The sequence below is a fragment of the Chiroxiphia lanceolata genome, chromosome 7, assembly GCF_009829145.1.
Source record: "Chiroxiphia lanceolata isolate bChiLan1 chromosome 7, bChiLan1.pri, whole genome shotgun sequence".
Taxonomy (NCBI): Eukaryota; Metazoa; Chordata; class Aves; order Passeriformes; family Pipridae; genus Chiroxiphia; species Chiroxiphia lanceolata.
Window position 1 is genome coordinate 25,352,454 of NC_045643.1, and position 72,089 is coordinate 25,424,542.

The 72,089-nt window shown below is 40.6% G+C and overlaps 1 long non-coding RNA gene across 2 annotated transcripts; it reads right to left on the reverse strand.

Annotated features, from left to right (window-relative positions):
• Window positions 1–26,518: 26,518 nt before the first annotated feature.
• Window positions 26,519–33,561, reverse strand: LOC116789529. Of its 2 annotated transcripts, none has more exons than XR_004358070.1 (3): window positions 33,463–33,561; window positions 27,528–27,618; window positions 26,519–26,885 (listed from the first exon to the last, which is right to left on the reverse strand). It is a non-coding gene; the product is annotated as an uncharacterized LOC116789529 (long non-coding RNA). The 2 variants fall into 2 exon arrangements; XR_004358069.1 differs by lacking the exon at window positions 33,463–33,561 and adding an exon at window positions 28,669–28,876.
• Window positions 33,562–72,089: the final 38,528 nt, after the last annotated feature.

Genomic DNA, 72,089 nt, shown 5'->3' on the forward strand with positions numbered 1-72,089 from the left:
CAGGAAGCTGTTCGAAAACAGGTAGTCCCATCATCTCCCAAATAATGCTTAAAGAAGGAGCTGTACTCTTATGCCACCCATGGGCTCAGCCCAGACTTGCTTTACTCCCAGAATTAGACCCAAAGTATTTATCTCATCTGTTTTATCTTCTGTTCTGCTGTTTTTGGGAGGAGCAGTTCCATCAGACAACAGCACAAACAGGGCTAGAGAAGAACATTCCACAGCCTCTTCCGAGGGCTGAGGACTCTGTGAGACTGAAAAGTCATCCAAGAAGGGAAAAGTATGTTGGTGTAAGCTTGTTGCTACCATTTGGTTGCTCGATTTTTTCCCTGTGCTTGGAAGCTGCACAGGGGGGAAATCCAAGAAAAAGCTGCTCCTGGACATGAGTCTGACACAGCCAAACATCACAACTTGCCAGAAGACCACAAGTGAAAAGACAGAAAAGAATATCTAGCTAAGAAAGATCCCCTTTTACATTCCCATCTCTTGGAGGATACTTATAGTCACTTCAAATTTAAGGTTGAAATCCATTTAAATCTCTACTTTCTCCAAGAGAAAGGACATCTACTTTCTGATGCCTGTAGCGGTGCTTTCAGGCTTTAGGTGTCAGAACACATTTCCCCTGTTTGCTTGCTTTCCCCCACTCCTGACTCTTGCAATTCAATCCGTGTTTCAGGGAGGAAATAGGGAGAAATTCTGTGAGCTTAAAGGGCTCTGTAAAGAGTAGCGTGGGGAAAAGAAAAGATACAGGACTGATTCAGTTTAGTAGTTAGTCAGTTGTGTTCTTTTCACTCTTCTGTTACCAAAGGAAAGAGGGGGAAGAAAAAGAAGAGGAAAAGAAAAGCTAACAAAGAAGAAAGTGCACACATCTGTCAGTTCAGACTTAAAGCTCAAGGAAGGAATTTAGTATTCTGCACGATTGTTTCCTTCTTATTTCTTCTTGCTGCAGTTGCTTCTCCACTTGCTAATTCATCTTAATTATAGAATATTTGGACAGCTCAGAGCAAAGTTCTCTGTTGACAGTGCTTGAACAAAAGAAAGTATTCAGGCTCATGAATAGGCGCTGTGCTGAGGAAATCTAATTGGCTTGCTATGACCGACAAGGCTACAGATTACACAAGGAAGGGGGGTTGGTGGTGTGCCTGATTTTAGTCTATTCTCTTACTGTTCTCTTACTGTTCTCCTACTCTCCCTGTCTCCCTGAACGCTGCCTCTCCCACAGAGTGAAGTAACTGGGGTAAAAAGGAGCTTCAGGTATGTTGAAGATTTTAAGGGGATATTTAGAGACCAATGGAGGGTGTCCTATTTCTGAACAAACCCATATACACATCTGCTCGATCTTGGAAATAGAGTATTAACATTAATATTAATAATATTAGTAGCTTAGTGTCTTGATTGCTACAGAAATAAGGTCTCAAGTAAGATGATTTTAATGACTGGATAGGTAAACAATTTTCACCTTGGATCCACAAAAACCACTGGAGGGACAAATGGTGGGTCGGGCTCAGATCACTATGAGTAGTGAGCTGAGAAGCAGCACAATCCAATGCCAAGGGAGCAATAGGGCTTCCCTGAATCTCAGTGGATATTGTACCCCTTTGCTGGTGAAGCTACTCTCTGCATATGGCAGAGATGCCCTCTGCTTTGGAGTTGGACATTTTCCTTGGAGTCACATGGTTACCCTGCAGAGGAGTGGGAAATATTTGATTTTAAAGAGCTTATTATCTCCCAGGACAACCAAAGTGAAATTGCCACTCTTCTTAGAAATAAGCACTGGTGCTTGAATGCCAGGCTATTCTAATGCATCTCAGTCCTGCTGGGAGTGAGAAACTTCTTTTCTCTGCAAGACATCTCACCCCCAAAGCCATCCCATTTTATTCTGCCTATCTATGCAGACCAGGAAGGAGGTTTTATTTAGGTAGCTCTCTGTTTGCACTTAAAGCCAATTACTTTTCTTGTGCAGAGAGCACAGGGTGGTCTATTTCAGCATAAGAAGATGTATCTAGATGGTTTTGAATGGTAAAAAACAAATGATACAGTTTATTAAAGAGGAGAAAATTTCAGGGACAAGTGGTCTAAAACATAGCCTGCTGCTTTATGTGATAATATGGAAAAGTTTGTATTATAGTTTGTATTATTCTTTGTATACCACTCTCCATCTCTCACCCAGGAAGCTTGTATAAGGTGAAAAAGTTATGCACTTTTCAGTCATGACAAACTCTAGAATCAGCCATGAAATAGAGTCTGTTCACTCTTTACAGTGTCCAACTCTGTTGCTTCCTGTTTCTCCAATAGCTTAGGTAGCTGGTTATGATCCTCTGCATTTATAACCACACTCTGAGCAGGCAGAGCAAGGCCCTCCTAGACCCCTCCTAGTCATCAAGACATGCTCTTGATAAAAAGTGAACCAGAACAGAGTGTAGCCTGCTCACTGCTCTCTAACTTAGATAAGATATTGTTAATATTAATGCCTTTATCACTGCAATTGCAATTTTATTTTAACAAACACAAAATCAGAAGCACTCAAAGGTCCAAATCTCATTGAAAGTCTAAGGAAGTTGAGCAACTTTAGGATCCCTTTGAAATCCCAACCTACAAAAGCAGAAAGCAGTGCTATTAAATTGGGCAGTGTCTTCTGGTACTGCCAAAAAAAAAGTAACCTCCAGTGGCTGGAAATGTGTCTGAAAAAATGCTTCTAGGACATAACTTCCTCCAAAGACTATCACCTTCTGAAGTAAAAAATGCAGGGGGAAGTGACAGTGACACATCACCTCACCCAGATCCATCCTCAGGGCAGAACCAGGTTTACCCAAACACTACTGAGAGATGTTAGTCTACTTTGGGCCGTGACAGCTTTTTCCTGATGTCTCACTTAAATCCTCCTTGTCTGCTTTTAAGCCAATACCTTCTTATATCTACAGTGGACATGAATTTATTTATTTATGACTCATTCTGCCGCTATCTTCAGTGCATGTGAAATGTGCTATTCTAATTCCTCTCTTTTTCAATCATTAGACTTGAATCACTTAATTTCTTTTAATCTTTCCAAATTAAGTCAGACTTTCTAGATATCCATCGACCCTTTTTGTTCTGCTGGTAATTATTTTTAGTTAGTTAGATTACATCTTTCTCAAAGAACAGTTTCCCAACCTGGATGCAGCACTGCAGCAGGGCAGAGAAGGAACATTTCACACCTATGTCCCACAGCAATCCTGTATTAACAGGTGCATTAGCACACAATCTGATGTTTGCTTTTTGTGTTTCAACACAACAAGACCCCAGGGTTCCACAGAGCTCTTTAAAATGTTGAGAACCAGGACTAAATACAATATATGGTATTTTGTTTTATTAAACTGTATAAGTATTTTTTCACTGTATTTTGGTTTTTTTTGTAATGCTTAGTGAATAAAAGAGACACATACTGTTTTAGGTCATAGTGCTCATATTCCTATAGGAGCCTGTGAGACAGAGACAACTTGATGTCTGGTTCAAACCTATTCTTATCTCTAGACCCAGCAGTACTTCAAGCACTGTCGACAAAGAACTTTGTAGTAGAATTTTGTGTGTGTGCACACAAAATATGTGTATGTGCGTGTAAAACGCAAAGGAGGAGTTCAATACTATATGAAATAAGATCAGTATAGATTAATAAGTATCAAAATAATAACAAGATAGAATACTTGAAAATATTATTCTGAGTTGGAAATGGACATTACCTTGTAAAGTACTTTGAACTTTCTCTTATGTGACCCTTTACACACTCAACCCAAGCCACCGTTTTCCCATCTGCAAGCTTGAAGGCCAGTAACATCCCCACGAAAGGCTGCTGTGCAACAATACAAGTGCATGGGAACACTTTAATGTTTGTAAAAGACATGCACCTATACAAACATATGGAAATATATAAATGTATATGAAATTTTGCTACTGTTCTCATAAACCTTGTTTGCAGGATACCACAATGCAGGTCACTGTTAGGACAGACCTAACAGAAAGATTTTAATGATGTTTATAAAGTTCTGGTGGGATTGGATTCACATGTTCCTGGGATAAGAGCTGCCCATGACTGTACGACAGTTTGGACCATATTGAGGTAAAAGACAGAATAGAGGTAAGGAAGAGAACAAGGAGAGGAAATATCCACAAAAGCAAAACACATATAATCAAGTTTTGCTGAGACAGGTGGGGAGCCCCAGTAAAGCCTATGTTATCTGAACCACAGATGATCTACGAGAGGCTGCTGAAAAAGGGAGGATGAGAGTGACCTTTGGAAAACCCCAGTGAATGCAGTGGCTCAGCAGCAGCTCCTTTTCACCAGATCACCTCAAGAACATTTTTCTACCTTGCCTTTTCTTTTCTTTGAAGTGAGGCACTGTCAGGATTGCTTGTACTTTTTGTTTTCAGCTGTCACCCAGTCCCGCTGCAGTCAGAATTGAATGTATCAGCCCTGTCATGAAGGTGCAGCAACTGAAATAACTGCAAATAGGAAAGGCTTTGAGTGCTGAGGCAAACAGCTCTGGCTGGATGGGCTCTCCTGAGAAACAGCATTCAGCTACAACCAGAAAGAATTAGGAAGCTACTGAGTAGCATGGGATATTTTCTCAGGAAAATGTGACTTCCTTGTTTGGCTTGGTTTGTGGCAGTTGGGGTTGAATGGGTGGACAGATGGATGGATGGATGGATAGATGGATGGACAGTGCTGTGCTCTCCTTTCCTTAGTCCAGCCTTTGACCTGGCTCATTCAGCATCACAGTGGAGGAATGGCTGGAATGGCCACATCATCAGCATGCACCACTGGGAGGGCTTACCCTGAGCCCTAGCTCAAGGAATTGCTACAGTCCTGTTTTAGGTCTCCTGGAATATGTACCTCCAAGTCTAGGCTGTAGGAGTAGAGGGAAAGCTGTTCCCTGCAATCCTATTCATTCCACCATCTCTCTGGGGAAGCCCCTACAAAAGGAGCTCCCTTGGGTTAAGACGTCATGAGTAATTTACAATGGAGAATTCTGTGTGCCGAAACCTCTTGGTACCAAACTTTGGGCATATTGCTATCCCAAGGAAATGTTTAAATGCAAAAGTCAAACCTGCTGGTCAGACTTTCAGGGGAGATGGCTGCAATAGCTGAAGAGGCTTCTCCACCCTAAGTGTCCCCACTACTTTAGGACTGACTGACTTTTTTCTTTTTTGTCTTTGACATTTCAGGAGTCTGGAAGCTCAGTAGAAACCTTGCAACTGCCCTTTCTCTTTGGAAACTCCCACAGGGCCAAATACTAGCCCCAGCCATGCGTGGTAGGAGGGTAAAGTGCTGTGAGAAGGACATGCCCCTCCTGTTTTCCCTATCAATCTGGGTTTCTGTATCAGTCTTTTACAGTGTTCCATTTATTGACAGCAAAGCTCAGTGAGGTGTTTATTAAGGCTTTTTGTGGGGGAATGGCAAACTTTTATTGAATGTCACTGCTGAAGGTGAGGAAATGGGAGCAGGTGGCAAAACAGCCCCCTCAATATATTTATTGCATGACTTGGCTGAGAAGGAGCATCCTCAGCTTTACAACTCTTGGAGGAGCAGCAGCAGCTGCAGCTGACCTGCAGATGTTGGCCTCTCAGAGGAACCCACTGGCCACCTGCTCCAAGAGGCTTTTGCCAGGAGTTGGCTTGAAACAGAGGTGATGATGGCTCCTATGGGATGGAGGCTTTCTCCTGATGGACACTTGACCAAATCCAGCTCAGCAGGGAGTGTTTAGAAATTATTCATGCCACTCTCCTGTCAGATGGGTGCAAAATTGTGAGAAACACTGCAGATGTCAATAGGTACCCAGGGGTAACTACAGAGCAGGGAAGCAAGCAGGGTATCATCTACCAGTCCACTTTTTCCTTTGGAGCAACAGTGCTCAGGCAGGTTTGTGTGAAGGAGACTGCTCTCCTTCTATTGCTTCACTGTCATTCCTTTAGAGCTCTTCAGATGAGGCTCAAAAAGTGCTGTACATTATCCAGGTAAGTTGTGAGGAGATCTAAACAGAGACGAGATATGCTTTGCTGCAACAGCTTTTTATTCTTAAGATTTTTGGGGATGCAATTGTCCTTTGCTGCTTGGTAGGCCAGGATACAACACAGGAGTTGTTCTGGTTGCCTCACCTTAATGTAATTTAAAAGGCACAAAAATATTTAATCAACCATATGTGTAGGTGTATGCCTGAAACAGCAATAAAAGGAAAGTTTTCCAGGACCCATTTGGTGAAATCAGGGCACTTGACTTGTATTTGACAGATTATAAACCTATTACACATTTACTATTTTCCTCCTGGAATGAGCCGAGCTCTGTGAACCTCATGCTGTGCCAGGTATCCCATTATGAACTGTGTGAAACCAGCAGAACAAAACCATCTTCAATCCTTTTTTTTTCGATACCTTTGTGATTCTCGTTAGCCATGAAATGCCTTGCATTTCCTGCATACTGTGGCAATAAATACAAAATGAAGTGAAAGAGGATGCTGATTATTAAACTATACTCCTTAATAGATTTGATACCATCTAATGTCTAAGTCATGCTGCATTGCTGAGACATGAACAGCACTTCTTGATACAGTAGAGCCCTTTAAATTGAGGTTCTGATGAACGAAAAGTCCCTCTATGGTAATACCTATTCAGTGTTTGACAGCATAATGCCCTATTATACTGGTAGGACACACATCTTCCTTCCTTCTATGGAACTGTGATTACCATCCTGGACTGAACTGAAATAGGCTTCAATAATTTGGACATCGCTTGCTCCTGCTGTGTTTTTCTGCTTTTAAATTGGAGTAATTTGTTGCAAATCTCTTCTATTCTTGCTGTCAGAATCTCCACTTTAGAAGAGTGGCTAATTGACAATAGAGCTGATCTAAAAAATAATAATAGAAATGGTCATTTAGGAAGCTAGCAAATGTTTACCTTTTTGGTTTAGTAACAAAATTTTAGCCATGTTAGAAAAAGAGAAGGTTGTAATTGTTAATCATTTTTCTGAAATAAATCTGCAGGAGTGTGGGTAATGAGATGAATAATTGCCTTTAGAAAATAAAACAGGTAGCGCCTTAGCACTCCTAAAACTCAGATGGGGAAGGACTGCCAGGACTATGTGCTGGTGCCTGAACTATTAACTCCAGGGGGGGCTCATGAGACTCAGGAAGCTTTTATGCAAGGGGCAAAGATGGGATGGTGGGATGGTCCACTTCTTGTAAGCCCTGGAGGTCTTCTCGTTTTCTCTCCCACCCCATGGCAGAGAAGGAGCTGCTCCAGGAGCCTAGCATGAGATGCAGCATCTGGGCTAGTGACCGTGCATGGTGCTAACCCAGCCATTTTATCTGGTTCTGCTCACTTCCAACTTCCCCAAGCAAACAGCTGGGTGGCTTCTGACACGATGCTGCAGGGGGTGCTCCTAAGCTCTTGCCCCACTACTTTCTCCCCCTTCTTCGTGGCACACTCTTGCTTCCTTGCTGAGTCTGCCCTTCCCTTCCTCCTTTACTGTACCTTCTAGTGTCATGGCTGTTTTCCTTGGGGCAATGGATTGCTGAGGTGACTTTTGCTACAATAGAATATTCTGGCTCAGCTTTGTGTTAGCAGGGGGCCATGGACAGTCTGGCAGTCTGCCTCTCTGCCTCTACTGGCTCTGGGATCTCTCTGGGTTGTACTCTATGCTGTGGTACAAACTGGACTTCAAGATAAAAACAGAAAGTCTTGAGGTTCTGGTTATAAAATTTGTGTGATCACCAGATGCTTCATTTTTATTTGCTCACCTCCCTCTCTTCCACTGACCTTTTTATGGCCATTTATATACTTTATGGAGGGGTAAAAACCCCCTCAATAATATATTTTTCCTATACTTTTTTATTAGACCAATATTGAATTAAGGTATATTTATTTTTATTAACAGTTAGTTTTATTGTTCTTTTCCAGAACACGAGAGGCACCAGTAAGTAAGGCTGTACATAAGCTCATGACTGTACGTGCAAGTGTCACTGCTGCACAGAGCTCCCTCTCTTGCTTTCCTCTGTGCTATGTGTCACCTTCACACCACTGCCACCAGCTCTCAATCACTCCCTCTGACGGAGGTCAAAGAATACTTGCAAAGTCTTAAGTCTTTCTGGTGACAGTCCAAGGGGCTGCTGGAGCACTTGTGACAGGCTTCCTCTCCCTTTCTCAGCCCTCACAATGAAAGTTCCTTTTCCTGACCTTGACAAACTTAATATTTCTTTAGTCCTCTGTTGGCAATGGTGTCAGCTAACGAATTGTTGTGACATGGTTAGACTGATTTTGTATGGGGTTATTTTTTCACAGACTTTCAGCATAACAAAATCTAAATGTAATTTGCTATGTGATTCCCTCACCTTCACCATATTTTCAGTGGGGGTATACTGGAATGGCTTCTAAATTTAGCACCCCTACTCTTACTGGCTTCTGAATCACAGCAAAGGATTTCATGGTAATATACCAGATTAGCAGTTTAAATGCTTGGTGACATACTTATCTAAAAACCTTGGGTAACTCATTTAGCTCTTCTTTGCTTCCACTCGTCACTCATAAAATGGGCATCATGCTCTTCCTTCTTCTTGAATAATCCACAAAGCTTTTCTGATTGTTCCCTATCTACGTGCTATGCAATTGCTATATAATTTGTGGGTTCTTTGGGACTGAGAGTACCCAGAGTCTCCCATACAAATAAAATGGCAAACTGTCTCCCTTAATCTCTGAGCGACACTCATGATTTATCCTTTCGATTATGAAAGAAAGATAACATGAACATTTAAAAAAGGATATTTTCTAAAAATCTGACTGTATTTGGCACCATGACAATTTCCCTCTGCAGCTGTGAAGTCCCACTAGGAATGGAGAGTTTAAAGTCCATGTCTGTGTGAGGCATCCCACTCCATCTCCATGTCAGGTAGGTACTGGTCCAACCAAGTAACCTGCTTATGGCAACCAGCTGAGTGTCTTTGCATTGTTCTGGAAAAGTGACCTCCAGCATTTTCAAAGACAGCAGGTGTGATGCTTCCTTCCCAACATTAGGCATCGTGACTGTGTCATACATAACCTTCTCCAGGTAGTGTACTCCAGCACACCTAAGATTTAACTTCCCCTTACAGTCTACGTGGCAGCTGGATCTGACCATAAAAGTTGCCTCACGGCTACATTAAGATGACCCAAAAGTCACATAACACAGCACCACAGGATATCCTGAGCACACCTGCATGGCACTTTTCTCCAGCCATCTCCACCTGCATGAATCCCATCCACAGTCCTTCTGAGAGGTGCACTGTCCCACCATCAAATATTTTTTTCTCAGTAATTTGGGTGGTGTTTGCCTTGGCATGAAGATAGACATTCATTCCTTTCATCTGGGCAGGAAATCTATATTCTGTATTATTCTTGTGTTAATAATACAGAGGGCTAAATCAAGGGTGAATTGATTTCCTGAAGCTGAACAGACTTTTGGCGTTAGCACAGATACAGCCACAGTCAAAGAACACACCTTTCAATTTAGTTCTTCTACTGTCAATGTAAATAAAATTGCTCATGAAGCAAATTGCAGCCAGTTATTGTCTGCACTCAGAACCATTATGTTCTTTGGAAATGATCATTTATGTTAGACGCTGGATTATGTTTTTATGAAAGTGTGTAAGGCAAATGCAAAGCACAATTTACCTTGAAGGTCAACTGAGTATTACAACTGGCACTTACAGGTCATTACTGTGCAGCTAAAATGATCCCAGGGAAAAGACTGATATTTGTGAAATGACACAAAACCAGAGATTCTTGATTAGCTGATAGAAACCAAGAGAAAATCCAGAGGACCATGGTGGGCTGCAGGTGAAGTTTCTGTATAATTGTCTGGTTTGTGTGGGCAACCCATGGGTATGGAAAAATATCCCTGTAAAGACATGCCAAGGAGGGGGAGAGATCTTCCTTTGGTGCCTCGTGTCAAGGGAAGGACTTAGCTCCAATGTATGCAGCATTAAAAGTGGGAATTTGGGAGACAGCATGAAAGTAAGCCCGGGTGGAGAGGTAGCCTTGCTGACAGAGCAAGGAGGACCCATCTGAATATTTCTGTGCATGTTTTTGTGAGCAAAGTTACTGTTATCTAAGGAAAATGATTAGCCACTCATATTGAGGCATAACCTATTCTCCCTCAAGGGAGAAGAACAAGTTACAGCCAACTACAGTAAAAAGGGTACTGTGAAATACTATCATTCTGCTCAGGTACAGTCCTTGTACTGGTGCTTGTGGCTGCATAGAAGTCTAGTCACCAAAGTTCTCTTTTACTTTGAGTACACAGAGCAGCATGAACTGGGTTACTGTGCCTCCAAGTTTCTCCTGGATATGGCCTGAGGTCAGCTGGGATCCAAGCTGCCAGACCATTTTGTGTGTCTTGGTAATGGGGTGTCCTTGCAGTGTGCGTGTCCTTGCAGGAAAGGCCCTGAGTTGCACAGCCTGCATGATCTCAATCACATAACATTGCTGCAGACACAGAGGGGAGGTCTGGACTTTGTCAGGCAAGTACCACGGAGGAAAACAGAGCCCCTCCATATAGCAGTGAAGTTGTCCTTGGAGCACACCCAGAGGTGCCAGGTTCCTCTTAGGTGACCAGCTGGGTCAGCTAAACTTAACCCTCACTATCCCTTTCACGTGGCTGGCCAGCAAGGAAAATAGAGCAGAGCCTCACACTGTTGGGGTGACTTCCCAGGCAGCTGAGGTTGGAATGAGGAAGCTGTCAAAAGAGAGTATCTGCTATCAAGAGTGACTGACCATAGATTAACATGCACACAAGGAGTTCTGCTGAGAGCTGTCTCTCAGTGTGGGCACAGGGGCCAATCCCCTGGCACAACTGGCTTGTGCAGCCAGCACTCACTGGGTGTGTATCCTCTGCTATGACAGGCCAGGCTCCAGCAGGTTAGCAGCATTTATTGGAGATGCAGAATGGCATTCTGTTCAGCAAAAATGTCTCTTTTAGAAGTGCTTTGCTACTTTAGAAAAAAAGAAAAACTCCCACAGACTTCCCTCTATTGTCATTGGCTGATTACAGACTGCCTTGTACCATCCTACATTCAGCTGCTTTATGCCTTTACAGAGAGTAAAGAAAGTCCTGAAGGCCCTGAAATGGTGACTACAATCCTGGTGTAGGCACCCCCAGAAAATGGGAAATGGTGGACCTGGCTATCAGAAGTAATGATGTGGAAGACGCATCCTTCAGCCTTTTCTAGACTGATTGGATGAGATACTGTAATCATTTATAATACAAGTCTGATGTTTGATGGAAATAGCACAGGCATGACCTGGCAGTATTGGTGGTCCCATGTTAAAGGTTCATGGGAGAGAAAAGGAACTATTAGTACAGCTTTGATGTATAAAGCCATCTTCTTTTACTTCCAAGCTTACAGCAGGAGGTAGGATGGGAATTGCTTTTAAACACTGCTGTATATCGAAATAATAAAAAAACCCTGAGTACATTATGAGTGAATGTCCTTTTCAGTGGTGCTGTCCCTAATGAAGCACAGCTCTCCCACCTCTGTCAAAAGTTTCCTTTTTCTGTGTGTTAACATCAGACAATCAATCTCATCCCATCAGCTTCAGCAGTATGCAACTCTTCCAGCTCGCTGGGGAAAGGCTTCTGGTTTTTTTTATTTCCTCTTTAATTAAGCTCTGTGACATGCTGCTTTACTTGCAAGGCTTGAAGATGTATGCATGTTGCTTCAAACAAACCATTGGAGAGAAGAGCATTAAAGATAGCCCTCTCTAACAGTAAGAGGTCCAGAGCCACAGGTAAACTAATGCATAGGCAAAAGCATCAGCAGCAAAAGGAGGTAATGATATGCAATTACTGGATTTGCAAATACTCTGCTGGGTTTGGAGCATCTAAACATACTATGCCAGGCTGTCAAAAGGTTCAAAATGATTTTTCACAACTGCAAAGCAAGAGGGAACTTAGAGGCAGCACACGTGGTATGGCAGGTTCTTTGAATAGTATGAATGGCTCCATCAAGGAAGTAAGAGACAGGAAAAGCTAAATATTTTTCATCCAGTTTTGCTACTGTCTGCTTTATTGTTCTATTGTTCCTATACTGTAGTCAGAGGTGATTTTAAGCAGTTGTTAACAGGTAAAGGTTAGACTGTTCAAGTACACATTCATCAGCCTGATGATAATCTAAGTCTCTATATATGTGAGCTGGTCTCTAGCCACTGTCTTCATTGCTCAAAGTCATTGCCCAGCCCATTAGCTTGCTCTTGTTATTCAAGGGACTCTGTGCCCTATTACTACCATCTTATGCCTGTCTGTTTAATAAAGGTGGCTGGTTGCCCTTTCTCAGACAGTTCATGTTATCCTTGAAATGCTTCTCCTTTCCATGCTCTGTTGTGCTGTCAAGGCATTCAGCTGCTGACTATACAAGATGTGTTTTTCCATGCATCTAGGCCATCATTAGACACAACTACCCACTGAGACTTCACAGTATTATCTGTTTTAAGACCCCGAGACATTGTTGGTGGTGTAGGTAAGGCTATATAATAATAAATTGAAGGAGAGGTTAAATATGAGATGCAATGTTTTTGGCCTTCCTGACCACATGCTCTGGGTCATTTATTGATTCTCCTATGGCAGTGCTTAGAGACTCTCATTGCATGTAAGATCCTGTACATCAGCAAAGAAAGACAGATACCATTACAGAGAAATTGTCATCTAAATAGGCAAGCAAATACACTTACGAGTGTCTGAGCTCAAGGCTTGTGTCCTTGGTCGTTTCCCACTTAGGTTATTTCTATTCATAATATATCCGGGCTGAAGACTCTGTATTTTTATCCTTCCCTAAATTTGCTTGAAACTGGCGAAAAAAATTGAAACAATCTGCTGTGGAAGGGCTGAGTAGTGTGGAATGACTACATTGATAACATTTCATTAGAAGACTAGGCTAAACAACATGGAATAAATTACTATTTTAATCCTTGTTTTTCTGGTGAGGAATGTAAGTAAAGAGCAGTGCAGTAAAGTAGTTTGAACGGTTTGAAACATAAAAACCAGCTTACCCTGAGAATTCTCCCGTTACTAGGCTGTTTATGAAAATCTTTTTGCACAAGAAAGTATCTGGTGGCTTCAGATTAGATTATACATACCTGTTAGGAATAAAGCAGAAGGGGATTCTGATAAAAAGACCAAAGGCATAACCCATAAATCAAGAAGTGAAACAAAAATGGAACTTGCTGCTGATGGAATTTCCATTGATTTATTTGAACAGCCCCAGTATGAATAATAACTTAATCTGTCTCAAGACTCTCTCCCCACAGCACACTGATTTACAGCAGCCATCCATCTCTTTTCATAATTAGCAGGCTCTGACAGTATTTATTCTTCTCTGCCCACCTTCATTAGCATTAAAATTTAGACTTTCTCCCTGCTCTGGAGCAGCCAGCATTCTTGCTGCCTGGTGCATTGGGATTACTCAACAGCTTGATTTGTGGAGTTGTTCTCATATATCCCACCTCCTTTATGCTGGCAGGTAAAGTCTGCTGCTTACAGGAGGAAACTTTTCTAGGAATTCAGCAGAAATCCACATAGCCGTGGTATTGAGTGGCAAAAAAAAGAAATGGAGCTGTAATGCTTAAAGTCCAGGCATGGAGCGACCAAGTCTCTGCCCCCTCAGTTGCTCAACAGAAACAAAGGGAACCAGGCTGGCCAAATGATCAGTTAAGAGAGTAAATCAGGCTTCTTTGTTATAGGTGATTTTCTTCAATGTCAGGCTCATTTGCAGTGTAAGTTTTAGGGAATCCATATTGTCTAATACCCTGCAGAAGCAGATTAAAAATTATTTGAAGCATAAAAAGCAATAATGATGTATCTTTAAAATTGAAAATATTTCTTAAATAGTGTACTGTAAGATCAAAAGGTGATTTTTTGTGTCAGCATAATTACATTGATGATATGGCATTATATCTCTGGATAATTTGATTCCAGAGTTGATTTGGTAAAGAGAAAGGAAGACTGCCTGTCCACAATGCTATATGGCCCTCAAGTTTCATAACTAACCTGATTATACACATACTGCTTATTAATATGGTAAATCAAAAGATGGTATTAGGCATTTAATTGGCATTTAATAATGACATGAAATTAATTAAATAATTATTGGCATCTGTGTTTATGCAACTATTTTTGGTGATTAACGGAAACATAAGTTGCTTATGGAAACATGTGAAATAATCTCTGAACAAGGTTATTAGAGGCACAAATGGAACCTCATGTTTGAACCAGTTATTTTGGGGTTCAGAGCTAACTTTTCTGTCTGTGGAGTGTCACAGTTGAACATAGGCCTTACAGTAGATGGCAAAACTGAACTTCAGTTGCTCAAATTATTCTAGGTGAAATATTTTGCTCATTCTTCTCTCCCTTGTAAGCGCTGTTGGAAGGTGACAGGGTGACCAAAGGAGATGTCCTGGAGGATATGCACTAAGCCCATTCAGAAGTGCAAACTGTGGTCTCCTTTTTTATAAGTCAGAAGGACCAAAGTCAAATACATCATTTATTGCAAATTCTTCTTTCTGCTTGAATGACTGTGTCCATTTTCTGGATATGGAGACAGAATAGAGAGGTGAAAATAAAGTGGCTGTCTCGCCCTGTGAGCACGCAGCTGACATGATGATGAAATTTCACTTTCCGTTCCCTGATTGTTCACCTTAATCACAGGCCCAAACATTCCAGCTTCATTGAGAAACTGATTGCTCATGAATGTCACCCAGCCCCTGAGTCTCCTACAGAATGTCTCATCACACGTTTGTTTAGATAAACAAATATTGCTGAGAGCAGCAAAATAAATGAAACCTTATTTGCACAGCTTTGTGACTTGTCACTGAACTTGCTGGTGAGTAGGAAAGGACATGTTCATCCTGCTGAGTTTTTGTTTGTGAAGATACCCATAGGTTCTTCATCTCTTTTGGTGGTGCAGATTTTCATGAAACATGTAAGGTGAGCGTTTGAGAGCTCTGCTCCTCTGTCAAATTCGGCTGAAGTCAAATGATGCTTTCAAAATGTATTGCTGGGGGGAGACCCAGGATCTTGGCCTTCAGACTGATAGCAGGAGTCCATAAACCCTGTTTTCCTAGATGAAATAGGTTAAAATGATCCCTTACAGGCAAACCAAAGAGTATCAAAACATCAAGACTTATTTTGTTTGTCCTGTCCCAGGTCATTATACCACAACTTTTTAGTTATCTTTATTATTACAAACAAAATCATGCCCCTCTAAGAAGGGCACCTCCACAGCAGTTTGTCAGCAAGTTATTTACAGGTCTGTGTCTGCTGATTTTGCTAGTCCTTCAGCATAAGAATGATTTCCAGTACCACTGGTCTTTAATTTTGTATCTGAGCTAGTTCAACACCACAGCTTCTATCTTAAACATCACTTAGATCCCTAACCTCATTATTCTACCGCATTTCTATCTTTGGTTGTGTTTACCAGGAGAATTGGAATAGAAGATTAACCCCCTTGCTAATTTTTGGTTGAAGCATGAGATCTTTGCTATTTGGCACAAAGTCTTGATAAGGCAACCCAGAGAAAGCTATTAAGGAGTGGTTTATAACAACTCTGGTGGTCTAGTGGTTAGGATGCGGCGCTTTCACCGCCGCGGCCTGGGTTCGATTCCCGGTCAGAGAAAAAGTCCCCCGGGTAGATGGAGCTCGTTAGCCCTGTAAGGCCATCCATCTAAGAGAAGGTCACTCTATACAAACCTACGTCCTGAGGACCTCACTGCCACCGTCCAAGCTTGCTCGGCCCCGGCAGATGAACCTCAGGATTAAAGGGTGGGCTCAGCTCAGCGCACACTGTGTCTCACCTAAAAAATCCACTGCGCAGGCTCGAAGGGTAAAGACCCTTCCCAAATCTTCGTTCGCGAAGACTGGCCATACAATGCCCTTTATAGTACCACCTCTGAAAAAACTCTTCATTGAATTGCCCTGTCAGGCAGCAATAACCACTTCTACTGATTTGTGGCAAAGCCAAGAGAAAGAATGAGTACTTCCTCAGCTTTGCTGTGTGTGAAGGGAGTTTTGAAATGACTGTGACACATCTATGTGTTTTTGCCCAGCAGGAATTACAGAAAAGGCGCATATGTGAAGAAAGGCCCCTCCTTGAAGATTGCTTTTTGCAAACATGGTGCTTACAACAGCAGATAAATAGAATGGGGACTGAGGGAGCACAGACCTTTTCAGTGGCGCATAGACCTGATGAAAGAAATGATAAATGCTGGATGCAGAGGTACCCAATGCAACAACTGCACGCTGAAGGACCCACAGTCACCCACTCTTCAGAAAGTGTTGGCAACATCTAGGTCTGAAATGAAATGAATGGCATGTTTGCCTTACCTTTGAATTCTCTGCCTTTTTTTTTTTTTGCAACGTCAGTAATAAAGGAAGTTTAAGAGGGTTTTTTATAGAACCCTTCAAAAAATGAGTCAGAGTCTGTGAAGACAGACTGTGAGTTTGGTGCAGATTTCAAGCTGCAGAACAAAACCATATGCTTCTCTTTAGCAGGCATGAAGAGGATGCTCTAGTCTGGTCTCCTGGGAAGATTTTTTTTTTTGTATTCCTTTGTGTCAGGCACAGCAGCAGGAGAAATAAAAGGAAAAGGTGAAGAATTATGAATTCAGTTGTGAGGGGCCCTTTAGGTAGTCCACATCCAAATCTTCATTTGTGTAAGTGCACAACATCCACCAGCCACTTTTGGTGTGATGTTAATATATTCCTGTAGCTGGACTACACCAGGCATGGCTACAGCATTTTGTGTGTAGCTGTGTACTTCCCAAGGCAGGCATGGAAGATGCTGAAGAGAGCTGCTGGAGATAAAATCACTTCCAAAAAAGTCCACCTCTGTGCTCATACTCACGTGAACACTTGTTCAGCACTACAGCTGTCCTTCCAAAACTTTCCAGAGGAAAGGGACCACATAGCCTTATTTTAGAGCAGTGTAAATTTCTGAATTGGTAGCCAGACAGGAAGAAGCAGCACTGCCTTCTGCCTCCCAAAACACACAACATGAGACATTTCAATTCTAACAAGATTTAAAACCAAATCTGCCAGAAAAAAAAACAAAACAAAACAACAAACCTTTTTATTATTCTGAAAGATATTTCAGTGTTTGATCTTATTTTCTTTGGACTTACTTTGAGGATTTTTACTAAAAGAAATTTGGAAAAGCCAGTTTGCTTTGAAGTGAACATAGAAACTCAATGTGAAAAAAAAACCCATTGAAATGCTTTGGTATTTTGTAAATTGCAAACAATGATGAGGCAAAAAATTACAAACCCTCAAATTCTTTCAGTCAACACAATGTGCATTTTTTCCATCAAAAACCATGTTCTCCTGCTGTCTCCCTGCAGTGAAGAAGCTGTATCACTAGCCTTTCCTGACCTCTCCATAAAAACTGCTTGATTAATGGAAAGGGAAGATGAGGCAAAAGCCTTCCCTACAGATAACAGCCACCTTCTGACAGCGACAGCATCCCTTCTTTTCTTTAGGCACGCAGACCTTTTACACTTTGGGGGAAAAGGAAATAGATTCATTTCAAAGAACTGCATTTAGGCTCATTTAGAGTTTAACAGCCAGTGCTGTATTAATGGCTGTCATTTTCTTCCTGTGCTCATACCTGCTGACACGGGCTTACAGCATCCTCACGTTCGTCAAAGTTGTTCATCTACCCCAGCCTGCTCCAAAATACACCCCAGAGTCTAGAGTGAAACTAAGCGATTCTTTAACTGCTGCTTGCCCCCGTGGAGTCAGGGATCTGTCATAAATGTAGTCTTACAAATCTGAAATTTAAAAAGTTATGTAGTAAAGGACACTTTTGCTAGAAACAGGCTTGCTTCCAGCTGAGAACAGGCTCAGGGGAGCTTGAAGAATTCTGTGTATGTCAGAGGGTTCTGTCATTTCTTAATTATGTGAGGTCCAAACTTAGCTGCTACACTGATGACTACAGTTTTCCTAAATTACCAACACTATCCCCTGCTTAGCCATGTCTTACCAGCAAGTAACTTAAGCATTTTGAAATGAGAGGCCTAGAAAATTGTGAGAGTGTTGACAGAAATAATGACAATGAACAGTCAGGAGAGCAGAGTGTCTTGGATTAACATTCAAGACAACAACTGCAAGTTTGAAGAAGGTAGCAAAGATATTTCTAGATTTCTTGCTCAGTCTGAAGTACCAAGAGTACTGAAAGATAGAAGCTTGTGCTGAGTAAATGTATGACAGAGCCTCAAGCCTGTGAATGAAAAAAATATTCATCACACCCCTGAAATCTTGTTTGGTATTTTCGAATTGTTTTTTCAACTCTGCCCAAAGTATTTTTTAGGCAGACTTATTTTCCTTTTCGAGTGAAGATCACACCAAAGAATAAATGAAGAGAAATGTAGTTTGTGTGAAAGACAGATAGAAAAGATTTCCAGTGAGGAATGTCAGAGGAAAATGCAGAAAATAACACTCTTCTTCACTGCAAATGATTCAATGTAAAGCATTTGAAACCCTCCAGCTGCACACTGCAGGAGGATGGAAGAGTCCTTGGAGGAAGTATTACTACTTATCCTCTTCTGTAGAGAACTGCTTTTGATTTGAGGTAAGGAGGCAGGATATGGGGCTAGATAGACTGTTGGTTCATTGTCATGCAATTTTCTATGTCAGTTGCTCTTCAGCACATAGGGTAGTTTAGAAACACAGTGAGACTGGGAAAAAAACTATTCTAATACCACACAATAGCAGGATAGATATTCTGAGTTAAAAAAATAAAAAGGAAAGAAAAAAAAGGAAAGAAATTCTATTTGTGTATTTACCCTTTAAAATAGCAGGTTAGGAAATGGACTTGAATGTAGCTATTAGTTTAATGATAAAGCCAGGTAATTGATTTGACTCATTTAATTACCAAAGCTAAGTACCCACATGTTCTACATTACACTGAAAAGAAATTTTATTGTTGCAAATGATTCCTTCACTTGCTTTTAAATCCAAGGCACAACCCCATGGTCCTGAAATTGGTCTTCATACTTCTATTCTTGGTTAATCCTAAGATTGGATCTAAATTCTGGAAATATTTGAAAGGTGAGGCCATCTCCTCTTGCTGCATCTGCATGGAGGCTGCCTTCATGAAGCAATTGGACTCCTTTAGTTGCGAAGTGTTGCAGATGGGTGCATAACATTTTACTGTAGCATGATTGCTTTACTATTTTTCAAGGTCATTGCAAGGGGTGCAATGCAGAAATGAACCCATTCAGAAAGATTGTGAGACATTGATGCAGCTACAGCACCCAAGAAAAGCAGAGAGGCTGCAGCATGCAGAGAAAAATACAGTGTGATAACCAAAATATTCAGGGAGGAAGGCTGCAGAGTAATTTGTAGAGCAGGCTGTCCTTTCTGTACTTGCCTTTAAGGGCTGACCTTGGGATAGCAGGTGACATCTCACATGAGGCTCATCAAGTGGGATGTACTGGACAACAGCCTGGCTCTGGCTCCAGCCATGATGGATGAGGGGCCAGAACATTTGGTGTGAGCTCAGATGTGCAAAGTATAGGGGGTAGACATAGCTCAGAATTTGTTTCTGAGGCAATTACTACCAGCATACCCACCCTTTGCTACCTCAGAATTATGGCAGGTGGGAAATTTGGGTGCTATGGTCTGTATTCCAGCTTTCTTCTTGTATTTCCTAAAGTGTGAAGGAAGCCAATTCAGGATGCACAAGTATTTCCTCAGTATGCTGTGAGACCTACACACTCATGCCAGAAACATGAAAACTTGCTATAGATTTTTATTACCCAAATATTTCTGCAATGGTTTTTTAGTTTTGATTTCACACTTGAAAAGTTTTGAAAAGTGCTGAGCTTCCATTAAATAGGAGAGCGGGTAGAGACAAGTGAAAACGGTGAAAGAAGAAGGGGAAACCATCCATCATGTGAAACCTATTCTGATATTTTATTCTGAGTTATTTTACTTGTTTTATCTCAAGAATCATAAAACTGTAAGACAGAAACCTGAAAACCCATTTGTCTCCCAAATAAATTCTGCTCTGCTACAGTGGCTCAATTAGGGGCTTATTAATTGGTTATGATAGTCTTCCAAACTCCTTTTTCTTTTTTTTTTTTTTTTTTATACTGTGAACTTCAGCCCACATTGCAAAGATTAGAGCTCTTCTGACTTTAAATAAAAGCATGGAAAGTGTAGGTAATGTTTCTGATTGAAACATTAAATATACAGAAGATCTAGATGCCTTTGCAGTCTCAGATGCTACTTCAGCTAATCTAGGCACTTTCCCTCTCAGCATTTCATACCAGAGTTACTCAATAGTACTTCAGAAAGAGAATTACTGGAGGGTTTTATGCACCAAGTGGACAGTGAAGAAACAGAGGAAAAATTAAGTCACCTTTTTGCCAAGACAGAGCTGGGCACACTGACTTTGATTCCTGATGGGAGGGTCTTATATTTCAACATTTTGTGAGCTTTGCTCCTTGAGAAATGTTTGCTGTTTCTGCAACAAGTGGAACTCTTTGCAGGGTCCAGCAAAAGGCTTATTGTTGCCCACAGTCAGCCTCCGGGGGGCTCCATGACACTGAATTTCTGACTTTGTGTTAACCCCTTTTTCCCCTTCAGGGATTTCTTTGGATACATCGAGACTGAAGGCACTCCACAGCATGGGAGGGAGGCATCACTCAGCAAGCAGGGCTGTTTTGGGGATGCCAAACCCAGCTCCAGGAATCACACACACCATGAGGCTCCTGGCAGTGAGCAAGAAATGAGACAAACAATATATTCTTGTTTTTAAAGCAAATGTGCTGCTGTCCCTGCTGAGAGGCATAAGGAAGGTTGTTTTTTAACTTTTTTTTTTTTCTTTTAAAGCCATCAGTAACTGCTGTCCGAAATCACACGTTGAACAGTCTCTACATATCATCTTTCTACCCCTCTCTCATGTTTCCTGGTGAGGCTGCCCTGCTTGTCAAGCAGCCAACACTCCCCAGCCATCAGTGATGGCCAGAAACTCATCATGGGCTTTACAAATTGCCTCTAGAGAGCTTCACAGATCACAAAAACTTGTGTCAATCCAGAGATGTTGGCATGCCTTTGAGGTTCAAATAAATTCTTTGTTTTTTCCTTTTCTCACAAAAATTTTGGCCTGAATCATGAGAACACAGAGAAAGAAATGTAGTCCTATTACAGCAGAAGCAATGGTAATAGTTTGAAATCAGACCACTTAAGGTGGAGTACTTTTTCCTCCACAAGCTGAGTTAATTTTCCTTTTTTTCCAGCTCAAGTCAAATATTCTTCTAACACTGTGTTCAAATTATCTTGTTCCTCTTGTAGGTCAGAGAGTGGAGGAGGGAGAAAGAGATTTAATATGAAAAAAAAAGAAATGTTGGAAGAGGTTGAGACTGAACTGAGCCTAGAAATCATACTTGTCAAATTTAAGCCAACAATCTTTTGGTTTTTATACACCTTTTATTTATTTGAAGATTGTTGTGCCTCTCCTCATTCGACTGAGAAAACTCTCAGATTTTCCTCACAGCTCATGTTTTCAAGTCCGCTGACTCCTCTTGTGTTTTTATTTCCCCTTTCTTCATTCAGATCATATTTTTTTCTTTTGAAGATGTTGTTCCAGACTTTACATGGTGCACTACTCCTTGGTTTCCTACCAGAGAGGGAGACTTACTCATTTTTTTTTTGTCTTTCTTATGACCTTCCCTTTATATATTTATCTCAGGATAAAGTTTGTTCTTTCTGTATGACATTATTGAATTTAGCTTTGTGATCCAACCTAACTTGCAGATCCAGTTGTGGCTGCTCCTACAGAAGCCCAGATTTTTTTTCACTGTCTTTGAGTTATTTTTCTACCTCTATTTCTTCACTAATTGCAAGAGAATTTTGACAGTGATCCATTCCTCCAAAGTGCTGGCAGCCCTTTCCAGCCTGATATCACTGCAAATTCAATAAGTAGCACAACTACTCCTTCAGCCTGGTCATTAAAGTAGAATTGAATGAGACTGGGCTGATGTTGGACCCAAAGAGCTACTTTTCCAAAAAGTTTTGTACTTTTCCATAATTTGACCTAGACCACACCTCAACAGCTTTCTTATACAAGTATTATTTTGGAAAATCCAGAAATTAATCGCTTGCACAGGAAGGTCAGTTATATAATGAAAGCCCAGAAAGGCCAGGCCAAGCGATGTAGAAGTGGTGCTGAGGGCTCAGGCACCTGGTAAGATAACAGCTGCTTCCTCTGGCTCTGACTGGAGCAGGGGCTCTCGGGGCATCTCTTATTTTTTAATACTGAAGCAACTTCATTGGTGTCTGGAGGAAAACGGAGAAGGAGCAGCTCATTCTTATCATCAATGGCTCTACTTGTGGGACTCTCCTGCCTCTCCTGGCACTTACCAGGCCTGGAGAAATCTCAAAGGAACCTCGGATAGAAGAAGAAGGTACATCAGATAGGGTTACCTGGAATTTCAGTACTTGACTGCTCAATGCCCTATTTCACTGAGTCCTAATTTGCTGTTCCTAGGTGCAAACTTCAGTATCGTCACTGCCCAACTGATAGCACAGAGGCCCTTTGGAGTTTCCACAATGGGGTGTTTCACTGCTGAGGTAAGGTAATACACAGAAATCCTATAGCCAAAAGAGGTCACCTAAGTAAACTTTATTTTTTTTTGGACAACAAAAGAAAGAAGGAAGCAATCTGCCTGAAAAACAAAGCTTTCCAAAGCTGAATTTCACAAAAATTCTTCTAAAATCTTGCACACAAAACACACCAGGAGAGAATGTTCCTGCTAAGTTACAAGACAGCCAGTAACATTTAACTGGATTTGCTGAGAGAAGGAAGAATGTGGGGCTGGGTTATACCCACCCTCATTCACAATAAACTGATCTCAACCACTAATTAAAATGAGAAGCTTTTTTGGCGTTTAGGGCACAATCAGCTGCCCCAAAACTACACACTCTTCCTCACATATTGAGGAATATTTTTGGTGTTTGACAAGATGTTTTTTTCAGGAAAGACTTTAATCTAAATACTAGGTGTTTGGGTGTTTTTGTTGTTGTTGTTTTATTATTATTTTTTTTTTAGTATTTATACTCAAAGTGACACCTGGCCTTCCAAAGTAAACTTAATTGTAGGTTTTCTGCTATTTTTCCTCCTTCCTACCAAACACTTCACAAGAGAAATTTCTTTGTGAACTCAAAAAATATAACAATCAGTAATAACAATGTTCTTAGCATCAGTTGATTTGGACTAATTTTGGAAAAAAAAAAGAAAAAACCTCTTTGTTTTGCCTCACGGATTGTTCAGGAACTGCACTCCAAGGTTCTTTCTGCTGGCTGCTGCAGAAATCACACAAATTGAATTGAACCTGCCCTTTGTTTACTTGCGTGGCAGGATTCCCTGCATCTCTGCTGTATTTCACACAGTAGGAATTCAGAGTGGACTTTCCAAGGTCAATCTTGCTGCTGAAGACCAATGAGTCTCCTGCTGGGTAGGTGTCACAAATTGAGTTTGTAGCAATGCAAACTTGTCAACTGCTGAGGAGGCTCCGGCAGTTTAAAGGCGTTTGACTGGTGAAGACCCTCACTGCCTCAAATTCATTTACTTCTCTGCGGGAGGTAGCGAGGGAAAAAAGGATGAGACAGATGCAAGTGAAAGAATCTGTGAAATTGTCGGTTCTCTTATCAAAAAGGCAACAGGAGCATAAAGTGTCCCCTGGAAGTACATATCGGTGGGCTTAACCTGCAGTCTTGGATCTCAGCTCAACAAACTACTAGGGAAATTAGGATCTGACCTGAACTAATCTCCTAAGCAGATGAAAAGGCTGTATGAGGCACCTGGGGCTCGTGTTTCCACTCTGTAGTGTCTATTGCTGGTGAATTCAATAGTAGGAGAAAAACAATTAAAGTTTATTAGACCTGAGTTTCAAAATTGATGAAAAAATAACTTCAGCACTGATACATTGAGAAAAGAGTTTGGGAATAAGGGTCCATGGAAACAGGCCCCTGGGAAGGGCTGTCACTGGGTGATGTGCATGAACATGGGGCACCATGTAAGCAGCTTGAAAGTGGTAGAGCTGCGTAAAATGTCACTGTGCCGGAATCAAGAAGCCTTAGTTTGTGACTTTTTGGTGGCAATTACTTTCACTCAATCAGCCTCTTAACTGATGCAGTTATTCTGGTCATGGGACAAATTTAGATGTCTCTCTATTGACCTCCACTGCACAGCAGAGAAATGGAAAGGTGATCAGCCATGCTCATTATTGAATTTATATATATCAAAAGAGCTTTACGAAGGTGATCAGTATTTTACAGATGTGCAAACTGATGTAGGACTTAATAAGGAGCTTATCCATGTTTTCCAGTGGAGCAGCATCAAAGTCAAGGCTGGAATTGAGGTCCCTGTGTTTTGATGCAGCTTTATAAGAACAACTCTGTTCTACAAAAATGAGAGAGCACAAGAACAACAGGTTCTTCCCAGATCACATTCTGCTGTAGGATGCCAGAAAGTCCCCTGGGTTCTGTTTTAAGGCTATCACAGTATGTTTCAATTCAGCATGGTAATAACGAGTGGATTTTTTCCTGTTACTGTTATTATTTGCTTCACTGCACTTACATTTTCTGCATGTGTCCATTTTAGGTTGTTTTAGCAAAATATTTTATCATGTATTTAATTTTAAGCATATGCTCTGAATGCCCAGGAACCTTAAAAGCATTTAAACTGCATGTTCAAAGTTAAGCGGATACTTAACTGAACAGCGATGGACAACATGTGCACTTAATATTCAGTAAGTGTGTGACTTTTGCAGAGTAAGATGTACATAAATGAGAATAAATCTTTACGTTTTAGTTCAGTAAGTATGCTTCCAGTGACTGCAGAGGATTATACCAGGAGCTGGCTTTAATCTTAAGTTTTTCTTAGACGTGCAGTCTCAGGCATGAAGCAGGAGGTTCACCCCCTCACTGCCTAGGTGTGGATCACCTGCATTGGTTCATGCAACTCTGCATCAGCCCTGGCTCTCTGGGGCTCAAGATTTGACATTTGGTCCACTGAGTATGGCACATGTGATCCTGAAGTGGAGAAGGTCATGATGTTGCCCTGACCACTAATGTCACAGGGACACATCATAATCTTTTAAACCTCTTAAACTTTTAAAGAAAGCTAGGTAAACCCTAGGTTTACTACTCTCATGTGACATTAGTGCAGAAGAATCCACATTTTTGGAAAGACATTGGATGTATATTTAACTACCAAATCTGCCTCTGTGGGAAAGGGAAGAGCTAAGCAACCCCAACCAGGCATTGCATCCCAAATTTCAAATGGAGAAGGGACTAATTGCCTCCAGTTATTATGCTTTTGGCTCAGGATTGTGTGGCCACCTGCAGCCTAGATGGGTGAATTTTGCTCTCCAGGTAAACACAGGCTCTGGAGAACCCTTTTTCTAAAGGTCTCATTTGAGGCTATAGTCAATAAGTGGGTGAAATATGTGTCTACTTAATGATGGTGAAAATTGAAGGTGTCCAGTAAAGCAGTTGTAATTGTGTTTAATGCTGAGACAATGAACCTAGTTAAGATTCAATTTGGTCTTCCCCTTTGTTCCCCACTTCCAGTAATAAATGGTTAATTACCAGTTTCAAAGGCTCAGTGTAATTTGTCAGCTTGCAGAAATCACAGTGATCGCCATACTGTCAGGAAGAAGTGTGACCCCTTTATTTTTCCAGATGAAAATATCTATTCTTTTACAGAAAATGCTAAGCAATCTCCTGGCTTGAACTATCAAGCCATAGCCTTTCTCCTCATGTTTGGCAGGAGTGGGAACTGACAGGATGTGCCCATCTGCTGAGTGCCATGAACACAGGCCTCCCACATTGCAGTCACAACCTCTGTGTTGATGTCTGTGTGACCCCTTCTGCTCTGCCACCACAAGGTACCTGGCAGGGCAAAGGCCAGCACTGACTTGTCCCATCACCATGAGATAGTGCAGCCTCTCAGTAATATCCCACATTCAAGCCTCATTTGAGCTAACTTGTAGCTAAATTTGCTCTCTAAACATTTCTATTGCCAAAAGCCTGGAAACCTGCAAACCCAAACCCACTCAACTTCTGCCTGATCCATATTTGCTTATCTTAGACGAAGGATAAATATTGCCATTGGTGACTGGGCTGAGATGCTCCCTTTGCTCAAAGCAGTGACCCCTACATTACAGAAGTGGGGTATTTTAAAAAGTTGTTGCAAACCCACTATTCATTAGTTATTGCCTATGTTTAAATTGTTCAATGGATCCTGGGGGAGCCTCACTCTGAAATTTTCACAGCTTGGGGCAGAAGCTGTCAAGTCAGCTAGTTGCATATATGGTTGTTGACTAGTATATATTGTAGTCTCAATTAATTTGAGCATTACAGTTAGGATATTTTGTTGCTTTATTTGTTAGGGATTGCTGAAACAGACTGAATTTGCACAATCAGGCACAGGATATCAGTGTTGTACTTTTGTTGCCTATGACATTCATTGAGATTTCCTGCAAACATCAGTAACTGCTGGTTCTCTGAGCCAAAGACACTGTGAGCAAAAAATTAACAGCACCTTGCTGTGGAAATGCTGAGTGCATTTTAGATAGAGAGTAGTACTCATCTATTCTGTTTTACTATATGTTTTACTTCAAAACTCCAGGTGCTTTAAATATGTGGATGAAAAAACTAATGATTAAAAAAGAAAAAGTCTGAGGAAACATAATGGGGCATAGAAAAAACACAGTACAATTTCCATTTTGTAGCCCGCTCTTATTTTCATGCTCCAAGTTTCCTCAAGGAAGTAATCTGCTGACTGGGATTATTACCCAAGATAGCTTTCTCAAATTTAACAATCTTCTCACTGCAGGACAAAGAAAGGGAAGGTTGTATCCCAGTAACTGGGAAATGTGCGTGTGGCAGGGTCAGGGTAGATACTAATCTGCTAATCCTGCACTTTACTGCACAAAACCCATGTGTGCAAAAGGCATTTGCATATTTTCTCTGTCCCTGGCCAAATCATGCTAATAAGACAATTACAATTGCACCTTCTCCCTTGCAGCTGAAAAAGAGAGAAACCCAGAGTCACTTCCTTCCCTTTACAAGTGTTCCTCTAACTTTCAGAAACGCTGACAAGCACCATCAAGGTCAACAAATTTAGGAAGACTCATAATTAGGATGCAGTGTCATTGAGCTGTGTTCTCAGAGTTTAACAAAACAGATTACAATTTACATAGTTCTTGCAAGTTGCTTTTAACAGCAAACAATAGGGCTACTCAATGTTGCTGGCTTTTCTCATTCGTTTCATCTCTTAACCTGTCCTTCTACTTATTTCCTGTTCAGCATAATAATTGAGGTTGGCATAACAGATATTCTGTAACTGACTCATAAGCAAGTAAGCAAGGAGTGTTTCTCTTAGGGAATATATTTGATTTATAATCCTTTTTCATCATTAAATCCCCTAAAAAGTCCCTAATTGCACCCATTTCTCTTAAACTTTTGGTACCTCCTTGTACTACAGAGTCTCCATTCTGGTTCATCTTCTCTCTGTAAGGCAGAATGCTTCCACAAGCCTTAACTAATTACCAAAATGAGAGCTGAAAAGCAAAACAAGAGGTATCATTACAATCTTGAAGGCAGAGTGCAGGACCTGTCTGCAATCTAATGACTTTTGCAATTACACCTTGATTGAACCTGACGATGAAGCTGCAGCCCCTTTCTTGAGTACTATTTACCGATGACTAACAGGTACTCATCAACATGCTGTGAGACCACCTGACTGAGGATTATAGTTTGCACTGGTGAGAAAGGAGAAGCCAAGACTGGGGGAGCGTTTGCCTAGATTCTAAGGTTCTTTGATTTTCCTCGTACTCTTTTCGGCAAGTGTCTTGCATTGGACTTGCAGTCTACCAGCAGGGAGTGAGGAAAGTTATCCAACATTTTTCCTTAAACAAATACTGCTTTGGTAAGCGCCTAGAAGCCTTTGTCAGGAACAGGTCCCAAGAAAAAGCATTTTCTACATTCCAGAGTAAGCTAAAGAGCTACCCAAAGAAACAGTCAGGAAAACACCTCATTAAGACCCTCTTCACTTTGAAGGAAAATTGAGGCCTGGGAGCACAGATGTCACAGAGCTGAAAGGAGAACCCACTTTTTTCTGGTTTTAGATGAACTCCATGTGGTGTGTGAATTTAGCAGGGAGGAGTGATTTATGCATTTTGACACATACCAGTTCCAGATCCTGGCTCCATTTGCTATCTGTGGCCTATGGCTACCTTTAACCCTATTTTAGGTGTGTTATGAATTTTTTTCCTCCCACAGCTATAGAGGATTCTGAGTCCTCAGAGCCCTGAATGGGCTGGGACGCTTATTGCTTTCTTGAGATCTGATAGCAGGTCCAGTCATACAAGACAGTATAAAAATAACTCATGGCTACTAGAACTCCTTTGCCTCTCAGGCCTGAATCTGGGCCTGCTGGAGAGCACGGATTAGTTTTCATTTACTGTGATGCACTTTGGATTAGGCACTAAACTGCTGCCATTTCTGCTCTCCTCTTTCTGTTGTCAGTGTTACTTTGTCAAACCTGTGGAAACATCATGTTTTTAAAAATCAATAGCTTATAGAGAAGTAATGAAGGAAACTTAAATTACCAGTTTGGAGAGATGGAGAAGGGATTTAAAGGTGTGAAGACACTGACTAACAAATCAGTTCTTCCCTCTGATCTGCTGTCACTGAAGTCCAGATGGTACTTGGGCATCTCAGAGGCTGAAGCCAAAGACCCCCCAGTTCAGACAGACGGTTCATTATGGTGCAGAGCGAGGACCAGCTGCACAGAGGAGGGTGTCTATTACCTTGTTGCTCAGCTGCTTCCTGCTGAAGTCTGCTACATGCCCATTGCTTTGGTAAAGGTTAACTCGTGCTGCGGAGTTTTAATTGTCTATTATCTGCCCAGAAGGAACTAATTATCATAAAAAGAGCAAGGCAAAAATCTTCTTTTTCTGGCTATATTTTGTTGAGTATTTTTGAAAGAAACATGTATATTAGTCAAACTCATGAATGAACAAAAGAAAGATAACGGCGGTAATGTGTTCATTGAGGGAGGAGACCTTGGGTCACGCAGATTCACCAGCAATGAATCTAAATAAAGTCAGGGAGAGTATCACTGACTACTGCAATTATTATTGCAGTGATTGATAATGTAGTTGATCAGCTAATGTGGCGATGTGCGTGGTCTGAAGGTCAGTAGCACAGCTGGTGAGGTGGAAAACCACGCTGTTGTGATGGGATGGGCTGATGCTTCATGGTCTGATACACAGCTCTTGTAAATCAAGATTGATTTGGATTACAGTGCCCTGGTCCTGTGCTGTCCTGCATGTGGTAGCTCTGCAGGATTGGTTAGAAGTTTGTCCAACTTCAGCCTTTTCAAGTTGGGTTACTAACTTTTATTGATTCCTTCCTTTAGTTTTAGGTGGAATTTAGGCTTCAGAAGAGAAATAGAATGGATTTATCTATTTCTGTAAAAAAAAAAGAGTGACATAAGAAATCCTTTTGTAGGGATATGACTAGTTTTACTTACTTCCAAGGAATGCAAAGAGATTTAATAAATGATTTGGAGAGGAGTGTAGTGTAGTGAAATTTCTGGTAGTTCACTCACTCATGGGCAAAACAGAAAGAGGTGGGAGACCTGAGGTGAATGCTAGATAACCTGTAACGATGGAGAAAAGAGTATAGAATATTAAAACATAAATTGTGCTAAGGACACCTTTCAGTGCAGATTTATATATGTTTTATTCCAGAAGTTCAAAACACTTAAGATTACAGATTAAGTCAATGATTTAGAAGGCCAGAGTTATGAACATATGACATAATTGAAGAACAGGAAACTGCTGAAGGAATATAAAGGACCTCTGTGCTTTTCTGTTCCCACAGCCATGACTCTTACATCCAGGTGTAACCCTGTGCTGGTTTAAAGGTAAACCAGCAGGGGAAATGAACTCAACTCAAAAGAGAGATTATAAATCAGAATAACAATTTAATAAAATAACACAATAAGTACAATTATACAGACAAACAATTGGTTTTAACCCACAAAACCCAAATATATAACCCAGCACCCTGGGGCATGAACAGAGTGGTGTTCTTTGGGCCCCCCTGAGTCCAAAGTAAAAGGAGAGAGAAAAACCTGTTGGTGAGAGTGCTGTTGCGGTCCGGTCGAGAGTGGTGGTTGCAGTCTGGTTGAAAAGTGGTGGTTGCAGTCCAGTCAAGAGTGGTGGTCTGTAGTCTGGTCGAGAGTGGTGAGCTGCAGTCTGGCTGAGAGCGGTGAGCTGCAGTTCTCCTCTGGATCCCAAGAGTGGTGAAAAGGCTCCGAAACTCCAGTTCAGGCAGGAATGCTCAGTCCTTCCCTCAGAGCGGGGAATTCCATAAAAGGGTATGAGGACAGGAACATCTTCCTATTTCGCAGGCCTCTACTGATAACAGTTTCTGGGAAATGGCATGGAAGGCTATAGAATACACAGTTTTGGGCTACACCCATCCAGTGATGAATCGGTCCCAGCTGTTCTAACTAGGACAAACCCATTACTGTAGTTCAAACTGAGAAAAGTAGGAGAGACACGGGCATTTTGTTGCAACTGCTGAATGTAGGGCAGAGCAAGGCACTCAGAAAGAATGAAGAACTGGAAACTCTTGCTGCAGTAACAACTGTAATTAACATTTTCTTATTTAGTATACATAATCAGCAACAGGGACACGAAGTAAGGTTTGTCCCTGAGTTATGACCCGACTTGGTAAAATGTCTGGATGTGCCAAAGGTTTGCACAAATTAACATTTTCTTTTGCTTCTCAAATTTCCTTTCTGGATGTTTTGAGACCTCATATGTTTGGGACAAGCTTTCTTCTGGTACTAAATTATTCATGTTGAAATCACATAAAAATAGAAGATTGGACAGTTTTAAAGGCAACTAGAACTCTGAATACCATCTTTATTTATTATCAAATAGGGAACGAATTTGAAGCTGCTTTACTGCATTGTTCTATAAATATTGACTAAGGTATTACTGTACAAAGAAGAGTGTAAGTTATTACTCAGCCCTCTAAAAACAGAAAGGGAGAATCTTTCATTCATTTCATTGTATTGCCAGAGTCTTAGAAGTCATTCATTCTAGGAAGAAAAGACGTCTTACAGGTAATTTACTGTATTTGTGCCTTCTATCCCATGGGTTATAATGCAAGATAAAGTGTCAGCTTGTGCTTCCAGTCTTCATTTGTCTTAGATTATTCCATCCTCTTTCTCTGAGGTACTCTTCAATGTAATCATTATACTCCAGTTTGGCTCCCTGCAGAAAGCTTGAATGGTATCATTGCAATTAAGGCTTTGGTTGGCTCCTTCATGTAAGGGTCTTTTCTCTTCCTGGAAATAAATAGTAAAGCCAAGAGAATATTTGCTGTTACGGTGGAGACAGTGTTCTGAGATCCGTTTGTACTCTCAGGAAGGAGAAGGGTACTGTGGTGGCAGGTCCTCGTCATCACAGGCTGTTGCTGTACATGGAGAAGGGCCAATGGAATAAAGACATAGTTTCTGAATTTGAGATGCAGACAAGTCTTTTCCTGTAAAAAGTCAAGAAGTATGTCTTTATAGACACTTCCTTTTATATGTAGGATTCATCAGTTTGTCAGTGTCTTCTGTTAAACTGAGCACAATACCACATGCAAGGTTGCGACAGTAAACCATCATGGAGACCACTGTCTCTTATGAACCAAAGAAGAAAACCTTAGTGGAAACACAAAAGTGGTGCCCAACATCCTCTTAAGGTTCTGCCACTCAATTGCTATATGTTGTACTGACATTCAGCTTTTCATATATTGGAAATATAAAGCTCATGAAGTATCGGTCCTGCATACCCTGGAACACAGGCATCTTTGGGAGAAACCTGGTGGTTATTTGAAATTATGATTGCAGATGTGGATGATATTTGTGTTATTTTCAGTTAAAGCAGTGAGTGCCTTTGGCCCAAGAGAGAAGAATGCCATTTATGGACTGGATTTACAGGATACTGTGTGAAACCCAGCTGACAAACCATTCACGACTTTCCTCAGTGAACCTGTCAGCAGGACAGATGTTGTAAACTCCCTCTACGTTAAAAAAAACCCATTAAAACATCCCTCTCATGCTCTTTTTGTGGACAGATGTTATTTCTCTACTGAGGGCTCAAAAATGTGCCAGGTGTTGGCCTGTAAACAAAGGTGCTAATACAGAAATCAAACGTGTGATGTTTCTGGAGGGATCTGTGGAAAGTGGGAGGCATCTCCTCCCTGGACAGACAGGGCCAATGAATGCTTTTTTTCTCAGTAGTTAGAAGCATGACTGAAAAGATGCTGTTCAAGGGAGATCTTTGGTCACCAGGGAACTACCTTTTTGACAGTGCTGGCCACAGACTGCCACAGGAAGGGTCCAGCTCCCTCCAGAGGGCTATTGGGTTTTTTTTCTTTGAAGAGGGAAGAATCCACAGCACAGCATTATATGGATCAGGCTGTGGGATAGTCTGCTCATGGCTCTCACTCTAACTCTCCCATGCCTCTGTTCACCATGTAAAAAGAGGAGCTAACAGTTGTGTTTTACCTGTTTTGTAGTAAAAGCATCTCTAGCTGTAGGCACACAGCACAAGAGGATCCCACCACTGGCCAAAAATCCTTGCTGCTTCTCACACATTAGAGGAGAATCAATGGTTAACACATCTATGACCTTCCCCTCAAAAGAAATGTAAAGTTTTTCTGTGTGCATGGAAAAAACAATCTTCTGCACTGAGAGAGCAGAGAAAGACAGATAGAAGGCAAAAGAAAAGCATTGGTGGGGTATAGGGTGAGCTCATAGCAATAATTCCATTCTAAAATGGAAGTAGGAACTGTCTGAGGGAGTTCAGTGCCCCCATTTCTTACCTCCCTGGAGCCCTGACCTTGCAATGCCAGTTTGCAACCTTGTGTCCCTGCCACAGCCTTGTAGATCTTGGGCATATCTCTCAGCATAGTCCTAACAATGCACACACCACTCAGTTAAGCCACACAGCTGTTTTAACATTCTCCTGAACTGTTTTCTAGGGCAGAGTTAAGTTTTTTTGGATGTCTTAAGGAGTAAGGTTATAATATTTTATAAATGTAATGTGTGTATATATAAATATGCTTATAATATTTTTTCTTACTGGAATATTCCTCCCGAAATAGTTTATTTGGAATGTATAGGATAATTTCTCTACCTTTGAAGAAATGTAATTTTTTTATCTTCCTTCTGTGAATACAATGCTATTCTATTCTATTCTATTCTATTCTATTCCTTATGCCACGGTTACCCCTGGAGGTACCATTACCTCCAGTACCAGCTGCCATTAAATGCCCTGTCTGAGCCCAGAGACAGAAATTAAAGTGGAACTAAAGAGCGATATGACACGTACCCAACTTCAGCTCAGGGTATTCTGTCCCTCCCACTCAGCAGCTTCTCACCCTGTCCTCTTCCCCCAGAAAGGTGTAAGACTTCAATAAGTCTAACTGAACTCTGCAGGTATGGAGCCCTGGAGACTGAGCTCACAGTTAAATCAGGGCTTTGTTGTCAAGAGATGTCAGCGTGAGGTCATGCCGTGTTACAGCAAGAAGGTTCATGATGCCACCTTAACAAGGTAGCCCTAAGCTCTGTTTCAGGGCATAAAAGGACTGGAACAACTAGGAGGAAATCCGTCAAATAAGATGAAAGAACATCACACACACACGCGGACACACACACAAAAAAAAAAAGGAATGAAAACCCCACTGTGATGTACTAGACTATGGAGCACAAAAGAAACAATGAAAGTAGTAACTTCAGAGAGTGCTATTCCTTGTTCAGGCTTGCCTTTGATCTTTCTTTTTGATTCCCACAAGGGTGTCTTCACAGCTCTTGGATGTGGAATTGCTGGTACTGAATCTTCACCCATTTGATGGCCAAACAGACCTCCCTGCCCGTATGATGTACTTTTGCTATGGCACGTCTGCATCACGCAGCCCCCGAGTCAGCCACAGCCCCTGTAGTGCACGCAGAGTGCAGGTAGATGCTGAGTTTCAGAAAGGGAGGGCTGCCCTTGCCCAGCCTTGGAACACAGGTAGTTTATAAACTCTTCCCCTTTCCTGTGCCATTGCTGCAGGCTGGTCATGGTGTCTGTGCTAAACATCTTCTGGGTTTCTTTTCCTAGGGCAAACTCATGTGCATCTTCGTAGACCTCCCACGTGCTGTCTGCAATGGGACTCCCACGGGAGCATCTGCATCTACTGAGTAGACAAGCCCAGAGTTTGGTCCTTTTGGAGAAACAGCCTTTGGGATTGTTTCTGATATGGTTTTAGAAAGAAAAGGTCAGAATAATCCTTAATACTTAAAATGTAGTGTTGATCGTGGATTCTACTGTCTCTTCCTTGCTTGCTGTTTACTGAGGAGAAGGACTCAGAGTGTAAATCATCCCAGATTGTAAAATGAAACCGCTGTAGTAGGAAGGTGAGCACCTCTGTCCCATGACCATGACACCAGTGCATGGGGGACTCTGGTGATGGGCTGTGTTGAGCACAGTGAGGCCTGGAGACACAGTGAGGCCATCCTGATGGATTTCAACCTTAAGAGTCAGTAATGAAGCCAAACCTCTCTGTTTCCATCCCTGTCCCCTGCATGACTCAGTTATTGCATATTCCAGATTTATTGTCTTTAATAAAATTTCCCTGGGATTTAACGGAATCACAGAATTCTTTAGATTGGAAAAGATTTTTAAGATCATCAAGTCCAACAGTTAATCTAGCACAGGTGTTTAGCCTGGAGAAAAGGAGTTTCAGGGGAGACCTTATCACTCTCTACAGCTGCCTGAAAGGAGGATGTAGCCAGATGGGGGTTGGTCTCTTCTCCCAAGTAGCAAGTGCCAGGACAAGATGAAATGGCTTCCAGTTGCATAACTGGAGATTTTGATTAAGTATTAGAGAAAAATTCTTCATAAAAAGAGTTGTCAAATATTGGAACAGGCTCCCCAGGGAAATGGTTGATTCACCATCCTTGGAGGTATTTGAAACACATGTAGAAGGGCTGCTTAGGGACATGCTTTAGTGGTGGACTTGATAGTGTCAGGTTTATGGTTGGACTTGAGGTTCTTCTCCAACCTAAATATTTCTGTGATTCTATGACTTTTATTTTCAATCAGTTCTGCTAAACCCTTTTGCCTGTCATTCATTTAACAGCCGCGAAAAGAGAATATTTGAACAACCAGCTGAGCTTTCTCTGAGCAAGAAAGGAAGTTAGAGCAGAACCAGGAGTACTCTGCAAACCCTGTAAACTGATTAATTTCAGCTGGCTTTAATTAAGAAGTATTCCCTCCTTAGTTAATTATGTGTTTTATGAGAAGTGGGTGTGGTTATCTGAAATCAAGAAAGGGATGGTGTTTCTGTCATCTCATTAATAGAGAGTATACCAGCTCTGAAAAGTAAGGCAGTGTTAACAAGTATAGAGAGAGAAACACACCCCCACCAGACACTAATAGGATCCACCTTTAAATTAATATTTGAATTTGCTCTAATGTACTACATGATGTAATGTACTCTCTTTCATATTAAATGCTTTCTGTTGATTGTATTTTAGTTTTATAGTAATGCTCTGTGCAGAAAAGAGGATTATTCTGAAGTAAGGTAGGGCTCAAGCTTGAAATTTCTGGAACAGACATGCTTTTATATGCATTATTTTCAAAGCACTAAAACATTCAGCTTCCAATCTCTGAAAGTCTCATTTCTTTTTTTAACCCAAGAAGTGCTCAATCTTTCCTTCCTTTGGTGATCAGGATCTTTTAAAACAGGTCAGAAAGGCATTCAGATACCAAGCCTTCTAAATCAACTGTAATTCCTGAAAATGTATACCACGCTTAGGATAGGATAATAATATATATGCTCTTCATCTGCAGCAAATGCATATGCACAAGTTGATGCTGTTAGTGACTTGATTGTGATACAGAATTATCAAACCAAAATCTTTTGGTCCTGTAAGTTTTCAACCTGACAGACAAAGAGAATGCAACAGGTGAATGACAGAAATGAAACTGGACAGTATAGGAGGTTGGCATAAAATGTGATCACCAGGACAGCAGGAATCACATGGACCACTGCCTGTTTATCCTCCCTAGACTCTCTAAACATGTCTTTCAGCAACAAATGTGGACTGTAGAAAACTACAAATCTCCACTTTTATGGCTTTTAATCTTAGCTGTGAATTGAATAATTTACATTACTTGACAGTGAAATGGTGCAAAGTTGCTTGAACATGGAGGTAAATACAAGTCCTTTAAAAGAGAAACACTTTGCAAAAGAAAGGTGTAGGAAAGTCAAGATGTGTAAGCAAGACACAGAATAACCTCAAGGGTGATGTGCTTAAGCTTCATTGAATAAACAACAGAATGATTTGATATCCTTCCCAATAAGCTTTACAAATAGTACTGCACTGTCTGAACGTATTTCATACTTGCAAGCTAACAGTGTGTCAGAAGTGGCAGCATTCACGCCAGCACTCCACTCTGCCACGTTCCCTAGTTAAATGCAGGGACAGTAAATTTCACAGCATCTTTAATCTTTGTCTCAAGTGTAAACAACTTCACATGGGCTTTACCAAAAAAAAAAAATAAAAAAAAAAAAATTGAAGTCCTTGCCTTTTTGATGGTTTAATCTCAGTGCTGATGCTTGTTGATGGATCAAACACTCAGTCCCCTATTTTTAAATCATTTAACTGGTTCAATAACTGTCTTAGCCTTTGCGTTGATAGTTAAATCAATTCTTAGAAAAGAAAATAAGCTTGTCAGTGAATCATACCCAAAGGTCTACCTTTCCTTAGAGCCAGTTGCAGTTTATATAAAATAAATCAACTCTGAACTTTCTTAGAAATGAAAGGGAGTGAAGAGAGCAAATGCAAGAATTGCAAACTAGAAACAGTAATGGGTTAATTGTTACCATCATGGTACCACGGAGTAGATTGCCATAGACAGTCGTATCTCTGCCATTTACAATGAGTGGCTGCCATCGCCATACCTCTCCATTTAAGTATCTTTGCAAGCAAAGCACAATTATATGAAGTAACATTGGACAATTCTCATGAAAAGTTAAAATATTTAGAGATTCCTTGGACCCAAGCTGGACATCCTTCCTCAGGAGAAACCTCCATGGGATTTGAATGTGCAGAAGGACCTCAGCATTGGAAAATGCGTCTGTGTCCTGGGCAACACTGTGATGGACATCAAAGAAGCCCTGGATCTGCTTGATAAGACAATAGAATAGACTGTACCTTTCTCCCTTTCCTACATTGCTCAATAATTGTGGCTTTTGGTCTTTTCCTATAAGTCTACTCTGTCATGAGATGCCAGGGCCAAGTTTAAGAAGGGGTGCCTGAAAGACACTTTCAGGTGAAACTTCTATTGCAGTGGTTCCTGGAATTGCAGGGCATTGGACTTGAGGACATAATTGTAGGTACAAATTGAGCTAGAAACAGAATACAGAGAAATGGTCCTATGTCCTGTAAAATAAGACATGTTAATCACTTAGTGTCAGAATGAAGAAAAGACAACAGAATAAGATTTAAAAGTGCATCTTCCTGCTGTCACTTTTGCTGCCAGATACTAAATCTCTTTGTGTCTCACTTTTTCAGTTGCAAAATGAAAGGTTTTCTTTCAAAACTTTAACTTCCCCTGCAAATGTTTTCCTTTCTTTTGGGGAAAGAGATTGAAATAATTTGACAATTTATTTCTTTCCTTCAGAATTGAATGAACTATAAAGGTTTATTTCTATGGTTGTCTTCCTCGGTCTCTACAATTTTTTACAGATTAGCAAAAAGAAGTTTTGTGGCTTTATCTTGTTTGCAAAGTTTAAAAAAGTTTTACAGTGGAGAAATAAAAAAAATATGGAACATAGCATTAGAAAGAGAATACAAGAAGACAGTCTCAACATTCTCCTTGATAAGGGAGACACTCTGAAAATGTAGTTTTTCTAAGATTAGGAAGAAAATTTATATTCTACAATTAGAAATATTGTTTGCATGCATTTTTCTGTTACAGCAAATATACACATATCTGAAGTCAGAATTTGGGCCATAATACTTTTCCTGTTGAAACATCCGTTTCTGAAATGAGTCCCACAGTGCCTTCCAATGATATCCTCTGGTCCTGTGTTATAACCATACTTGGAAACAGACCTCTTTAATAACATAAGCATTCCCAGAAAAATCCTCGAGTTATATATATTTATTAAGCATTTGAACAGCATTATTTGCTTTTAAATGAAGATGGATTTTAACTTGCTGCTTCCAATTAGAATAATAATAAACATTTTCCCTGATGATAATGACATGCAATAGTGTTAAATTGGAAATGCAAAAGCTTTTTCTGTTGGTACAATATAAGTTACAGTATCGTTAAATATATAATCAGCCATTTATTGCTTGTTTTATTTTTGAGACGCTTAAATTAAAAGTTGATTTGTCTCTTATTAGACCTCAATAAATGTTCCTGTAATAGTCATAGGGTGTTTTAATGCTTTACAGAATCATTGTCATTAAACTGAATGCAAGACATTGGACTTAAATAAAAGAGAAATGGAAAAACTCAATAAATCAGGATAATAAAAGCTTTTCTTGGTGCTGTTTGAATTGTGCTGAAGTGGATCTGTCTCTTAAACTGCCTTACAAAGGCCAAAGTAGCTTAATTGCTCTAGGGCTTGATTATGCCTGCATGAGTCAGCTGTGGCAGTAAAAAAACACATTTCACCACAGAAACTTGAGGATGAATTTTGCTGCTGTGTTGGTAGACTTCTCTCTGAAACAATGGTCAGGTAAGAAAAACATACTACAATGACTTCTGCATTATGGGAATCCTACTTCTGTATCAGGGACTGATGGAGAAAGCGGAAGGCACAACAGTTGGGGATAATTCCTTGCCAGTTTATATTGATTTTCTTCAGCTCCTATGGTTTACTCTGGCATCCACTGCCAACACACAAAGTGACTCTCAAGCACATCATGAGATATGTCTTACAAGGTATATAAAGTACATATATGGCATGAAGTATATCTTAAAATGTATTTGTCAGCATTATTCTGAAAAACACCTTGATGCTAATAGGTGTGTCTTAAACATCTCAGAATTGTTCTCTTTAAATGAACTTCTTCAGTGTAACTTTATTACTGAATTTGTTTGTGTATTTGATAAAAAAAAAATTAAGTCATACTTTCTTGGCTAGCTAAGTTACCCAGATGAAAAGTAGAATTTTGTGATTCAAATCATTAATACTCAATCTTGTCAAGGTTTGACAGCTAGTGACTCAAACAAGTATACAGAAGCCTGATCTGCTCTGAAGGGAACTGATTTACATAATGAGCTCGAGCCAGGGAGGTGGGAAAAGTGTGACAATTCAAGATTGTCTGAATGCAAGAATTAAAACTGCTTGGAATTGCTGCAGCCCTCCAGGTACTTTTCAAGCTGACTAAGATGGTATCATGCATCAAAAGCCCTGTACACATCCTGCTGCTCTGAAATCTCTGTGGTTTTCTTTTATTAGTAAAGTTAGAAACCTCTAGACTTGAAAGTCCTCTTCTTGGTAGCCAGTCAGCATTCAAATGAGCTGAAGATGAGGACATGTGGAACACTTGTCTTCATAGTTTCCTCTGTATTATTCAGTATTTAATTGGTTAGCAGAATTTCTTGATTGGGAATGCAAAAGGAAGGACAAATTTAAAAAGGGCTCAGTAGTCATGGCAACAGAAAATATTTCATTTAGTCACAGCGTATGTATGTAGAGTTGGGAAAAAGAAGCCTTCTAGAATGGCTGCCAATTCACTTACCCTGTAAATAGAGAAATAAATACAGAGGCATAAAACTCCCTGAACAGTGACATGGCCCTTTGCAGCTGGTTTAGCTTCAGATCAGAACTGTCTCTCATGTCTAGAGATTGTTTACTTTCTTCTGACCCATTATGTAAATATTGCTCTTAAAAGTGTGCTTCCCCTTATTTCATGATTGAACTGATTTCCACATATGGAGAGCTTCCTCCCATAGAAATATGATAGGTTTGTATATTACTGTGTAAAATAAAATATTATAGACAGATAACTGTTGATGTCATGCTCTAGAGATTTTCCAGGTCAGGGCTCTGACATGGAGACTCATGATTGCTTGAAAAATTATCTCAGGTCCAAATAAATCTGGTACATAGTGGTCCACAAAGTCATCCTGTGACTGTGAAGAACAGCCACATTTAATAAAGCCTGGTAATGTTGCATGTTTTGGAGCTCATGGCACTGTGATGCACAGCTGTGAGCATACCCACAGACACAAAGTTTAAAAAAAGTACGAAAATATAAAAACTAAAGATATTGGGGTCAAAAATTTTGCAGAATCAAGAGAATCAGAAGGGACATCTGATGATCACACTATTTATTCATCCTTCTGCTTCCCATGCAGGAATTTTCTGTTTAAGCTTCACTGCCCATTGACTGTCTCTCTTTGTCTTAAAAAAGACCTCCAGTACTGCAAACCTCAAGCAATCAAAACCAACTCTTCATTGTCCTTGTTGTTAGAATATTTTTTCTTATGCCTAGCATGATCCCCTTGCTGCAATTTAGTCTGGCTACTTCTTGTCTTATTTCAGTGGCCACAGAGAGAATTCTTTCTTTGGAGTTGCTTTTCCTTTCTGCCTTTTATGCTGAGGAGAGGAGAAGGAGAGGAGAGGGAGAAGAGAGGGAGAGGAGGCTTCTAGCAAAGTTCACTGGGGCAAAACCTCCATTCATGTTTGTACAAGTAGCCTGGATATTTTTGTTTACTAATTGAATTTAAAGCAGACTACAAAGAGAGTTGAGGAGCAGGACAGTTGTCTGATGGTAACAGCTATAGGGAGATAAGTCTTCATCTCAGTTATGTGAGTGCAAAACCAAGTAATTTTTCTAGTTTTTTCATGGTGCAAGAAGAAAATTAAATTTGGATGAATTGCATTAAATTAATTAAGTTAAAATCAAACCAACCACATTGTGAATTAATAATTCTAAACTAAACTACCCTACCAGTTTCAGGGGGATTACATAGGTGTCCTAGGAGATAGAATATAGATACTTTTTCCTGGGACTGCAGAACAATTTTTCTTCAGTCATCTGAACCCAATTATTTATTTTTATTACACTTCATTCACTTCTTTTTTCCTTTCTTTCTTTTTCTTTTTTTTTTTTTTTTTTTTGTGAGGAGAAGTGATCAAATAAAAAGCAACAAAGACAAAACACCAAAACACTAAAAACAGAAATTTAACAAAAGACATGGTAGTTTGAAAGATCCTTCTCAGGTGGTTTGGAAGATCCTTCTCAAGATGAATGTCAAAGACTCATCAACATTCAAAAATTTGCAGAATATCTTATCATCTCTGCTTGTCTATGGCAAATGTGATATGCAAGTTAAATTCTGTGCTTTTTGAATTTTCAGTTTTAAGTACAGAAAAGACATGATAAAAGGAGTAATGTACTAAGGAAGAGCTGGAAAGAATTTAGATTAAGAGATAAATAGACCTTCTGCTAAATTATGCCTTACTTCCAGGGAAGAAAAGTTAGTTGCCTCATAAGTGATGACACGGTGCTGAACAAAAACTTTCACAAAGGCATTTTACCTAAAAATTGCTTGTTACCAAATAGTGTGGAAGTGGGGTGACTGGAGGACTTAATGAAACTTTTTATGTAATTCTCCTCCACTGTATGTAACAGTCAGGTTATACAAATCATTTTAGTAATGCACATTGTAGGCTAAAAACAGGCAATGCGATTCCAAATTAAGGTCACAATTCCCACAAAGGTATCAGGATACCAGGGCTGAAAGTCTGAAGGTATAAAATTCTGGAGGGGAATGCTCTTATATGTGGACAGTGTGAACCTCAGGTCGTTGAGCCTTGGAGGAAGATTTAGGGTACACAAACTTATTAAATCAAAGCCCAACCTTACACCCAGGACTAGATTAATTTACCATCTAAAGTGAACCCTCACACTCACATCCTAAAATGAACACAAAGCTTAACACATTAGTCTGTCTATAATCTCTTCTATGTAGTAAAGACAGATTAAGCACAAGTAAAGTCTGTTTTACCTGTTAACTAGTTATTACCATGCTGGGTTTGATGCTCAAACAAGAAATCTGCTGGGTTGGAAAATATTCACTTTGACATTTCTTTAAATCACAGCCTGATTTTTCTCTCCTTTTTGAGGTTCACTGATTGAATTTGCTGTCACTTTCAGGGGTAAAAATAAAGCTTCATGTGAACTCTCTTCGAGCCTCTCTGTAGTGATTATGTTATGCACTTGTTCACTCTACTAACTGTAAGTCAACTGAGGCTGAACTGAGCTATATCACAGGCCATTCAGAGTAATACTGGAAAAAATATTGAATAAGAAAAACAAAGAACCAGACCCAGGTAAATAACAGCAGGACTAACTAGTCTTCAGTAGTCTTGAATATAATTTTTTTCTCAGTGGAAACATTGAAACATTGTTGAGATATGTTTGCCTCCTCAGCTACACAATTTGTGAATATGTTTATCAGCATAGAGCTTTTATTAGCACAGATATTTGTGGAACTCCACTGTTGACTCCCATCACTTACTGCTATATTTTTTTCAAATAAAAAAATATATTGAGAGGAAAAATTGAAAATTCACCAGAGTAGATCTATTTCTGCGTGGGTAGAAATTTTGTATAGCATTTCAAAACTATTTTGTGGTAAAAAGACACAAGTTCCATGACTTAAGTTTGCTTGAGATTCTAACTAATAGGTAGAGAAAGAAAAAAAGCTGGTAACTCTTACAAGCCAATGGATTCCAGGGATTATTTGTGAAGCTCTATATGGTATTGAAGCAACTGATTTCCATTAACAATTATAGATACTGGTCATTCATCTCAAAGAGGCAATTTGGGAAGTCTCAGCCCTGCTGTAAAGTGTGACATCATAAATATTTGCCTGAATATATCAATAGCTCTTTATATTCAGAGGATCTGGAGAAAGCCCCTGAAGAGAGATTAAAAGCCTGAAGGATTTAGAGCCTCATAGCAATATCAAGGATTATCAAAACATCTCTGTGTGGGAGAGCAGAATTGTTGTGTCAGACCATCCCTATCTCTGTGAGGGAGATTGGTCAAATCTCTTTGTAGAGAAGGATTGCTCAGTCTCTGTTAGGATTATACCCAGCAGGAGACAGTTTAGCTCCTTTCTAAAGAGGAGCTTTAAAAGATTTCACTTGAGAATCAGTCAGTCAGCTCAGAAAACATCGTATTACAATTGAGGACAATTAACATCTAACAAGAAATGCATGGAGTTCGTGCTTAGTTTATGCTTCTCCATCTAGGGGGTCTCTTTTGTGCTCTCTCTGCCAGTTTCCATCAGCTTGGATTACACTAAGCTTAAAACATCCATGCAAGCAAAAGGTAATTACTCGAGGAGCAGAAAAATCCAAGGGAGAGTCTCAAGGATGCTCCTATACTTTATCTTATGCTTACCAATGTGTTGCCCGTGTCTGTTACAGAAACGGACAGTCAAGTCATGTTAAGAACTTTAAAAAAGTACAAAGTTTTTTCAGAGGAGATGAGTAGTTTTACAAAGCATATGTAGGACATCAGCATGATTATTGTAAGGAAGTGGAAAGGCAGGTTGAGATCACTGAAATCTTTCAGGAACTCTGCTTCTCCAGTGTAGGTCCTCCTTCAATTCTCAAGACCAGTTCACCTGCCCTCCTGAAAAAAAAATAATAGAGTTTAGTAAAAGGGGATGAAAATACCATGTATTTCTCTTCACATAACCTCCTCTTTCCACTTCTCCAGTCCTGGGAAAGGTATTTGGCCCTTGGGATGATCCTGTCTAGGTGGCAGATCTCGTCTTTGAGAAACACATGTGGATTTCAGTTTAACACCAAGGTGGCTCTGTGATCCCTGTTTTGTTTCTATTATAATCCACCCATGCTGATATGATAGTCTGCACTCAAGTTCAATGCCTTAACTTCAACAAAATGCTCAAGTAAGGGTTCATGGAAGAGGGATGCTTTGAGTGAAGTCACCATGATCAGTTCTCCTGAAGCCATGGCTGTTGTGTGCCAAGGGCTGCTGCTTCTCTCCAGGCGGGCCAGGTGACTGAGGGAACACTTTTCACACTCAGCTCTTGATTTGTAAATGAGATGGACACGGCAACTCTTTTGTTATAAGAAATATTATCATCACAGCAAATCACAACTATAGGCACACATTATGTCAGCAGTAAACAAATGCATGATTTCACTCTCAGTAACTACTGAAGATCTTTAATTAAGTCAACATCTGCTACAAATATGCAAGATACAGTTAGGTGAGATTTGATTAGATTGAATGTATCTCTAGAAGAGTTTGGGTTATTGTGCTGTTTCTCATGTACTTCTATTGTATCTCGGTGTTGTGCTGTTCCTTGATGTTCTAGGCTCAGTGTTCTCTTTCTTTTACTATTTTTCTGCTCCACTCATCCCATAGTCACTCCTTATAGACTCCTGGCACTTATAGGGACTATGGAGAATGAGTACTTCCATTCAGTCAGAAGCTTTCTAAAGTTTGTTTCCATCTACTTGCTGCAGTCTTCAAAATGCCTCAACCAAGTTCAATTTTCAGTTTACATAATATAAGTAAGGTTATATGCAAGTAATGCAGTCTTTGTTTTGGGGTTGACCTTTATTAATTTCCTTGCCTGGCAAATACCTGACTACTCTGTTTTGTCACCCAAAATGTTGTCTGATACAACACCTCTTCCTGATTAAGTAGATGGTGTGTTTGCAGCTTTTGATGTGCTGCTGAAGGCTTCTAGCCATCTCTTAAAGTCTCTCCTGAAAAGCTGAGTTGCCTTGCCCTCTCCACCTCACCAGGGTCTAGAATTACTGTGGTAGTTCGAGATGATGGTAGTCCTTCCTCACAACTGAAGGGACAGGTCTTTTGCAGATCTCCCACATCCAGAGAGGGACAAATGTTGTCCACAGTCCCAGCTCTTATTCTTTCTTGAGAAACCTTTACCACACTACCTTTCCCCGCAGCCATCTCCCACCCTTCAGAACCACAGGCCCTTTCTTGCTCTGCCCCTGGAATTTCTCCAGAGCCCAGTCACCCACTTCTTGATAGGTCAGAAATGGCTAATAAAAAAAGTATGCTATTGAGATTGCTGACAATTAAAAGACATTAAATAAAACTGCATGGAAATATTATATTTTAGTGTGTAAAAGGTTGAATGACAATGATTTTAAAGTGTTATTTTAAAGCGATTAATTTTCCCAACCGAAAACCTCAAAATTCATGGCATCACGTCACCATAGAATGGGTAAGGTTGGAAGGGAGCACTGGAGGTCATATAGTCCAAGTTCCCTGCTGAAACACTGGCCCCTAGAACACATTATCACTGTTGGCGGTCATAAAGACAATAAGTGAAATTTTGTAATTTTCTAAAGAAAGTCAACATTTTTCATAAAGGGTAAATACTTGGCTCACTTTGGCAGCACAAAATGTTTGATTTCAGTTTTGCTGGTTCTACTGTGAACATACGACTGATCACATTTTCCAATCTATTATACAGCCTGCCTGGAAAATTAAATTAAAACATGTTTTGGAGAAAGATTTGAAGATGACCACCTGTGTCTCCTGTATTGTGCTGTTCCATGTCAGTATAATAGTTATATAATATTCTATAATATCTAAGCTTTAATAGAGCTACTCATGGAAAATTAAAAATGTGTCCTGTAAGAATTATCTGGAACTGTATCTCCTCCTTACTCTGTCTCCTTCCAGGCAAGTGAAAACGGAGAAGTGATAACAGAGAGAAGGAGGGAGTCTGCAGCTGCTGTTAATGACTGATGACTAATTATTTCTCTCAGAAATGGAGCAGAACAGATATACTTAGATATGTATTCTCTTCTGACTTGCTTGCCTGACAGATTTCTTCTTCCTGAGGTTTATGTGGTGCTTTTTTATTTTATTTTATTATTAATAATTGAAAGGAGCTAATTAACACAGAAGTCACTAAAATGACTTCTTGGTTGCTATAGTTGGTACCATAGCCTATTAACACTGGTCAGTCACTTGGGATAGGGACAAAGCTCTGCGCTTAATCTCTTCTCCACTATAACTGTAAGTAATAGAACAGAATAAGATTTTTTGAGGCAACATTAAAAGTTTGTTAGAATATTCATAAGGATATTTATTCACTGCTCATAAATTCAAATATTGTTTTTGAATCAAAATTTGTCCTTCTGACTAAGCAGAAGGGAGTAGAAGAGTTCAGTGGTGGGAATTATGTTTCTCCCTTGAAATCCAATCTGATGGGTAATTCCAGAACCTGAACTTACTGAAGGCAGTAACACATAATTACGACTTCCTTTCCTAACAGATGAGGGAGTGCAGTTGAGCTTGCTCATGAAAAGTAGAAATGGCAAAGCTGGGACAAAGTGACGCTGGGAAGCCCTGGAAATGTGTCTTTACAGATTGCCTTGCTACTGGGAGGGCTCAGGAAGGTACTATCCTTATCCCAGACCCCCAGGAGGGACAGCAGCCCCCGCCTACTGCCTCCTTAGAGCTGTGGCATGGCCCAGCAAGTTGTGGGGCCAGCATTGCTTTGTTGTGGGGAGCACTGCAGTGAGCTGCATCAAGTACTGAGCATGTGTTGTGTTGCTTTTATGAAATGTGTTGATCTGTGTCCACTTCTCAGTGAAAAGGTTTCCATCTTACCACTGGTGCTCCTTTCATGTCTCTCTTGTCGTTGCATCATCTGAGCTCAGAGATGGGGAGATAGGCACGAGGAAACTAGACCTCAGATTCTTAGAGGAGGTAGCTATTCCTCCCACTGGTTGGGTTACAACCCTGGTTGTAACCTCTTGTTACCTCTCTGGTTGGGTTACAACCCCTTTGTTCCCAGACCCAAGAGCTGAGAAGCAGCACAGCTGTCTCCCTGAGCTCAAAAGAGCACTTGGTTTAGAGCACTCTAGTCTAGTGAAATCCTTAAGAATGTCCCCAAATAAGGACGAGGATAACCTGTCTTTCCTTGGAAAGAAAATAAGACATAATGTACTCCTTATGAGAAATATTTTTTTTCTAGGAGTCTGTCCTTGGAATGGAAACTTTGAGGATGCAAGGAAAGCAGGCTTTTTTCCTTCCTACAGAATGTGTCCTGGTGCTAATTATGTTGATAAAAAGACAAGTTACAGGCCAATTGAGTGTCCAATCTATTAGGCTGTACATTGGAAAAGTAATAACATCACAGGGGAGACCTTTCACGGGATAAACTCAGAAAAAATCCTGAGTTGGAATGGGATGTTGAAGGAAAAGGGTTAGGAGCAGTGGTGGTGATGAAAAGGCAGTGTGTCAGTCATATAAACACAGCATGATGTCTTAAGCAGCCTATTGATCTCCTGTTCCGAATTCATGCAGGGCGACTCCCTGTCATAAAACATTCAGCAGCCAAGATCAATAAGAGATGTGGAGCACTGAAACTTGCTGCTTCAAAGTCATGCTTGAAAACAACAAAAAAATATCTCTACTACTCAAATGTCGCCAGGGCACCAGCTTGGTTTGGACTCAGCTCAGCAATTTCAATGATGAAAGTTTGCTTCCTGTTTTTCCAAGGGGGAGTCCGGCTAGAAGGTGACAGGAACTGGATTTGGCTATGTGACAGGGAGTCTATTTTCTATCCCTCTCTGTTTACAGAGGAGGTTCAACAAGAAAGATAAACCCAGATAACATGAAACGCTGAGGTAGATCTTGTCTTATGCTGTGAATTTGCCAATATTTAGCAGTTCCCTGGCTAGGATCATATCCTCCAGCTGCATGGCAAAATGCAAGGGCACTAAGAAATACATTACATCACAAAAAGATGACATTGTCTTTAGAGACATACCCTCCCCACCGTGATATATATCTAAATGGTCAATATGCCCATTTCTTTGTTACCAATGTTCAAATATAACAGCTAACTTAGAAAGATCTGACACTACATTTCAAAAGTTACCAAGGTCCAAATCACTGACTTTTGTCTGAGGATCCTGATCTCAGAGATACCTGTGTTCTCTTCATCCAGACGGAGAAATAATAAGTAGGTGCATGTAGACAGCCTCAGCTTTCTCCACGGAAGCACCAGGACCAGAGGTTTCACATGGATTTCCATGTTACAGATATGCCACCCCTTCCTCCCCTCTTTCACACTATGTCATCCTAGAAATCTAGAAGACACTATTGAAAGAGCTTTTCCTCAGTCATTCAGTCCTGTTTGCTGCCCCTGAGCAATAATAGCTTGACCTGAACCAGAAACAAGAACCAGAACCAAGAAATGCTTGTCTGACAGGTGGTTCCGGAAGCCTTGCACAGTCTTCTATCTATTCCCAGTGCTTCCCTAGCCTTACATTGAGAAAGATTTGCCAAATACCCCGTTTAACCCCCCCTTGTTACCCTTCAAACTCAATGCTTCCTGTTGTATCTCAAGTGGCTTCTGGTGAATAGATTGCCCACTGAAGTTAACTTTTAGGTATTTGAATGTTACTGTCATGTATCTCGTTACTCTCTGTTAGACTAAACAATGCTAATTCTTTCAGTCTCTCCTTTTAGGTCATATTTTCCATATGTTTCTGCTTCAATAAAGATCTCTGGTATCTGACATAGCCTTATGGCACAAAAGATTAATTCTGCTCTTGCATGGCTTTGAGCCCAATGGTTGTCATCACCTCATTCACTGTGAAGGGGAAGATTGCTTTTAAAAGTCAACAAAGCCCCTAGATTTTTGTTCCATTTCTAATGATTTCCAGACTAACTGATGCTGCTAGAGATGAATACTTCAGAAAAGCACAAATTGGACAGCCAGACAAAGTGACAAGCAGTGATTCAAGTGGGAATTTGCTTCACTAAGAGTAGCTCAGAAAGCATCCCTCTGTGGCAGATAAAGAAGCACAAAAAAACCCTGGATGCAGAAGCAATAAATATAGGTATCAACGAAAATTTAGCATTTGACTTTAATAGACATGAATGTCTGTACTGTAGGAGCTGTCTCAGGATGGTACCATGTGGTAGCTTGTTCTGTGGCAATGTCTACACCACACAGTGCCTGAGGTGGTTATAAACAAAGAAAACAAATTGAAAAGCCACTGAGGAATAAAATCACCTTGCTTATGTAAGGCTCCATATGATTACAAACAGCATGTTTTTGATGTCAAAACTAACCTGTTCAGAGCTCTGGCTCATCTATTACTTACATGTTGATATTAGTATCTGTGTTTGTTAGGATAAAGGGTTACTATTGCATGGACAAGCAATGAACCAAACTTCTATAATGCTTTACTACTTAGAGTGGGAGCGCAGCTAAATATTTTGACAAACCACAATGTCAATAAATACTTTTCAAGTCATTAAGCTGTTGATTCCCATTCCTATTCATAGCAAACATAGATGAGGCTTTGATGCTGCATTCTTCTCTGTTTTTCTTTTCCAAGAATGATGACTCTGTTCCTGACTGTTTCTGAAGGAAAGTTTCTGAAGAGTGTTCTTGTAGGTGACATTCTAATTTATGATTCTGAAGGAGGCAGAGGGGAATTAAGTGACATGATGGAAAGTTTGTTAAGTGTAATCAACAGTGAGGATAAATGCTGTTAGAAATTTCTGCATATTAATCTGGCTTTGTTTTGAGCTACTGCAGCACCTGTGACAAAACCAAAGGTTATGAATTTGGAATCATAAGCTTTGTCTCTCTGACTCAGTATAATAAAGATCTCTAATCAATAACCTGATTAATAAAAATAACTGGATGTATCTCCTGGACACACAGGATGTACTGTGGGTATTTCAATCCTGCCCTGCACAGCACAGTGCAATGTCATGTACAACCTGCCTGATTTACCACCCGTATCCAGAACAATATGATTTTCCTATAGGTGCTGAGCCATCTCTGGCAGCCCTGATGGATGTGTCAAACAGCACTAGAGACATACGGTTGGATAACTGAAAGCTGCCCCTGTGGGATTCATCTCCAGGTTGAACTTCTAGATATAAATATTCAGTGGAAAGTGTTTGCATGTGAGACAGGGACTGGGTTCAATTGCTTAAGTCAGAAACCCAGAGTCACCTGGGACATGTTTGAGATTCTATATGGGACAGGCAGTGATGACACAAGAGACCTGTGCCAGCCTCAACACTAGAGGCTAGTGTGGCTAGAAAGGAGTCACAACAATACTTAAACACCTGTTCATTGAAAGTATAGGGACAGATGGCATTTCTATCTAGCAGAAAAAAGGTGGAAATTAAGGATTCATGTGCAGGACACCAGTGTTTGATTCTGTTGGCTGGAGACATCTTAATTTAGAGGATCATGATTTTTTTAGTAATGAATTCTATATTTGTCCTGCATCTTTGCTCTGACATAAATAATTTCCATCTTTTCCCTTTTCCAAGATTTAGTTATTCTGTTTTAGACTATTTATCTTGTCTACAAGTTCTCTAAAGCATTCATTAAAATTCTACTTTATAAATATTAAGTTTTCAAAAATATGAAGAGAAAAAACACATCTTCATGAAAAAAAAAATTTCCATAGAAAAGATTGTCATTACCTGAAAGTGTCCCTGATCAGATACAGGAGTCATGGTTCACCCTTACAGTTCAGACAAGAAGTAAATAGTTTTTCTAATTTTTAGGGCAAGTAGTCATGAAACTAAACTACCAAAGGTTACATTGGATTCTTCAGTGCTAGACATTGTTTTTTTCAAGATGGGATGTATTTTTGAAAGAGATTTTCATCTTCATCATATATAAATATATCTACAAAACTATGAAGACCCATATGTCAGGTTTAACTTTGGAAGGAATACATAAAGAAGCCAGGTCTTTCATAGTCATGACACCAAGTTGGGGGGAGACTGTTGATCTGCTGGAAGGCAGGAGGGCTCTGCAGAGGGACCTGGACAAGCTGGAGAGATGGTTTGATTCAGTGGGATGAGGTTCAACAAGGCCAAGTGCCGGGTCCTGCACTTTGGCCACAACAACCCCCTGCAGTGCTACAGGCTGGGGACAGAGTGGCTGGAGAGCAGCCAGGCAGAAAGGGACCTGAGAGTTTGGATTGACAGGAAGCTGAACATGAGCCAGCAGTGTGACCAGGTGGCCAAGAAGGCAAATGGCATCATGGCCTGGATCAGGAACAGTGTGGCCAGCAGGACCAGGGAAGTGATTCTTCCTGGTGAGGCCACACCTGGAGTACTGTGTCCAGTTCTGGGACCCTCAGTTCAGGAAGGACATTGAGGTGCTGGAGCAGGTCCAGAGAAGAGCAACGAGGTTGGTGAAGAGACATGAGCACAAGTCCGATGAGGAGAAGCTGAGGGAGCTGAGGCGGTTCAGCCTGGAGAAGAGGAGGCTCAGGGGAGACCTCATCACTCTCTACAATTCCTGACAGGAGGTTGTAGCCAGGTGGGGGTTGGTCTCTTCTCTCAGGCAACCAGCAGTAGGACAAGAGGTCTTAAGCTCTGCCAAGGGAGGTTTAGGTTGGATATTGGAAGAAATTTTTTACAGAGAGAGTAATCAGACGTTGGAATGGGTTGCCCAGGGAGGTGGTGAATTCACTGTCCCTGGAGGTTTTTAAGATGAGACTGGATGTGGCACTTAGTGCCATGGTTTAGTAAACACAGTGGTGTTGGACCAAAGGTTGGACTTGATGATCTCAGAGGTCTTTTCCAACCCAGCTGATTCTATGATTCTATGAAATCATCAGATCTCCTATATTTATAATTTTTTTTGCCTGACGCTTTGGACTTCCCTCTATCCCCCCTTTCTCTTAGTGGGAATATTTTCTGTGCTTACAATGACACCTGTGAGTTTAGGCACAGACAGAGTAGTACTTTTTACTGCTCACGAATATTTTTTCCTGCCCCTAAAATGACCATCTCCCTGGACTCCTGGTCATTCCTGTTCCAACTGCTTCCATCGAATGATCCACAGATGTTCTGTAAGTACAGAGGGATGCTGCCCCATGTCCTGGACTCTGACTGATGTGCTCTGACACACACATAGTTATTGTGGTCTGTCTCTCTTTGCAGAGAGGTTTTTTTCTTGGGCACATATATAAAGGGAGAGACACAATTCTGTCCCGTTTATGGTGAAAACATTTTTTTCATAAGTGAGAAACAATGCAAATCCTTGTTTTCAGATAAAAGATCCTGTTCTGTTACCACAGAAGTTTTCACGATCATTTACTCCCTGCACTTGGTTTACCAAGCATCAAACAACATACGTGTTTTGTTCTTCCATCAGTCTCCAAAGGATGAATAATGACTGAGAAAAGACTCTTCTACTCTCGCAAACTTTTCCACTCCCTCTTATCACCTTATAGGAAGTATTGATGTTATTTTTGGGAAGTATTGACTCTTTGACGGAATAGGGGGCTCATTAAATCAAAATAACAGCAACATTTTCAGCTGCTTCATTGTTACCATTGTTGCAAGCCACTGCTGGAAGCTGGGAAAAAAAGAAGGGAGAAATAAAGCCAATAAAGCATAGATACTCCAACATATCTGGACTGGAGATAAAGTGCAACACATCTTTTTTTATGGTTTTTAAGTAGTTGGTAGTCTACTACTGAGTTCATAATCATCCTAAAGAGACAGCAGTACCACTGAGGAGGACAGGGGAGCTAAAATTTATAGAAAGAATTATGGGCTGGAAATAACAGAGTCACACAAAAAAGAAAATGCTGTGTTGAGGTTGTATTAATAAAAGTGTAATGTATTACAAGCAAAAAGAGGGACTTTATTCCACTTCCATCACAAACTTACCCACAGCCATTTTGGGAGTGAAATGTGTTGGGTCTTGTGTTTGGGGGGGGGGGGGGTTTGTTTTGTTCTGTTTGTTTGTTTTAAACAGAGAGGTCAAATTGTAACAAGTGAGAGGGAAATCAAGGAAAAAAGTAAAAGAGATTGAAAATGAGTCGTGGAATGCAGAGTGACTGGTGCTCGGGAGAAATGAAGCTGAAGGGTGACCAAATACAAAGCACAGCAGGGAACTCTTCTGTGTTTGCTGGGAACTCCACAAGAAATTGTGAAAATGGGAGGATTTCTCAGTAGTGGGTTGAGACATAAACAGCGAAAGTAAAAGGTGTGCCTACAATATACATCTATAGATTAGATATAAACAAATGCCATCACTCCAAATGTCTCCTCTTCCTCCTTCTTCCCCACACTTTATGTACTGAGCACGTTGTTATATGATCTGGAATATCCCTTTGGTCAGTTTGGGTCACCTGTCCTGTTTGTGACTCCTCCTAACTTCCATTGCCAGTGTGGCAGTTACAAAAGTCAGAAAAGGCCTTGGGTCTGCTCAGCAATAGCAAAAACATCTCTGTATTATCAACCCTGTGTTCAGCACAAATGCAAAACACAGCCCGATACTAACTGCTGAGAAGAAAATTAACCCTATCCCAGCCAAAACGAGAACACTGGCTGGGATCACAAATGGGTAAATAGGAGGATAACAAAAATGATGAAAAAGGATATATGTAGCTGACACAAAATGTTGCCTTCATTAGAAATAGATTCACCTTTTCAAGAGAGTTCCACAAAAGTAAGATCTCTGTAGATATAGACTGTGGCATATAGACATGTAGGGAGCATGGCAGGTATGCAGCCTTCAGGAAAAATCAGAAGGGTAGCAACCCATTTTAATAACCTCTTTCCAGAGCTTGTTTCATACTTTGCTGTTTTTCTAATTTTTTTTTTTTTCTCTTTCTTCTGATTTTATACCTTGGCAAATCAGTGGCAGTGGTTGACTGAAGGATGCACTGGGGGAATAAAAGTTACAAGAGGACATTCAGTGAACAAGGCAGCATAGAGAAGTTGACAAGAATATGACTGACAGTTATTATTTCTCAGAAACTCTTTTTGAAATTGAACACAAGTGTTACTGCTGGACCTGCATAAAATTTAAAATGTCCAACCTATGAGAAAGCTCTGGATTCTCAGCACTTTTATTGTCACCCAGAAGTGGAAAAAAAAAAAATAAAAAAAACTACTGGGATTTTACTTTGTTTTTCACTGACACTCCAGAAAAGGTCAGGAGATGAATTCATTTAAACAAGCTCAGGGTGAGAGAAGTCTGTTAGAGCTGTATTTTTCCAGGCTTGACCTACCCACCCTTTAGTAGTCATGGAGTGACCATCTGAGTTTTTCCAACTGCAGAGCAAACTCAGGGACCCTGCTGCCTTCAGTTACCTCGCTTGTCCTCCACATTGGACCTTGAGCAAGAATGTTGGTGTGGGGTTTCCTTTTGGCTGGGTTTGACACCTGCAGTATCAAGGTGCCAAGTAAACACATTGCCTGTAGTCCTTGGGGATTAACCAGCAGTCAGGATGTTGTGACACCTGTCAAATGGATTTTCACTTTCTGGATGACTAAAAAGCAAACCCTCTCTTATCCATTTTCAGTTGTATTGGGGATTTCTCAGGTTTCAAGGTCATGAAAAGAGTGATGTTTATCCCTTTCAAGGTTTCAGGATAGTTTTGACTACTTTTGCACTTTACATAGATCTGATGCCCTCTCCTTCCTTATTTCCCTAGAGATTAATTGGGATTATTCATGCATCAGTAGGAAATGCCTGTTGGAAAGGTCACCAATATGACATGCTGAAATGCAGGACTGGGTAAAACCTTTTTAGTTGCCCAGCCTGGATAAAAACAGGCACTGTATTCTTAAGCACAGAAGTGGAGCATAACAATAATAAATATTGTGGAAATGCCAGTAGAAATGTAAGAAGATTCCCATATTTCCTTTTGAGAACTTCTACAGGACATTGGAAAACTCAAGTTACTAAATAGGTCATAGTATATAGGTGCTAGTATGTAAGCTCTATCCTGCCTTGCAAAACACATTAAATGGCTGCTCATTGGGATCGGTTGCATGAGGAAAGAAACACTGTTCCTTTAGTTATGAGAAGGTAGTTAAAAATGGTCCTCTTTGTAGCGCTCTGTACAGTGTACAGTACAACAGTTTTGAAGGCTTCACTTTTTATAAATACTACTGCATATTATTCTGTGCCTACACAGCATTTTCTCCTATAAATGACTCAGGAACACAGCTTTACTGCTTATTTTGTAGTAAGGAGCTTTGCTTTTCTACCCTCTGCAAATACTCAGAGTAAAAGAGACAGTCATCACTCTGCAAATATCTCTGGTTTCTACTGTTTGCAAAACGCTGTTTTTCCGGCAAGTGAAATTATATATGGTTAATTAATAACACAGTTTAGAAATTTCTAGGTGACTTACCTGTAGAGCTCACTTACATGGTTTTATTTTGACTTAGGAATTTAATAACAATCAAGAGTTTCTTTGCAATACGAAGCCTCTTTTATTGGCTGCACTCAACTGGTAGCCAGGCTACTAATGATGGTGTTTTAAAAATGGATTCAAGCCTGTTCTTGTGATCAGTTCCTATAGCTGATCTGATTTAATGCCTTTGGAGTGGATGAAGAAGAGTCTTGTTGGCTACATTCCTCCAGCAATATGAAGTTCTTCGTCAAACAGTGCTGACCCTTGAAGGATTTGGGAGGCATGTAAGCATGGAGCAGACTCTCATCAGCTGCAATATGCACTGCCATTGACAAGAAACAGGGTGTATTAAAGCATAGGTAAAGTTGTATAGAGTAACCTTCAAAGATGATAATTAAGATCTTTTGTTCTCATCATAAGTCAATGTTTTAGGCTCTAATAGAACAGTTACCCTGAAATCTGACCTTCTCAAGAGGTGAAGAGGCTGTGACTGAAACCTCCTGGGCTCCTCTAACAGTTGAGGTTTTCCTGAGCTGTGCCTGGCCCCTCTGTGTACCTCTCTCTACTCCCATACTGGTACTGAGCATATCTGCCAGACTCACCTCAGGCAGTGCAGGATTGACAACCGGAGGAAGAGAGATTGTGGAGGGTCAGTAAACCTCCACATTCCTTGAGAAGTGATAGAGACAGGTGGAGAACTGTAAGACTGTACTACCTTCTACCAGAGGTAAGATCTTGGTAGTCTAATGACCCAGAGACCCTCAAGGAAGATGAAGCCCAGGGCATCCATCATTGCACAGCTGTTGTTGGGTATCCCAGATTGTCTCCTTCCTTCATGCTTGCTTCTTCTAGCCCTTAATAATCTGCCACTGTAGACAGCTGCCTACTCTGTCTCTATGTAAAACACAGTGTGGTGTACAAATCAGTTATAAATCAGCCGTTCCAATCCAATAGCTTGTACCCTGGTAGGCCCAAATGGTGCTATGAGTTGTGAGAGCATGGAGGATCAAGATCCTAGCCTTAAGTGTAATGCCTGAAAAAAGAACAATAAATACAAGAGGCAGCAACAGCATGACCAAAATAGGAGAAGTATAAATCATGCTGTGGAATGAAGTGCAGTGATTCACCTGCTATGCTGGGTGCTGCTGCGCTGCAGACAGTCTGACAGCACAGCAAAGAAATGCAACACACCAGAAATAAATACTCACCCTCAACAGACACAATTCTATTCATTTTGTATTGATATATTTCTTCTTGAAATTCAGCAGAAACCCATGGCACACAAATAATCCCAGCATCAATATAAGGTAAATGTGTGTGATTAAGGAAGGAAGGAAGGAAGGACATCAGCACATTTGCAACCCATAAAAGTTAACTATTATTGGGTTTCCTCTGCATGAGCATATGGATCCTCTTTAATAGTCCACATGTGCTTGCTTCTTTTTCATTCTACCTTAGGTCTTCTTTCTACATTATTGGTCATTTAAAAAATTGCCAGTTCCCTTTTACAATATTGTCACCAGCATGGCTAGTATCAAGGTACAGCAAAGACAAAGAAGATATAAAAACTGGCAAAGACAAACTTAGAAAGTGTTGCAGGTGAGTTCTCATAAAGTTGAAAGTAAAGAGCCAAGGTACCTTGAGACATGGCCACCGAAAGGTGAAGGTCCCTGGATCTGACTCTCAGGGTTGAAAAGAGGCAAGACCAAGTAGGTCAGTTGATATTGGGGGCAATGTCTCCTGCTTTCTGTAGCAAGCATCATTGAGTGGGATGGATTCTCAGCATACCCTAGGAGCTGCTTGCCAGTTCCCAGAATCTGGCTCCTAATTAGTAGAAATGGAGGAAAGCAGCATTGCAAATGCAATGGTGACCACCTGCTGCCAAACTGAGCCCTTTCTCAAGAGGACATCCACCATTTGCTATGAGTTTCCATGATCTGTGGGCTGCTCAGGGAGAGAGCTGCTGGGGAAGAAAGCCACAGTAAGGGTAAGAGGTTATCCCAGTGCTTAGAGTGAGGAAGTCAGAACTCTTGGCCATTACCACCGGCTCTGGAAAGAAGTGTGTTCAGGACCAAGCAGTATAGTGTTCACAGTCAAGTAGGAAGGCTCTTAGGTTTTGTTTGTTAATCAGCAAAAACTAAGGGAGGTATACGTCCTTCCATTTCAGAAAGGGTTTTATAAACCTATCGCTAATTTGCTGCAAGAATGTCAGTTAATCTCAGCGTCATCCAGTAACTTGTGTCATCATCATCATGGCCAGGCTTCGCAAACGAAGATTTGGGAAGGGCTCTACACACATTTGCTACAAGCACGCTGGTGGCTAAAAAGGCCAATACTAGGTAGACAAGTCCGGTTGCCAGAGGCACAGCAGAAAGACTGCTGTGGTGGTATTGGCGTTGCCTTTTCTCTCCTCAAGAGTGAAGTAACTTGTGTAGCCACATGCTAAACATAGAAAGTGCTATTTACCCACCTGGAGGATTGTGAAGGCTGATTAATACATTGTAAAACTCCATGAGACTATCTGGAGAAAGTAACTGTCACCTTCCCAGTATGTAGCAGAGGATTTTTCTGCAGCCAGCTAAAACAAGAAGTGATTTGTCTCCTTTCACCTCCCTGTTCCTCCTTCCTTTTACCTGGTCTCAGTAAATGCTTTCTTGCTCTTGGTTTTCTCTGGCAGAAAAGGGACTTACCAGACCTGGAGGCCAACAAGAACTTATCTTCCATTTTCCAAATTATTCTCTGGTCACTACCTCTCACAAGAGTGCAGCAGCAGAAAAAGAGTTCCTTGGGTTTTCCAGGTCTCGAAGACAGGATGCTACATTTAACTTATAATTTGTACAGTGTTATTTTGTACTCTATATGCCTAGCTATAGTTATATCCTTACAGTCTTCTAATAACCAATATTATCTGTAAAGGAACCCCAAACTCTAAAAGAATTGTGATATAGCAACATGAGCATACTATAACAACATCAAGGAGAATTTACCTCACAACCTTCTCTCCTTCAGCCCTTTCTTTGATCCTTCAGTTCCTCTGCTATTTTTCCTTAAAAGAGCCTCTGTTCTTGATTTTGTGTAGATTTTTTGAAATGTGGTTACCTAAAGATTAATTTTCAGGGAGAAATGCTCTTGGAAGTGTTCAGATTGCCTAATTGTGTAAATTCATGCATGCAAATGTGCATGGGTATTCTTGTACAGGAACGGCATCTCTGGGTTCCAGTTAAGGATTGGTGCTGCATTCACCCCGCAGACACAGAAGCACTCTGCTAACTTGCAATCCCTGCCCCAAGGATTTTATTGCCCATCCACATAGTGAGAGAAACAGTAAAGGAAACACAACACAACACTGATAAAAAGCAGAGGTCCTGGCATATTGATCACAAACGCAGTTTTGTCCAATATTTTGTGGGTACCAGAGGTAAATTGAAAGGAGAGAGGCAGAAAGAGGCAGGTTACCAGTGCTGTAGAGATTTACAGGTAATGTGTTGCTACAGATGAGACAGTGATGGAGCCAGAGAGAAAACTGCACAGATGGGTTGAGCTTCTCCAGAGCAGGTGTGAACTGAAGACTCTTCAGCAAATAAAACCACAGGAGGTGACAAAGACGTACTCGAAAACCCAATTGAGTAATCCACCCTACTGTGAGTTGGGTATCTCTGACTCAATAGAGGCTTGTTGCAGGGGGAAGCCTTGCTTTTTGGGTTTGGAACTTTTTGGAGCTGGGTGTATGAAGGTAGATGTGCTGATCTGTGGCCAGGGCACAGACCTTGCTCTCTCATGTGTGACTTCATCTGGAGAGATGCCTTGGATGAAATGATTCTGTAAGAGGTTTCCTGAAGCTGAATCCAGGCAGATGTTTTCTGTGCAACAGAAAGATTCCTGCAGTGTTTTGTCAGTGCTCAGCTAATGAAGGAGAGAGTATGTTTTATCTTTGTTACCACAGAAAGTTAACCACAATCCAAGCAGTGATTTATAGGTAATGAGTCCTGTCACACTTACAATTCATGCCTCACATGAAAGTCATCAGCATACCTACCTCAGATCAGAAATCCAGGTATATTTCTCTATGTTTTATTCACAGTCTAATGATCTGCCAAGGTAAAGGCTGGATCTAAAGCTGATTGCTATCAACATTTACATCTGGGAATGCATCTGAGTGCCAAAGAACATTTAGGAAATTGACTGCAGATGATTGCAGCAGAAGATACTTCCATAAAGTGAGGTAGGAAGGAACCTTAGGGGCTCAGGGGTCACTTGGAAAGAGTGAGGAGAAGAGGAGCAGAAAACAGAAAGTATCTCTCATGGACACTATGGCCATAGGACTGGTGGTGAACAAGTGTGCTGTGGCTCCCACTTGCCTACAGCAGGATGGGGTAAGTATTGCACACATGCAGTTGCTTTAGAGATATTTTTGTCAAGAGATGGAGTAAAATATCCATGGCCTCATAAGAAAGCTTACTCTTGTCTGTGGAGGGTCAGATGGACATAAACACTCCAGGGGACATATTCCCATGCACTAGGCACACTGGCTCCAGCCCCTGACATGGGCTTCCCTGGACTTGGCCGTGCAAATAGGTGTGTGGGAAGGGTGAAGAATCCCCTCCATGTGGGGCAAGCAAAGGGAAATGTGGCCATGGCAAGGTCCTGTTGGCTCCAGGGGCAAGAAAAGGCACGAGGTGGCCGTGTGGAGCTTGTGTGTACAAGTAATTAGTTTCTAGCCCGCACTGCTCTGTAGATGCTCTTTGGAGAGCAATCCTTCCTAGGAGTAAGTGCTCTGCTGGCAAATCTGGTATCTGAAATCCCATGAATTAGCTCATGTTTATTTATTTAATGCCCTATCAGGACCTATCAAAGTCACTGAGACTATCGTCATTTGAACGGAAGCAGAAACAAGTTTTGCTTTATTTTATTATTTTTTTACTATTTAAGAGAGAGGACAGGTTATGAATTTATTAGCAGAGCTGTACTAACAACTACTTTGCTTTTGCACCTGGGGGGAAAAGACAAAGCAAAGCAGGACAAGAGATATGTCACTTTCCCTTACATTTTTGCTGGATATTTGTGGTGAACAGAATACATTTTTTACACTTCATACGAAAAGTTGTCCCACATCTTATTTTTCACCCTCATGAACAATATATTTAACAAAGAGAAACACATGTGTATTTCCAAAATGCAGCGCACTTTACAATAAATAAATAAATAAACAAATAAATAAATAAATATTATATTACAAGAAGAAAATGCAAAAAAAGAGAATGAATTTTCCTTATTTTTCTTTTTTTGTGATTATTTAATTCTATGCTATTTAATGTTATGCTCATTTTAAAAAGTCCCTTTAAATTTTAAAGTAATAAAATGTAATTATAAAAATGTTTTCCCTCACTTGTATTCTGCAATATATACTGGGGATGTTCTCAAAAATTAACTAAACATATATGCAATATGCAGTGAATAGACTAAAATACTCTTCAAATAAGTTGTATAACTTGAAAAGCAAAGAGTCAAAATTTCTTCACTAGGATTTACTGAAAAATATCCCATCTAAATTATTTTTGACAGAAAATTGGACTGTAAACATTTTTTTTGTGTTGTGAATGTCAGGTTTCTACACTAATCTGTAGGTCTACTTGAAAAAAAAAAAGAAACCAAATGCAAGCAAAACTCAGATTTTTTTTTTTTTAATAAAATATTAAAATGTCTCAGAGAGACCGGCAATGATTTCTTTAATGACATTTTCCATGGAAAAATTAAATTTCTCTCTGATTCATCATACTCACAATGTTATACATAGCATACAATTTGCATAATAGAAAATACTGTCTCTCCTTCAGCAAAGAAAATGCATTCATACAGAATAATATACAGTTAAAGGCCTGCAAGCTCTCTGATTTAAAACTGATGTAGCTACTGCATTCTAAAAAATTAAGGTCCTTTTTTTCAGGAGAAATAATGTTCTTTAATGTTACTCTCCAAGTGTTTTAAAGCGTTCTTTAAATGATACATGCCCAACCCTATTTTGTTTAAAGGTGATGAAAAGCTCAATTAAAGAAATAGGCACTGATTTATTGTGGGGATCATTAGCCATTTGCAGAGTGTGGGATTGTAGCATGGTAGCTTTACTGAGAATTCAAGATCTTTTTTTTTTTTTTTGTCTATGGTTTATCAGTAAACATTTACAGTATTTTCAATGGAGTTTTTATTTTCCATGGGAAAATGTAGACTTTATTTTCTTGGGCAAAAAGAAATAAGTGTCAGAAAACGAGGATGAAATGCTGTTTCAGATTGCCTTGAGGTCAGCTAGTGCTTGCCTGAGATGCCACAATGCCAATGTGAATTTTTTGTCAGGTACCTCAAGTTTGTGCTGCCTGCTGCTGTAGGAATGTGGTTGATGGCCGTGGGGGCATGGGCCACACAGGCTGCTCTTCTCCAGCGGCCCAAACAGACATAACTTAGAGTCAAGCTGAGCCAAATGTTGCAAATGACATTTCTTTTCGAAATGTTAGCTGCAGAAAAAAATTCACCATTTCAGCTTCTTACTTTAAGGCTGAAAGACACTGATGGAGTTGCGCTTTTCTTTTTCCTTCATCTTTCATGAGGCAAAGGAGGTAATGGAGGTGATGAAAAAGAGAGGATATAGCTGAGACTGTGAGAAATTGGGGTTTACAAAGTGCAGTTGCCTAAGCTGTAGTTTAGCTAATTGCATGGACTAGAAATACCTCATAAAAGGTATTTCAAGGTTGGCAGAGACCAATTCCGATCAGCCCTTGATTTTTTAAATATGACATTTGAAAGATGATGAAGGGTATGAGGAAATTGTTTAGATTCTTTGGGAATTCACAGTCCATACTGCCCTGAAGAAAGCCACAAATTATTTATCTAAGTGCTCAGCACTTTGCAGTATCATCTGCTCTAGAGGGTATTTCGTCAGGCAGTATGTGATCATTTAAGCTTGCAAGTTGGAAGAAAATATATTGAATTCAAAAATATCAAAGGAAACCAGACGAGTCAGAAGGCTGCAATGTGAAATACTTTAGCCTAATTGACTGATGGCTCACTTTTGGGCTGTTTTTGCTATTTATTTGTTGTTGTTGGTTTTGTCTCTTTATTGAGGAAATTAGTTAAAAGAAATCAATCAACATTTATTTTTCAGTTGGAAGCAATATGTTTAAAAAAGCTCAAACCAACCAACCAGCCAATCAAAAAACAACAGAAAAGTAGCATTTTTGATTGAGCAAACCAGAAAATATTACCTGAAAGAAAAGGGGAGCAATTTTTAAAATATTTTTGGCATTTTCTAGCCTGCAAAAGGATAATTATATGGAAACTGGTCTCTCTTTTGGGCCTTGTTTGCAATACGTCTCCCCAGTGTGTGTCCTGGGGGCAGATCTGAGAGGGAAAGGACAGCTGGGCTGGTACAGGGGCACGGAATGAAGTTTGCTGAAGTTTCTGTGTCTATTTTGGTAATCCTGTCTGGATGTTGGTCTGGAAAATGACATAGACGAGGGACCCACCTCACACTTTGGTAGCCTGTGTAGCATATTGAAATGCTTACAATGATGAAAAAGTATACCTGATGATTTGATTTTGAGAAAGATTTAAGAATCACACATCAGAGAGAGCTTAAAAAGCAAGACTATAAAATGACAATGCTTTTTTTTTGGTAGATGCTTGCCTTGTAATACATACTAGGATACATTGTATTATATGGGAAAAAGAAGGAAGAGTACAGGGTGGTGGGTCATGAAATTTGATTGAAGAGCCAAAATGAGACTGATAAATGTGACAGGAGCTGAAGAAAATCTGGAGCACAAAATTATTTGCAGCATGCTGGGATCCCAGGAGGGCAGAAGGCCGGAGGGAATATTAAAGCGGCATGATGTCAATTAGAAATTGGTTTTATTATGGGATAAACATTCTTCCAAAAAGCAGCATTAATGGGCACCTCTAAAATACTGAAGAGGATGATAACATGCAAATATGATATTTTAGTTTCAGTTGGTATCCTGGGTGGAGGGGAATAATAATAGTAATGATGATTGAAGTAATAACTGTAATTACAATAAATATGACCCTGTATCATTCTCATTATTTTTGTTTATGCTTCTCAGAAAGTTTTGAGACTAAGCAAAAAAAGGAGGATTGTCAGACTTTGATTAATAGGACTATTACTCTGCATTTTCAGGAAACTGCTTCACAAATTGGAAGCTTTGAAAACAGCTTGAGTTTGCTGCAGAACACGCTGTACTTGAGGCCTCTGATGTCCCCTGCACTACAAATTTGCATTGTACTCAACAGATAAATGCCATTATTAGTCTGAGTATTTAGGTGATGAGATGCAGTCAGTTTTGCTTCATGCCAAGTTTCAGTCAGCCTCTCATAGTTTCAGTAAATCGCTTCTTAATGTGATGTTAAATCCCTGCTTTTCTGCAAATCTCACCTCTCTGGAACATGGCTAGCTTGGCAGCCCTGAATGAGCACACAAAACCCAACAGCATGTGAGCAAGGGCAGGCAATGTGCCATGGGTATGGCCTCTCATTGCCCAGGGGTTGAGATCTGGGCTCTGCTCTCACATGCTCTCTGACTGTCATCCAAGAGAGGTTGGTTAAACTGTATTTCCTCTCTTGCAGTGCTGTCTCACTGTCCAAGTCCTCCAGACATCCACACTGCCTCTGTGGTAGCTCTTATATGGACTCTGCATCCCAGCAGGGGATACAAGTGTGAATTAAGGCTGGGGTGACCTGATGTCATGTCCTTTGTTTTCAGCACAGGCAGAACCACGTTGCCCTGAAGAGCCCCGAAATCCCTCAAAGTGGAGATAGGCAAGATAGGCCCCACCTTTGCTCCCATCCAAGATTCTGTCTCTCTGTGATTCCTTCTCTCAGCAGCAGAATGGAGATGAAGATTTCCCTTAGCTGTCATGTCAGACAAGAGCATGGGCTCTGGGGTCATATTACCACCAGATATACTTCATTAACACCAGCTTCACCTTCCACTTCTTCTCACTTAGAGCCTGTCACTTCAACCATGCAGCAAATAGACCTTTTGCTCTTCTATCACTCAAGTACTATATTCCTGTCAGAAAAAAACCCCAATGCTGAACATCTTAGTAACTTTCAAGAAAATTCCTGCTCAATTTTGCTCTCACTGAGTCAGTTTTGAGCAAGTGGCGATCACTCATTACATTTTATTTTCTAGAAATTATTAGAGAGGAAGTGCTAATGAAATATATTAAGAATGCAGAAGGTGGGTGGAGGATCAATTTAATGTTAAAGAAAGACATTATAGATAGTGACTTAGTAAGTACCTGGCATGGAAAGGCTCAAGCATGCCTACTAAACATAGATCATGAAGTTAGCAGATAATATTAAGTAACCCCATCTTTTTCAATCTTCACAAACATGACGTGCACATCTTTTAATAATTTATCATCCTTCTTGGTCTAATGTCATACTTTGCCCCTGAATGCTTTGAGGGATAAGACAAATTGCTTATTAATATACTTTCATAGGAAGAAGATGAGGGCAAACCAGGTCTAGGATATCATTCTGCTCTTCTGGCTACATGCTGCTGTGATTTCAAGGCACACTGAAGTTCAAAAATTTCAATGGAAGCAAACCAGCCCCTCTAGATGAGGAGGGTTAATTTAGGAATCTCTGTTGATGGAACCCCTCCAACAAGGATCTGGTAAAGAGCTATGCATTTATGTAACTTTATCCAATGATCAAAGTGCAACTCTTCATATCTTTGCATGATTCAGGCCATTTACTCAAAATCAGTGCCATGTCTGAGCTCTGTCTCCATCTCTGTGTTTGTTGCACGGGAAAAATGTAGCTATGTAGCCTTTAGTACCACATCATATGATTACACGACATGAAATTAACTGCAAAGGAGAGACGAACTGCTTTGATAATTTTTTTCCATTGCCAAAATTCTTTTAACAAAACCAAACCTTCAAAGCCCCTAATTTCTTTACCAGGAGGTAGGTTCTATAAAACATGAAACAGAGGGACACCCAGGAAAAATACTGACTAAAATGCATTCCCCAGCTATACTGATCGTGGCAGATCAAACATTTCAGCTCATTCTCAAAACAGACTTTGAGAGCTGAACAAGAACTGTCTCTAACCTTCTTATGGTTAATGCCTGCCTGTTGAGAAATTTGTGATATGTATACATTTCTCCACAATTAACCAGGATGCTTAAAATATATATACATTAAGCTTTGCAAGAGGTCTAAAAGAAATAAAGAATATGCTTCTCATATTATTTATTCACTTATTGTTGAAGTAAGCATCAGTCTTCTATCAAAAAAACATGAAATGTTCTGTTTTTATTTTGTGGGGAGGGATTGTAAATGTCCGTCAGCAAATGAATTCACAACCTTGCCACTGATTCCCAGTATGTACATAAAGAGAACTTAGAATTCCATTAAATCTCATCAGAACTTTGCTGTACATGAAGACTGAATTATGAGTTTCCATATAGAGACTGTAAAGCAGAAAACCGAAGGCTTATTCTCTCATGTGCTTAGTAGAGATGAGCTGGGACCTAAAGTGCCCTGCAAACAATATATGAAATTGGGTGTGTTGTAAGGAATCAGCTAGTGCTGAATTGAAGAAAAAAAATTAAAATAAATAAATCTGGTATTTTTGTTTGGCTCTTTAATGGAAGATGTCTGTAGGAGCTTACGCTCTGTGACAAGTTCCCTTACACATTCCATTACAACACATAGAATTGTGGAGTCATAGAATGGTTTTTGTTGGAAGGGGCCTTAAAGATCATCTAGTTCCAAATCCTATGCCACAGGCAGGGAACCTTCCACTAGACCAGGTTGCTCAGAGCTCCAGCCAACCCAGCCTTGAATACTTCCAGGAATGGGGCATTCAAGACCTCCCTGGGCAGTCCATTCCAGTGCCTCACTACCCTCTGAGTGAAGAATTTCTTCTTAACGCCTAATCTAAATATCTCATCTTTTAGTTTAAAACTCTTACCCCTTGTCCTATCACTATCTGCCCATGTAAAAAGTCACTCTCCCTCTTTTTTATAAGCCCCCTTTAACAGCATCACCAAGTATGTATATTTTTGGCCCAAAATTAGGAGTGCTCCTTTTTTCCATACAAATTGCCCACTTCAGTCTGAATTTAACTTGTTGTGTTTTTAGAGAAAGAACCAAGCACTTTCCAAGAAAGCTGTCCTGGCTACAGGAGGCATCTACCACTGACAAACTGCTCATGCAAGAATAGTGTCATATGGTCTCAGCCAGCTGGCATGGGGCAGGCAGCTGCAGGTGGACCAGTCGTGTACTCCAGCTGGTTTTGACTTCACCCTCCGGTGTTAGGCTGTGCTCAGTGCCTTGAGAAGGTGGGCATGATGCCAGGTGGTCCCTTGGGAATGGCAGCAGATCGTGAGGGCTGGTAAAAGAGGTGCAGTCCTGCAGCTGGCTTTGCCCAGAACTGGTAGCTATTGCTACCATACAGGGAGAGCCTGAGATACCTGGGGAACCACTGATGGTGCAGGAGGTCTCTCAGAAAGGCACCTGTCCATGTCCTAACTCAGCCAGCTGTCCCATTTTTCTGTTTTATCCTCCTATACTACTGTGATCTTTTGACTTTGGGGTTGAATTTTGTTCTTTCTTTGGAATAATCCTTTCTTTCCATGGAGAAATTCTCTGCATATTTCCACTGTGGGGAGAGACAGACTCTTCCCGGGTGCCTGGGGTTGAAAGGAAAGATCAAAACACAGAATCAAGGTGAGAAGAGTTGGACCTTTGACAGATCTATCTCAAATCATGGGAAGCCTGAAGCAGGATAAGAGGGAATTCACCAAGACACAAGAGCATCCAGTAGAACAGTCAAGCAACAGGAGTAAAACAAAGCTACAGAATAGCACAGTTCAGCTGTGGAACAGTAATTGCATCCACTACAGGTTTTACCAATTAGTAATGGGTCAACCCCCTCAAATAATTGAACACATTCATCCATCCAAGGCTGGATACAGAGACAGGCACAGTCTTTGGCTCAGGAAATTTCTGCCAAGGAGATTGCAAAACCCAGGGCTACATGGCAGGGAAGGGATTGTTTGCTTTGTCCAGTGCTTTCATACCATTATCTCTTTCATACCAAAGCACTTTATCCAGTGCTTTCATGCACCTCTGAGCCAACTTCTCCCCCAAAAGGCATGCATGCAGGATGAACAGCTTGTCTCTGCTCATGTGCATAGTTCACAGGGTTCCCAAGCACAGGTTAACAAGCATATGCAGGAGATGATTTGCATTACTTCTTAATCTAGACTTGTCCTCATATTACCTAGGACTTGGGTAATTTTATTTTAAAATCAGCAATACCTCATGCTATGGAATTGTTAGAAAGAAAGGAAACAAACAACAACAAAAAGAGGGCCAAGAATCTACTCTAGGTACTAAAGATGCAATCACAAATTTGCAATAAACCATCTTGGACTAAGCTGAGAAAACCCAAAAGTTGTAACATGTGTGCTGAGTATTTATGTTTGTGGAAAACATGAACCTTTTTTTCCTATAACTCATCCCCTTGTTGCAATTTTTCACTGTGTCCTGTAGAGTGCAGAGTGGTGTTTTGAAATCGAGGATCTATTAGTCTGGAAAGAGGATGAAGACTAAGCCTGCTTGAAATTCTCTTTGGTAAAAGCAAGGAGGGCAGGCTGCTCTGAGTTATGAATGTGGCCTTTTAAAAATGGAAATAAACAGACAGAGAGAGCAGATGATTTTAATGAACAACTGCCTGTGTCTTTTTGGATCTCCAATTCTATTACCAAATGGAGACTGAAAAACAAGAGCAGTTCTGTCAGCAACAACCGGCCACTCCTCTGCACCTGAGCTGTCCCCAAGCACACGCGCCTGTCACTGCAGAGAAAGCCTGAAATGACAAGAGCTTTGCCTGCAAAGCTCAGCCTAGCAACAGCCTCATTAAGGCTATGAAAACCTTTGAGAGATTCAGCCTAAGCTGAAGGGGTCTGAGGAGTCAAGTCTGGGTGCCTGACTGCACCTATCTTTGGTTTTGCTTTTGGCTGTGGGTTCCAGGAGTCTCCAGATATCCTAAATGCCCCAGTCTGGGGAAATTGAATGTTTCATGCGAAGTACTAAACACAATCCCCTTTTCTGGTGTCTTGAACAGCACCATTGCACCTAATTCTCCTGATATGAACTGTAACAGTTGAAGGGACAGACAAAATGTCTCTGGGTGTCCCAGGTGAGCAGCTCTTGGGCATGTGTTGGGGTAGTGGCAGAGGCATCAACCATTATTCTGTGCTGCTGTTTGTGAGTACTGCATTAGTCTCCCCAGGGAAGTGCTCACGGCACTACACCTGCCGGAGTTTAACAAGCCTTTGGACAGCATCCTCAGGGATGCGGTGTGATTCTTGGAGTGGTCCTAAGCTGGGTCAGGAGTTGGAGTTTGATAATCATTGTGGGTCCCTTCCAACTCAGCATATTCTGTGATTCTGTGTGATTTCTTGCATTGTAATACTACTCAAGGAGCCATGCAGGGCATAGATGTAACCACACTAGCCTGAAAAGAAGGATAGCACTAGACTGTGACAGGCTGCAACAATATGAAGCCTTTTTTGCCATTTCAGAACAAGCTGACGTTCTTCATTTTCTACCAAACCAGTACCATCCTGCACCCAGAAATTGCTCATCTCAACTCACAGCATCCTCAAAATATCCTTTGCTGCTGTGAACAAATGAGCAAAGGAAAACCTAAAGGAGGGATCCAGGATAAGGTTTCTTTTTAACCATCTGAGCAGTTCACAAGGTGTTGCACTGGAAGTGGAATGGTGACGAATTGCAGCAGGATCCTGAATGCCAGTGCTGAATTATGCAGGCAGCACTCATGTTCCCCCATTATCATCTATAAATGCTGCAGCATAGAGTACATAGGAAAATAAAACCTCAAATAACCAAGGAGGATGGGGAAAAGGGCAGCCTGGATCCTACTGAGTAGCAATTCTATCTCAGATCTGAAATACCTGGCAATGGAGATGAAGTTAATTCACACTCGTCAGCCAGCTGCAGGAGGCTCAGGGACCTCTTGCTTCCTCACGGCCATGCATGCAGAGCTGTACCTGTCACAGATACTGGATGAGACAGATCTTATATTATTCTCATAGCTTTAGGGCAACTGAAGGGAGAAGGAGGGGAGAAAATCGAATCAAACACAGAGAAAGAACACAAACAAAAACTTCCCAAATATCTTCTGCTTGACAGGGACCACCAGTGACATTGTCTGTTCTGGGAGCCATTGTCAATTATTTATTACTACCTTGAACACAGCAGAGTAGCTGAGCATGTTGTGATTTGGGGGTTCTCTGCGTGTGTGTGACTGAAGTTTTTGCAAATCAGGGCAGAGATCAGAAGAGAGACTCTATTCTTTGAGTGAAGACATGTGCCTTTGCAGTTCTGCATGTGGCACAGTAGGGGCAAATTCCTCTTCCTCCTTCTCTCCCTGATGCAGTGACTGTCTCTGAAGCCCATATCAGACTTTTTTGGCTACCAAAAAGAAAAGCTACCCTCCTTATAGCAGTGTCATCCCCTTTCAGCAAGTCAGACTTCTTGGATGGCATCAGAAATTGAATTCCTTGTTGACATGTGGCAAGGTTGTGCCTGTGCCTTCCAGAGAGTCCCCTCTTAGCTGAGAGCAGTCAATACCTTGATCTTGGTGGGTGCAGACACTTCTCTTTCTCTCCTTGCATTTTAGGTTCTTCAGGAAAAGCTGTCTTTCTAATTTCTAGCCCAACAACCCATCAGTAGTGGCAAATAAGGAACCTGAGCTCTATTGGTAGTAGTCTGGGCAGTCCTGCTACACAACTGGTGTAAATAATTGACAGAGCTCAGAGTCACTGCTGCCCACTGCTTCCCACTTACTGATTGTAAATGACTTACACTGGTAAGTAATTGTAAATGCTGGTAAGTCATTAGATGACTTGCACTGTTAAGTCATATACTTTGGTTTTGTGTCCTTTTTAATCCCTTGAGCATCTGACAGTGACTTGATGCTTCGGTATGCTCAGTGAGCTCATGATGTCTTCTGCTGCCTTCCATCACAAATCTTTTGGCCCCCACTTCTTTTGCCTGCAAATGCTGCTCCTGCCTCTGTTGTTGGTAGTTAAAAAACTCAACAGAAGCAATGGAAGGTTGTTTGCAGATCTTGATCTGTCATTAAGACCTACTAGAGGAGTTGTGCCCCACACTCTTCCAAACATACCTTCCTCTGTCTATCTCCTTTCTCTTCCACCCCTTCTGTAATTCTTGATGATGAAATGTTAAGTAACTGTGTGTGCATCATTGATTTTGACAATCATCTCATTGTAGGATGTGTGATAGAAGAAATACATTGTTATGACAGCCTCTTGCTGGGTGGATCTGTTATCTCTCTAATTGTTTTATTTCTTTCCTATGTTTTATCAACGAGAGACAGAGGAGTGTGTAAAAGAAGGATTTGGCTACACTGGCAGTTGTGAGATCGTGAGCAGTGCAGTAAGGAATCTCTTTTCATCATGAGAGTGCATGTTGGGACAGTGACAAAAAGCTAGGTTTGGAGAACTATATAGTTCAATGAGATTAAATGTTTTCTCAGTACCAAGGTCATTCTTGAAAGACTTAGTTATTCATATTGCTTAGATCTTACAACAAAAAGCAGAGTAACATTCAGATAGGCCTATGAAGACAGTCCTTGGAAGTCCCAGTACCACTGGAAGGCAATTGATTTTCAGCTTCCAGCTGCTAAGTCACCTTATACCATTCTTTCATTTGTTTGAGGGAATGTTGCCCTCTATTTAATGCTTGTTGCAAAGATCACAGAATCAACTTTATAAACTATCTTATGTGTTTTTGCTGCTGGAGTCTGCACATTGGACTGTTCTGGTCAAAGTTCCTTGTCTATATTCCCTTTGCTGTCAAAGGAGAGATGTGAGTTCTGTCAGGAAGACAATTTCTCTCCCGCTCCCTTACAAACACCTTAAGTTGGGTGAAATGCCAAGGAGAACTTAACTTTCTATTCATGGAACTCGGAGGCTGTCTCGGTAGTGTGGTTGGCCTTCATGTTGACTCTTAAACGTAGATACAGGTATTCCTTACATTTGGGCTGCTAAGGTTTCCAAAGCAGCTCTAGTGATTTCAGTGGGACAAAATGCATTGCAGAGCATGGGTCTCAGTACCTAAACACTTTTTGAAAATGGTGCTTAGGTTCTGTGTTCCTTTCTTATGTTTGAAGATACCGCTTAAAATGCAATTAAAAACAAAAGGCAAAACATCATACCTTCCTAATAAAGGAGATTTTATGTAAAGCTGACATAAAAAGGTAGGTTTACAAATACAGGAGTATTAAATAGCTTCTAGAATTAATAGTGGGTTTTTAATTTGGGAAGCTTCAGCTTGGAGACATCCACATCACCACAGGAAGGAAAGATGATACCATGCAGAGAGGTCAGAGAGTTCCATGTGAAAAAATTATTAAATAGTAATTTTGATCAATTCCCACAAATCTTTCATAGTTGAAATGAATTTGGAACCAAGGGACATCTTAATTGATGATTCCCTGAGATATTGGGATGGGTGATGAACATCTAGGTAGTTTTTAGAACACATAAATTATCAAGACAGTGATATATCAGCAACAGAATGAATAATGTAGAGATCAACATGCCTTATTTAAATTTAGCTTAACCTTTTCTTCCATGGGAGAGCAAAAGAAGAATAATTGCCTCAATTAA